This window comes from Diabrotica virgifera, chromosome 4 (assembly GCF_917563875.1).
Source record: "Diabrotica virgifera virgifera chromosome 4, PGI_DIABVI_V3a".
Classification (NCBI taxonomy): Eukaryota; Metazoa; Arthropoda; class Insecta; order Coleoptera; family Chrysomelidae; genus Diabrotica; species Diabrotica virgifera.
In genome coordinates this window covers 98,194,710-98,245,461 of record NC_065446.1, presented here as the reverse complement: position 1 = coordinate 98,245,461, position 50,752 = coordinate 98,194,710, and the positions used below count along the sequence as shown (strand labels likewise).

Here is a 50,752-nt window from a genome sequence, read left to right as displayed (position 1 = left end):
ATACATCTGTTTGCTGCCTGAATTCTCCCTTTAAAGCCAGCTGTACGTTGTAATGCTCAAAAGAGAAACCGTATCCAATAGAGACCGCATCCATTATTTATTGACAAAACAATACATACGCAACCTACTGCGTGACAGTGTAGGCGGCATACGGCGTTTATTGGTGACCACTAACCACTGACTGTGAAGCCATGTACAGCAGTTTGATGCTATGTTCGGAGTACGGTAACAGACCGTAGCTATTATTGATTGCATTAAGCATACAGACTAGTGATATAACGAATGTCATTTTTTGAACATTCGCGAATACGAATGCGAATGCGAATATCTGCTACCGACATTCACGAATGCGGATGCGAATGCGAATATTCTGTTTTTTTAATTTGTGTCTATTTTTGACATGTTTTCTAAATTTATAATGAAAAGTTAATTGATATTTAGTGTAAATTAATCTGAATTTTAAGTTTTACTACATAATACCAAATAATAAAATAAAGTGAAGGCTGATAATGTGATTATACAAGGTAAAGTTACCATTTCTTAATAAAAAAGATGAGAAGTTAACAGATTTTGATGTTATTAACCTAACATTATCTTTAAATTATTTTTTTCTGATATTTATATTCGCAAAACATTCGCAAAAATTTCTCGAATGCGAATACGAATGCGAATATGCAAAAATATGCGAATATTCTCGAATGCGAATGCGAATACGAATATTCGTTACATCACTAATACAGACGCGATCTACGGCGTGACTCTGTACGCAACTTACGGCATTTATTGGGGACGACAGCCTTTGATAACACAACTGCCGTGCATGTTACTACACCTTAAATGATATGTTTGACGTTTATAGGATTCACACAACTTTTCCATAATTTTTTTAGTTTGAATTTTGAAAAATTCAAACTTTATTACAGTTTATTCTGATTTATTTATAGTTTAATTTTGACTTTTATATTTCCAGGGACTTAAATGGTTTGAAAGTGGAAATAACCCCGAACCAATATATTTATGACGCACAAGTGACAACAGTATTCTATGCAAAAGAAGATATAACAGAAATTGAGTGCCTGGTTATGGTTCAAGAAGTAAATTATTTGGCTCAGAAGAAGAGTATAATTACAGTAAAGGGAGAAATACCTGGTAATTAAAATGTAGTTTCGAGTTTTTATTGGAATTTAATAATCAGAACTTTATTTAATTAATGTCCTTGTATTATTATTATCAAGTGATCTGTCATATTAACTTAGCTGCTTTTATCTGACTTTTAATCAAGACTCTCTTCTAGCAACGGTAATATGATGGTGGTTACTCATCATTTTCAATATCACCTTTATTTTCCTTCTTGTTATTATTTCTGGATTGCTTGTGGTATTTTGTTGTTTACTATTTTTTGTTAGCACCTTTGGTTGTAGGGTTTTCTTCATGAAATTCACTTTTATCGGAGCAGGTGCTTCAGGCTCCATCATTTAGAGCCTTTTGATTTCCTTTTTTTGATGTCTAGGTTATCGTTGGAATCAGTGGCGGCTCGTATTACTTTAAGTAGGTAGTGCCAGAATTCGGGCAGCTGCCTAAATTTTTAGTGATGGGTTCACGATATTGTCAAGAAAGGTATAAAATAGAAATAAAAAAATAGGTACGGATACTTTTACATTATGTAGGTATATATTATACCATTTATGGGGTGTCAAGAAATTTAAAATGCATTCAGGGATTGATTTGACATCATGTCCGTCCAGCAAGTAAAATCTCCAAAATCTCTCAAGTTGTCGCCCTTTACACAAATATCGGAAAACTATAACCAACTGAAATTCACCAGCGACGCGACGTCTGTCGTTTCATCCGCAATCACTGCAATACAAAGATAATTTTCAATTTCTTTCCTTATTTCCTCGTGATAAACATCTAACATGCACTGAAGGAGTTCATTTTGCGTTGTTTTGAGGTACATACTTTTAAAAGATTTGGAACTTTGAATATGAACCTAAGTCGTTGTCTAATTCGGCTAACATTGAACAGTTCCATAAAGATGCCTCTATTTTCTAAATTTTCCTTTTCGTCGTAATTTCTCAAAACCAACTCGAAAGCTCCACAAAACCATATAGATAAAGTTTTTAATTTGATTCAAAACATATCGATTCTTATCCACTTCTTGTTCATTGTGTTTAATTAGACTATAACGATAAGCTGAATTTAACTGGGGTTTTATTAAAAATTAAAATTTTTTAAATTATTTAAAAATATAATAATTTATAATAAATAGTTTAATAATTAAAAATGTAATAATTAGAAATACAAAAACGAGCGAGCGAGCGCGTAAGAAAACTCGAAAATATAATGTATTACCTGTACGAGAATCTTTTTGCATCTACGATCCACTATTCACTATGATCATAGTAAAAAATATTAGATCTTCCTTGTCGAGCCAGGCACGAATAGTCTCATTTAAATGTGTATTAAAAGTGCAATATAGCTCTTACATAGAATGCCCGTAAAATCTTTCTCTATTCAGGCGAGCCATCTAAGATTTTGGCACGATCATCCCGTCCGCTGTGAGTGGCGAGGGTTGTATTACACTACACAGTTGCCAGATTTTATATAATTTACAAAGAGAAAAGAAATACTCACAAACAAATGAACGGACATTAAAACGGTTTAAAGATAAAAAATATATGTTTCTGCATAAAAATAAGGTAGTGCCATGGCTCCATGGCACTACCTCACCGGCCGCCACTGGTGGAGTGGTAAATTAAATATGTTGTTGTGGTTTGGTTTTCTGTAAACTTTGGTGAATGGTGAATTTGATTGATTTTTTTTTATTGTTGATGTCCATTAGAAATTCATTCTGTGAGGCCAAATCATCTACATATCTCCACCACACTGTCGGTTCTCTGTCTTGTTTAAAAGTCAGATAAAGCCAGTTATATTAATATGACAGAACACTTGATAATAATAATACAAGGACAATCAATTAATATCTAGAATGAGTAAACAGAATAGTAGCCTTTGCTTTGGAGGAACAGAACACGCTATAATAAACTACTTAATTTTAAAATATTCTATTGTATTTGGTACATAAACTTAAACTTTTTTTTCAGGTGCAGCTATTGCCGGTGCCGACATAACACGTTGTGCTGTTCATTTGCTAAATCTCATTCTTCTATTGGTATTTATCATATAAATATTAAGTAATTTTTTGTAGGGTATTTTGTGTAGTTTAAATGGAACTTTATTCTAATATATACGAGTACATGTTTGATATAACTGATGTATTTTCCAAAAAATGGTAAATGTAAAATATTACAAATAATAAAATTTATTTATTGAATTTGGTAAAATTACAGTATGTCTTACATATCTTTTATTTACCTTTTTCCGTTTCCTAAAAACGTAATTAGTAATAAAAAAATAGAGAAACATGGTGTTATTATAGGCATTCCCAAAATAAGTTCAAAGATAGTGTGAGTCTATAGTCTATAGGTTTTAAATTCACTAGTTTTTCCTTGGATGTATCTCAAAACGGGTAATTGGTTTATTGTGGATTTTTACTTGCAAGAACCACATTAATATCCACCAACTATTTGTTCCGCTACAACGTTGAACGTACACCCACTATGATTCTCTTAAAAAAATACTGTGTGTCTTTAATATACTATTATCTAAACTTTTAATACAAGAAGCAATAATTTTAAAAGTACATACATAAAATATTAATTTTAAGCTTTAAATCTAGCGGTGTGTGTATATATTGTGCGGCAAAATTTTCAGATACTTGAAGTTTCCTTTAGTCTCTGCCACTCGATTCATTTACAGCATTTCGCCGTAAGCCCTATTAGATGTCCAAATAGACCATCATCGCAAAACTGCCTTGTTAACAGTGATTAAATATTGAATATTGAAAAGCCGCAGTGTGAGATTTGGCGTAAAATCAATTTGGTTACTGATGAAGTAACAATCAATTTGTGTCCCCTTCTATAATTGAGTGAGGAAAAGGGAAGTTAATCCGATTTTAAAAGCTTATGATTACGTGACCAAAGGGCACGCCCCTCGGGGATCGCAAACATCTGATTAAAAAGTTATTAGAAGCTCCAACTCCCAAAGTGGGTTATTGCGAGTTATATTATTGGAATTACCGGTAATTGGAGATGTTACTCTATTACGATTACGAACTAGAGGAAGCAATTTTGAAGAATTTTTGATTGAACTTGGAACATATTTTTTAAAAAGTTTTAATTTTGTGAATATTTAACTCGGTTATGAATTGTAGAATCGTATCGAAATGTTCTTCCTCCTTTTCTTTTGCCCTTTAATTCGTCCAATTTTGAACATAGGCTTCCCCCAGTTGAGTCCATTTGCTTCTGTTTTGTACTTTATATTTCCAGTGCGTATCTTCCTGTCATCTCCCCATCTCATCTGGGGTCATCCTTTTGTTTTCTTTCCTGTTCATGGTCTCCATTGTTGTATTGTGGTATTTCAACTATTGTCAGTTTTTCTGGCGTTATGTCCTGCGAAACTCTATTTTAGCCTGGGTATATGTTGTCCTGCGTCTATTATACAAGAATAAAAAACCGCTAAACGCCGTAAAAATAAGTGGCGCATACAATATTCCAGCTACAAAAGAGCTGATATGAATATTACGTGGCGCGAAAAGGTGTTTTCATTTTGAAGGAAAATAAAATTCTCGTTTTATTTTCAAAGATGTTGCCATAATATTTGCTAAATTTTAAGTAAACCGCGCCACAAAAGAGTAACCTTGATAGAGTTTGTATTTTGAAGCTCTTTTGTGGCGTGTTTTACTTCAAATATAGCAAATATTATGGAAACATCTTTTAAAATAAAACTAGAATTTTATTTTACATCAAAACGAAAATACATTTTTGCGCCACGTAATATTCATATCAGCTCTTATGTAGCTGGAATATTGTATGCGCCACTCATTTGTACGGCGTTTAGCGGTTTCTTATTCTTGTATCAGGAGTTTTTCAAAGTTATTTATAAATTAAATGTATGAAGTTGAATGTAATGTTTCTCAATTCCACGTTAAGCGTTATAAATGGTCGAATTTTTAGCATTATCTCTAAAATGATCTAGTGTTCATCGAATGTACACTAGATTTTTTTTTCTATTCGACACACATTGAAAAAAAATATTGGGATGGCCAGTAAATGAACTCGGATTGCCCTATCAAAATTAGCGTCGTAACCACTACAACTACATAAACCATTTCGGAGATAATGGTCAAATGGATTATATTTTGGAACCTGATAATTTCGAAACGGCTTAACCGATTTTGATCACTAAACATGAGTTTGAAACATATTGACAAGTAGTATCTGATGCATCTAAGGTGAAGTATGATAACTGAAGGTATTATAGGAATTATTGAGCTTGAAAAACCGATTTGACCCATAGAAAATAGATTTGATCACATCTATGAAGCCTATAACATAAAAAATCGAATTTTTCCAGATATAAGGTATACATCGTTAGACGCGTCTAAAGTCCTCCTATAAACGCTCAGTTGTTGGCGCAATTCGTAGGTTGAAATTTTGAGTAATTGTCAAAAAAACAAAATTTTCAAAGTTTAATTTTTCAGTTTTTTGGCTATACTGAGACGTGTGTATGTCTGATCCTAACTGTTAAATACCATTTGAAAGCTTAACTCAACGTTATTGATTTGGTGTATTAACGGTTTTTCTGTCTCTCCTTGAACCTAAGATATATACCCCAAAAACATGCCGTTTTGTACCTACCCAATCCTATAGCTGGCTTATGGGTGGTCAAAAGTCACAAACTACACCGGTTCTGAATCGGCCCTGACCCCCTCTTGAAACACAGAAAAAAAATTCAGATCAGTTTAACTTTTCCAAACACATACATATACATATACAGCGTGTCTACTTAAGTTGAAAACATATGGGAAACCTCTTTATTATTAATTTTACGAAAAAAAGGTATTCTTCATAAAAAGTTCTGCATGCTCTAAAACCTAATAAGTATTCAATCATCATTTATCAAATTTTGTCAATATTATACGAGGTCTGTTAAAAAATATGAATTTCGTTCAAGGGTAAAGTACATTTATTTCTCTGAATTTCGAAAATCCTTATTATGAAAAGTTGTTTGAAATTTAAAACCAAGATCAAATATCCAATTACATGCTTCCCACTGAAAAAAAAATTCCAAATTTTTCTCAAATTTATGCATACTTAACTTCGTTTTTATTTATTACCCATATTATAACTCTTTTATTATTAATTTTACGAAAAAAGTTATTCTTCATAAAAAGTTCTGTATGGTCTAAAGATGCAACCATCAGATATCACATTTTGTTAAGTTTATACGAGGTATGTCAAGAAATATGAATTTCACTCAGGAGTAAAGTACTTTTATTTTTCACAATATTGAAAATTTTTATTAAAAAAGTTGTTTAGAATTCAAAACTATGTTTCAATAGGTAATTACATCCTTCTAATTGAAATATTGTGAAATATAAACGTACTATACTCATGAGCGAAATTCATATTTTTTGACACACCTCGTATAAAATTAATAAAAGTCGATATATCATAGTTGCATCTTAGACCATGCAGAGCTTTTTATGAAGAATAACTTTTTTTCGTAAAATGAATAATAAAAGAGTTACTTATCATATTAATTTTTAATAAATAAAAATGACGTTGGGTGTTCATAAAGAAAAAAATTTGTAAAATATTTTTTTTTAAATTAGAAGCGTGTAATTACATATTTGATCTTGGTTTTTAATTGCAAACAACTTTTCATAATAAGAATTTTCGATATTCATAGAAATAAAGGTATTTTACAATTGAACGAAATTCATATTTTTTGACATACCTCGTACAATATTGATAAAATTTGATATATGGTGATTGAATCTTAAGTTTTAGAGCATGCAGTACTTTTTATGAAGAATAACTTTTTTTCGTAAAATTAATAATAAAAAAGTTTCCCATTATGTTTCTAACTTAAGTAGACACGCTGTACACATACAACCATTTCCCCTTTTTATATAGAAATTGAATAAAATTTCTGAGCTTGGTAACTTTTGAATGATATAACCGATTTTTAAAATTATACATGCGTTGGAATGATAATGATCAGTACTATGAGAAGCCGCAAAGGTCGGACTTATATTATTGAAATTTTTGGTAGTTTTGGGGACCAGAACGAAAAATAGACCCTAAATGGGAAGGGCCGTAAAATCCACATTCTTGGACTCAAATGGATGGTTGACATATGGATAGGCGAGTCTTTTCCTATACTTTAAGATGGGATTTGGTCCATTCAATTCAGTCAGATTTTGAAAATCGAAAATTTCGGGTATATAAGTGTCGCATGTACGGGGGTTGTTGTCGCCTATTTTTAATAGACTTTCGAGATCGTTATCTTTTATGTAGGTACATTCTTGATCTCACCAAATGCCAGTGCCATTATCTTAGGAAAAAAAAGATCTCATCAAATGGTCGTCTGATTCACATTAAACTCCTTTATATTCTCGTTTCATCGACATTGATAGTTGACTCTTGTCTGACAAGACATACTCTGTTATTGAGTTTTTATTGAGAACTGGTTTTGTATCTGCATACTTATGTATCTCTTTATGTCTAAATAGACGGGATATGGTGGCTCCTGGCTTCTGAGCCACCTTAGATAATTAGGGGTTGGTTACCCCCGACCATAAGGGTTGATGTAGTAAATAACTCTCACAGTTAATACATTTATTTATACGTGGAGTATTTAACGGTAAGTAGCTGGTGGTATATTATTTGCTTAATGTGATGTTACTCGCTGGAATCTCAACTACTAATTGATTTATCTGTTCCCCGTGAAAGTATAATTAAAGGTCGATTGTTTTGTTTTATGTTTTGGTAAGCAAAAGTGAGAGTGATTCAAAACTGCTGACTGCTAACAAACATACATTGATTATTATTGCAACTTGACCTTGTATCAAATACTAGCATGTATCGATGTGGTAATCTAGGTTAATCGTATTTATTAAAAACAAACATATTTAATAAATCAATTAGTAGTTGAGATTCCAGCGAGTAACATCACATTAAGCAAATAATATACCACCAGCTACTTACCGTTAAATACTCCACGTATAGATAAATGTATTAACTGTGAGAGTTATTTACTACATCAACCCTTATGGTCGGGGGTAACCAACCCCTAATTATCTAAGGTGGCTCAGAAGCCAGGAGCCACCATATGGCGATCCAAGACCAGGGAAGAACACAGGACTGGTAACGAGTATGGAGAAAAACGTCAATGTTCTGGCACCTCGACCACCCTAGAACAGTGTGGTATATAGAAAGAGGATGGAGACGTCAGGCCCGAGACGGAGCTGAGTATGGTATGGAAAATGGAATGGTATGGAAAATGGAACTTGGTATGGAGATGGAACATCGTGGGACAATGGACAATGCTATGGAACGTGCAGCGAGGACTTTTTGGTGATACGAACACAGAACGTGTAAAAGTGGTAAGTCCATATTAGCTATTTTTATGGTATTTCCTGATTCGTATAATAATTAAGTATTTTATGATATTAGTCCTGATTCGTATAATATAAAGTATAAAGTATAAAGTAATATTAACGTAATTCTAATTTAAGACGCACATAACCTTTTAAGTTTTACCTATTTTTATTTAACTATTCTATTTTTAATTACCTTATTGGTATTATAAGGAATTTTTTTTAACCCTGATATTAGTTATTATAGGACGCAATTTTTGAGACGCATTATTATAGGACGCAGTAATTTTTATATGATTTTTATATATTTACCAACATATATTTTATCTTTATTGACTTTTATCCATTTATTAATTGACCTACTGATTTTTATTACATTTTTATTGGTCTACTGCTTTTTAATAGCGATTTATATTGATTGATATAATGATTTTTATGGCAATTTACTATATTTTTACTATTTTTGACATAATATTTTATATACATATATATTTACTATACCTCGTAAGACTGTCAAATTTATGCGTTCATTACGGGTACAGGAATAAGGAAAATTATGAATAAATGAGTAGCAACAAAGTTACTTGGGAAGACTTCATCAAAATATTTGAGGAGATTACGCAAGAAGTAACAAGACAAAGTAGAAGGGTCTTGAAGAAGAAAGTACCTAAATCTAAGGATATACAAGAAGAAGTAACGACACAGCTAATTAAATTGTATAACAAATTCACACATTTAACGAAGAAAAATTGGGAAACGCTATCGGACAAACAAAGAGAAGCGTGCAACAAATATTTCGGAAAAATAAGAGACAAAGTTATACGCTCATTTCAAGCTGTAAACTTAAGAACAGTAGTTCCAAGTTCAATACACCAACCAATCGACAAGGAAATAGAGGAAGAACAAAGCGACGAAGAAGTAGAAGAGGAAAAAAGTGACGAGGAGATACAGGAAAAAATTGACGAGGAAATAAGAGAGGGAAAAAGCGACATAAAACAAGAGATAAAAATATTAAACATGGCTCTGACAATCAACGAATTTTTGAATATTGCAAGCAAGGTATTGCCCAACGAGTTTGATGGAAGCGCAGGGAAACTACAACCATTTTTAGACGCATTAGAGTTACTTGGAAAAATAGCAGAAGGACATGAAGAAACAGCGATAACATTAATAAAAAAAAGATTGACTAATAAGGCTAGAAACCTGATAACCACAGAGGATACGATCCCACTTATAGCAGCGGAACTGAAGAAAGAATTAAGAGGCGACAATCCAAAAACGATAACAGACAAGTTAGCAAAGAAAAGGCAAGGAAACAAAGATGCAGCAGTGTACGCATCCGAAGTAGAGGAATTAGCGGAACAGTTGAAGGTAGCATACATAGCGGAAGGAATGCCATTGGAGCTAGCGAAAAAATACACAACGGAAACAGTCGTAGCAACAATGAAACGAAATGTTAATACGGATAGAGCTAAGTTAATACTGGAGGCAGGTAATTTCACAACACCGCAGGAAGTAGTATCTAAATTTTTATCGATTGATACGACAGAGAAGAACACACAGGGAAGAGTGTTCAATTATAGGACGAATTATGAAAATAGGAGAGGACAACAGCAATCCCGAAGAGGATACCATAACAAATACGACAGAGGAAGCAGAAATAACTTCGGACAACGGAACGAAGGAGAAGAAACAGGAAACCAAAGGAATTATTCCAACAGAGGATATAGACAATTCAACAACCAAACGTACAGAGGGAACCAGAGAGGAGGACGTAACAGAAATGTAAGGCTACTTGAGTTAGAAGACAGCCAAGAGGAACCAGAAAACCAGCAGTTGGCTGCTGGTCAGCAGACCATTCGAGACATGTCGAAAATTCAATTTGAAACTTAACCCAGGAAAATGTCAATTTTTTAGAAGAGAAGTAACATATTTAGGACATGATCTTTCTCAGGAAGGAGTATCACCAGACAAAGCGAAATATGCAACGATTGAACAATACCCGACCCCTAAGACAGCGGAAGAAACAAAAAGATTCGTAGCATTTTGTAACTATTATAGACGTTTTATTCAAAATTTTGCTGAAATATGCAGACCACTCAACAGATTATCAAGAAAAGGAGTAGAATTGTTTTGGTCAGAAGAATGCGAAAAAGCATTCAATAAGCTTAAATCATCTCTAATGAAGCCACCGATCCTAAAATATCCAGATTTCAATAAACAATTCATCCTAACAACAGACGCATCCAACGAGAGTTGTTCAGCAATATTAAGTCAAGAATATAACGGAATAGACCTACCAATAGCATACGCATCAAGAAGTTTCAATAAAGGAGAATGTAATAAACCTATAATCGTTAAGGAATTACTAGCGATTCATTGGGGAACTAATCATTTCAAATGTTATTTATATGGAGCACCAACATTTTTAGTCAAAACGGATCATAAACCACTAACACATTTATTCGCAATGAAAGAACCAACTTCGAAACTTACAAGAATCAGATTAGATTTAGAAGAATACGATTTCGAAATAGAGTATATAACAGGGAAAAATAACTATGCATATAGTCTTTCAAGAATAACATTACATCAACTAAAGAACCTATACATAGACAATACCCATATATTAGCTATAACACGAGCTCAAGCAAGAGAAAAGAAGAAGGAAGCAAGGCAAACGAAGGCAGAAAGTGAACTCGCACTACTGCCAGAAGCCCACAAACAGACAGTAAGAAAGGTACTAAATAATTTAGAGGCGCATAGACTACCAATTTTGTCTTTTGGAGCAGAACTAATCTCACCAAGACTGAGCATTAGGGTCAAAACCAAAATAAAGTGCAGCAAGAGCATAGCCACAGGATTCAATCATTTTGATTTAAACCAAATGTTGGCACAGCTGGATAAGCTGGCGGTAGAGAATGCAGTACGTAAAGTAAAAATATACGTAAACGATATTATTTTTAAAGTGTGCACAATTGAGGAATTTATTAAACAAGGAAACGAAATATTGAAGAATGTAGAAATATACATATGTGAAGTACCAGAAACAATAGAAGATGACAAAGAAAAACACAGGTTAATAGAAGAATATCATAATCATCCGATGTTTGGAGGACACGTAGGAAATAACAGACTCATAAAGAAGCTAAAAGCAAGATTTAGATGGAAAAATTTGGAAAAAGACGTAAGAAAATACGTTAAACAATGTCATAAATGTCAAATTAACAAACCAAAAAGAACACATGTCGAGGAATTCGTGATATCGGACACTTCTTCCAAACCATGGGACATAGTATACCTAGATACGATAGGTCCATTCACTAAAAGTAACGAAGGTAATAGATACTGTATAACAATGTTATGTGAGCTTACGAAATACGCGGTCAGTATACCCGTGTGCAATAAAGAAGCAGAGACAATAGCCCGAGGAATTTTTGATCATTTCATACCAACATACGGACTCATGAAGCAAATAAGAACAGACCAATGCACAGAATATAAAAATGAAGTAATGCAGGAACTAACAAAGCTACTAAAAATAGAGCACAACTTCTCAACGGCATACCATCCACAGTCCATTGGAAGTTGCGAAAAACTGCACAGAACATTAAACGAGTACGTAAGAGCATTCATAGACGAAGACAGAGAAAATTGGGATGTGTGTTGCAGGATGTTCACATACTGCTACAATACAACCCCTAACGCGTATCATGGTTACACACCGTTTGAACTGTTATATGGCAGGAAGGTTAACCTACCAGAAAACCTTACACAGGAGATTCAACCATGTTACAATATAGATGCTTACTACAATGAGTTACGCTACAAACTACAAAGCGCACACGAGAGAGCTAGAACCTTCTTACTAAAACACAAAAAAGAGCGACAAGAAAATAACAAGCGCAAATCAACACCACAAAACTTTAAAATAGGAGACCTAGTCCTGGTAAAAAGGGAAAAGAATGGTAAGTTTGATAGTCTTTATGTAGGCCCCTTCACAATAACAGAGGTAAATAATGTTAATTGTAAGATCAGATTGGAAAACAATAAAATCAGGGAAATACATGAGAATAGATTATATGCTTACAATCCGAGAACACAGTGAGTGCCAAGTGAAACGGGAACAATGTTGATAACGAACATTTTCACTTTTATTTTTTTTTGTATTTAATTATTATTTATAGGAATAAAAAATGTATATATTGTATTTATTAAAATGCAGTAAGCAGGTGGTGGTACTAATAGAAAAATTTTCTTCCTTTTCCGTAGTCAGAAAATTTTCGGAAGGAAAGGAAGATATGTTGGGATACACAGCATCTCAGTAAACATCTTCTTAAGACAAACTCTTTAATAATTAAATGCCCGTGGTAAAAACAAATATGTTTGTTTTTACCACGGGCATTTAATTATTAAAGAGTTTGTCTTAAGAAGATGTTTACTGAGATGCTGTGTATCCCAACACAGGGACTGTATCGTCGCTCCGTTAGCGAAATTATTCCGTTTCGATTTTTTTGCACAAACTTACTCCGCAGGGTGCCAGATTTGTTATAAACACCTCTTTTAGAGTGAGTTTGTGCAAAAAAATTTAATCGAAATAATTTCGCTAACAGGGGCGACGATACAAGCTGAACTATAGCGCTAATTGTTAATAATTAAAAATAACAGCTTTGTAATAAAATAAGACAAACATTTTATCAGGATATTGAAGAAGGGATTTTAAACTTTGATTTGGTCACTTTTTAATTTCATAGTAATATTTTTTAATCGAGATATGAACCCTTGAAAATGGCTATTTTCGCATTTTTCAAATGTTAAATCGCGTATAACTCGACAACAATTAATTTTAGAGAATAATGACAAGAGAGCTTTTTAGCCCAGAATGACGTAAGTTAGCTAAAAAATTGTTCGAAATAAAATAATTATTTTTGTAAATTTGTTTAAAAAAAATTGTTTAAACAATTTTTTGACCACGGCACCGCCTGGCACCCTGTGGATTTGTTATAAGGACTTTTGAGTAAGTGTGTGCCAAAAAATCGAATCGGAATAATTTCGCTAACGGGGGCGACGATACAGTCGCAATTATTTTTTCAAGTTTATCTACCATTATCTAGATTTTTATATCTGATATTTTTTGTTTATTTTAGGACAATAACCATCTATCTTAGCCTTTCTATTATTAAACAACTTGCTCTTTTAGTTTAATTTATCTCAAATATTCACCGTATAGAGGGTGATGCAGATTTAAATATTTTCAAATTTATTTACAAAAAACACACTCTTTGTTCTTCCCTATCTTCTTCTTGAGTGGCTTTATAACCAGGAGCATCCACTATCCACTATTTCTTCTACGATCTTGTGCTTCGATTTCCCATTATTGGAACTGGATAATGTTGGCTTCAACATCATCCTTCTATCTTTTTGTGGGACGACCTACTGATCTTCTACCTTCTGGTCTCCCAAAAAACACTGGATTTAACACTATTCTTTATCTGATCTTACCACATGAGTTGCCCATCTCATTCGGTTGGAGTTTATATTATGTCTGACGTTTTCAGTACCACTCGGCTGTAAATTCATCTCTTTGGGGGCGAAATATAATTCTGAGAGCCTTCCCTTCAAATACCAGCAGCTAATTTATTTCCCGCTGATATAGAGTCCATAAAAAACCGGCCAACACGTCTTGGCAAGCGCGGCAGGTTTTAAAATCACGCCAAATACTTCCTAAAACAAAATGAAAATGTCATTATCTAAAAGTGAAGTGCCCCAGGCGAGTAGGAAAAAACTTCCAGAATCTCGCACTAAACTGATAGTCTGTCCCATGAACTCGGATTTTGGGGGGGGGGGGGGGGACAAGATTATGACAAGTAAACATACCAAACCTAGAAAACCCTTAAAACTCAACGTCGCTACGTATAATGCTAGATCTCTGGCAACTGAAGAACGAATCATAGAGATGGAAGCAGAAATGTCGAAAATTAAATGGGATGTGATAGGCGTTAGCGAGGTAAAACAGAGAGTAGAAAGCCTGAAAAAGCTGAAATCAGGTCATTTATTCTATCATATCAGTAAAAAGTTTCTCTACTAGAGTGGGTTCTTTAACCTTAAAACTAAATGAACGGTATGCCTTAAAAATCGTACAGGTATATGCCCCAACAAGTCGCCACGCGGACTGCGAAGTAGAGGAATTCTACGATGACATTGTTCTAGCCTTAAATGATACAACAACACACTATACCATAATATGCGGTGACTTTAACGCTAAAATGGGGAGAAAGGCAGACGATACAGAAACATCACTGGGAAAATTTGGTTTGGGAGATAGAAACGAACGCGGTGAAACTTTACTTAGTTTCCTGCTGGAGAAAAATCTATTTCAAATGAATAGCTTCTTCTACAAAAAAGAACATCGTAGATGGACGTGGCAAAGTCCAAATGGAAAAACTAGAACGAGATCGATTTTATAAACACCGACAAGAAGCAAATCTTTAAAGACGTTACAGTTCTAAACCAGTTTTCAACAAGTAGCGACCACAGAATGGTAAAAGCCTCTATAGAAATAGACCTTGGGAAAGAGAGATACCGCATGATCAAAAAGAAGTCCACAAATACCTGGACCGAGCCTAAAAATATAAATGCATTTGAAGAACATATCAACAGCATTCTCGAAAGCGACAGGAATAGAGACCGAACTGTTAACACTCTTAATGACATTATAATACAAGCTATAGAAGAAAGCCAGAAGATACACTGCCAAAAGACATCACATAACAAAAGAGTAAGCCCCCAAACACAAGCATTAATGGAAGAGCGGAGAAAAATGCAAAGTAATAGAAATAAAGAACACCACGAACTTAGAGAAATAAGTAAAAAAATACAAAAATCTATTAGGACGGACAACCGAAAAAATAAAAACGAACAAATTCAACAAACAATTGAAGATAACAAGAGCCTCAAAGTTCTAAGAAGAAAATTAACAAATGGCAAAAAAGAAATAACCAAATTAAAGGATAGAGATGGAAATATCATCATCAACAGAGATGAATTATTAAGGGTAGTAGAAGACTTCTATACAGAACTGTACAACAGCCAACAAAACCATGATGAGTCACTAGAAGATTCAGGAAAAAGGTTAGTCAACCAAGGATCGGAATTGATGCCTGATATATCAACAGACGAAATCAGGAACGCATTGAGAAAAATGAAAAGAAATAAAGCTCCGGGAGAAGACAATATCGTTATAGAAGCCGTAAAGATTGGAGGAGACAGACTTTTAAACAACATAAAGGAATTGTTCAACTTATGCCTGCACCAAAGTGAAACACCTACAAGATGGCACAGTGCACTTACCATCTTATTACACAAAAAGGGCGATCCAACAGACCTCGAAAATTACCGGCCCATAAGCCTATTAGACCACCTCTACAAGTTATTCACAAGAATAATAACAAATAGACTGGAAACAAAATTGGATTTTTACCAACCTAGAGAACAGGCGGGTTTTAGGAAAAACTTTGGCACTAACGACCACCTACACTGCATAAAAGGAATTATAGAAAAATCTATCGAATACAACCGAACATTGGTCCTGGCTTTTGTAGACTTTCGCAAAGCATTTGATACGATTGAAATTAACAGCATAATGAGAGCATTGGAGGAAAGTCGTATAGATTATCGGTACTCCAAACTGATAGCGAACATATACAATAATGCAACCATGGCCGTCCGACTACACAAAGATACCAAATCTATAAAAATCAAAAGAGGAATTAGACAGGGAGATACGTTATCTCCCAAACTCTTTACGGCAGTCCTTGAACATGCTTTCAAACAATTGGAGTGGGACGCCAAAGGAATAAGTGTCGACGGTGAAAGGCTCTCCCACCTACGATTCGCAGACGACATAGTTCTTATAACAGACAACTTAAAAGAGATTAGAACTATGCTTACTGAGTTAGATGCCGCCTGTAAAAAAGTTGGTTTAAACGTAAATTTTGGAAAGACACAATACATGACAAACCTGGTACCAAGCGAAAATCCAAAAGTCGACGTCAACGAAATAGCATTGGTCCATAAATATAAATACTTAGGGCATGAAATCCAAATTGCCAGGGACAATCAAACTGCTGAATTACAGAGAAGGATTACCTTAGCATGGGCCGCATATGGAGCTCTATCAGATATCTTCAAGAGCAACTTGCCAAATTATTTGAAAAGGAAGACGTTCAACCAATGTGTGCTTCCAGTCATGACTTACGGCGCTGAAACATTATCGTTAACCCAGGCCACAGCAACGAAACTTAGAGTGGCCCAAAGAAGAATGGAACGGTCACTACTTGGACTGACTCTCAGAGACAGGGTCAGAAACGAAGAAATCAGAAGAAGGACAGGCGTCACAGATGTCATAGAGCGAGTAGCATGGCTGAAGTGGAATTGGGCGGGCCATGTAGCCAGAATGAAGGACGGGAGGTGGACCCAAAAAATTACAGTGTGGAGACCAAGAGAAGACAGAAGAAGTAGAGGTAGACCACCTACACGATGGACAGACGACGCCAAAAGGATTGCTGGGAATTGGTTGCAGAAAGCCCAAGACCGACAAAATTGGAAGAAATTAGGGGAGGCCTATGTTCAACTTTGGATGCAGAAGGCTGGATGATGATGATGATAGAGTCCATGTTTCACTTCCATATGTAACAACTGGGCGAGTAATTGATATGTACGTTCTTAATTTAGATTGTCTTTTTACAGCTTAGATCTTAATAAGGATGATAGTGAGTACAATGCCCTATTTCTCGCAGCTATCCTTGCTGAGACCTCTTTTTCTATATGGTAGTCTTCTGTGATTACCGCTCCCAGGTACTTAAACTCATTTACTACTTCGAAGTTGTGGTCATTAATAGTTATGCTCTGACTAACTCTTGGTCTTGGATTACTCCCTCTCTTTCTTGGACCATCACTCCTAGTGTAGTATTCGGCGCATCTGCGTTTCTTGGCCGATGGTGTAAGACGGCTGGTGGCCAGCTCAGCGCCAGCGCATGGTCTTGGATTACTAGCATGTATTTAATCTTCTCTTCATTTTTTCGAAGGCCCAGACTACCTGTTTCCTCCTAACCTTGTAAAAATAGCCCTCTCACGTCTCTTGTAGAATGAGCGACTGCATCTAGATTATCAGCAGAGACCCACAATAGTTTTGATCCTCGATTCGCAAATCTTCCCTATCAGTAAATGAAACTAAATGGCACTTACTTGGAGAGACGGTGGATAAATTTTAAGTCATAAGATTCATTTATTCAAAAATAAATGATATATACAGCAGAAAGAAAAAAGTAAACTCGCCATTCTGGATTTATTTTTAAACACATAAATATTTACACAAAAATATCAATTGCAGTCTTCATTATATACAATAGCTATTTGTATAACAAGGGAGGAAAGTGTAACTTTTCCTCCCGAGAATGAAGTTTACTGCCCGACGCGTAGCGGAGGGCAGTAATCATTCAAGGGAGGAAAAGGCACTTTACTCCCATGTTATACATATGGTTTTTCCACCTTCCTCAAATAACAAGTAATTTTGTCATTTTTACTTAATTTATTTATGTAACTAACCAACAAAATTTATTAGAACTAAAACAACAAGTAGGTACAATATAACTGTCAGCTGTCAAATATAAGTCAAATTATTAATGTAAACATTGTTAAATCAAAATAACAATTTACTGTTTTTTACCATTCTGCAAAATATAGGATGTTTTATAAATAAACGTTAAAATGTATAGATACTCCGTAATAGAAAATAGATATTATACAGGGCGTCAGTAAGTTATATTTCATGAATGAAATATTATGACGTCACTTTTACTTTTCCTCCCTAGGGAGGAAAAATATTTTCCTCCCTAGGGAGGAAAAGTACAACTTTGCTCCCTACAATCAGGTCCGGAAAAGTATACTTTCGGTAGAGGTAGGTGGAAAAAGATTTTACAAATTTTTTATGGATTTATAGTGTTATTCGCTTGGAGTTAATATTTATAAAATATACTCCAAACCTAATAAGGAAATAAAGGTTAGAAAACACTTTTAGTCTTTTTATTAATTATTTTTTATTACAGGATTTGCGGTGCTTTATATTCATTTAACCAATCATCATAGCTTTGAATTCTGAAACAAAAAATCAATATTAGCAGCAAAAACAAACAATGTACATTATGTTTACGATTATTGCCTTATTCAGTATGTTATAGTATGTAAGTATGTTATATAGTGTTTGGATATATGGATTCAAGAAAATATCTATACACAGTGTCAGAATGTAAACTGCGAGCATTTTGAACATTTTCACCCTTTTCTTGGCAAACCAAAATAAAAATGGGAAAAGTGTGTTTTCTTTCTATTAATGGCCTTCTAGAATTATTTAAAAATTTATGAAATATAAATTTTACCTTTAATTTATTGCTAAGTACCAAATTTGAATTTATTACAAATTTGTTATAATGCCAAATATGCGACGTTTTTCATAGTTCTTCTTCTTCTTCTTCTTTCTCGAAACTCCTTATGCCCCTCAGGGGCGTCGGAGGTTTTATTCATCTTCTGTTCATATCTTTCATTTCTTGCGGTCATTTGATAACTCTTTCATTTGTTGAAGTGTTTTTCCTTTTCCTGTCCAATTTCTATAATCTGATCGATCCATCTCTTCCTTGGCCTCCCTTTCCTTCTTTTACCATATCTTTTTGATTCCATCATCTGATTTGGTAGTCTTCCTTGATCCATTCTGTTAATGTGTCCATACCATTTTAATTTTCTTTTTTGGATCTTGGTTATTATCGATTCCTGTTTCAGTCTTTGTCTAATATCTTCATTTCATATTCTGTCCAATTTCGTTTTTCCTGCTATTTTTCTCAGCTGCTTCATCTCCGCTGCGTTTATTGTACTGTCTATTTTTGCATTGTTTACCCATGTCTCACTTGCATATATTAAAGTTGGTACAGATAATGCATTGTATACCTTCAGTTTTATTTCTTTATCTATTTCTTGCTTTCCCAATATTGTTTTATTTAGTGCATAGTAGATCTTATTTGCTTTTTTCGCTCTGTATGAGATTTCTTGATCTAGCTTTCCATCCTCTGATATTATTATTCCCAGGTATTCAAACGTCGAGATTGTTTCTATTATTTCGTTTTTGCACCTAAATATCGTTTGGTTTATTTCTTCCCTTTTCTTTTGGGCTACTATCATGGTCTTCGTTTTCTTTATATTTACCTTCATTTTCAAATTTTCTATTTCTTCCACCCAGATATCGATTATTTTTTTCATTTTTTCTTTATTGTCTGCTATTATTACTAGGACATCTGCGTATAGTAATTCCTCCATTCTCACTGGTACTAAATTCCTGTACCCTATTGTTGACTGTAATTGCCTTGACTTTCTTTTAGCGCTCTTCATTTCTCGATCCATTACTAATATAAACAAAACTGGGCTGAGACTGTCCCATTGTTTTATTCCTCTCCTTAGGTTTATTATTGGCGATCTGTTTCCGTTTATTTGTACTTTAGCAAGTACGTTTCTATATGTACTTTTTACCACGCTTACTATCTTTTGCGGGATTTGCAGGTCTTCCATTACTGACCATATTACTTCTCTATTTATAGAATCAAAAGCAGCTTTAATATCTATAAACGTAATATATGTCTTCTAATATTTCGTTTTTCCTTTCAATTGTATTTCTCAGTATGTATATATTATCAGTTGTTCCTCTTTCCTTCCTAAAAGTCGCTTGTTCTTCTTCTAGTTTTCCTTTCAGTTCTGTCCTGAGCTTCCTTTCTATTATCCCGGTGTAGACTTTATATGCCACTGATGATAAGCATATAGCCCTATAGTTATCACATTCCGATTCGTCTCCTTTCTTGTGTATTGGTATCAATAAATTTTCTTCCCAGTCTTTCGGTATCTCTTCTGTTTTCCATGCTTCCCTCATTATTTCCAAAAGCCAAAACTTGCCTCGTTCTCCCACGTACTTCATCATCTCCGGATCTATGTCATCTGCACCTTCCGCTTTTCCAATCTTTATTCTTGCCAAACCTTTTTCAATATCTTTGATATGAGTTTCGTTCACTCGATTGTCCCTATCCTCTTCTCTTTCCTGCTGTCCTCTGTCCTCATTTTGTTGGTTGCTTGCCTCGAATTTTTTGTATGTCCTGTATGTTTGTTTTCAATTCATTTCGCTTATTTCGAATTCCTCTTATATGTTTCCTTTTTGTTCCTTTCATGCTTCTTATTTTATTTCAAAACTGTTTATTGTAATTCCCAAAATCTTCGTTCAATTATTCACCGAATTCCTTTCAGCTCTTCTTCTTCTTCGCATCTTTTACTTGTTCTTTCACTATATTTCTCTGTCTTCTATATTCGTCTCTGTCTTGCTCTTCATTTGTGTTTATTTATCGCTTCCACTTTTCTTTTCTTTTTTACTGCTTGCTTTATTTCCTTATTCCACCATTCAGTTCTTTTATTATTCTTCCCATTATTTCTTATTCCACATACTTGTTTTGCAGTGGTCCATAACGTGTCACTCAATTTTTTCCATCTGTCTTCCATATTTCATATTTCCTCATTGTTTTCATGCTGTTCCAGTATTTTATCTGCCTCTCTTTGGTATAACTTCCTCACCTCCGTATTTTTCATTTTATATATTGCTATTCTTGTATATTGAGGACTCTCTATTATTTCCATTAGTTTCATGTTTATCTCTGCTACCACTAGTCTGTGTTGGGTACCGAGTTCGGCTTCGTTCTCTGTTTTTATATTTTGTATCGTAGGTCTCGAGGATATACTATGTAATCAATTATGCTTCTCGCATTTCTTTCTTCTGCTACGGATGTATATTTTTCGATTCTCGGTTGATCTATCTATCTATCTAATTAGCCTTCTTCGATCCATCTTTGGACATAGGCCTCCCCAATCCTTTTCCATTCTTCTCTGTCTGTCGCTACATTCATCCACCTAGAACCCACGTGCTTATTGATATCATCTGCCCATCTCATTTGTGGTCTTCCTCTGCTTAGTTTATATTCCCACGGTCTCCAATTTATGAGAATTTTGTTCCATCGGTCTTCCTTTTGTCTTATAGTGTGTCCGGCAAATCTCCATTTCAACTTTGCAACTTCTTGTCTTACATCCCTAACTTTGGTTTTCTCTCTTATCCACTCGTTTCTCTTTTTATCCAATAGTCTTATGTGCAACATTTGCCTTTCAATTGCTCTTTGCGTCTTTATGATCTTGTCCATGTTTGCTTTTGTAAACGTCCACGTTTGGGAACCGTAAGTGAGAACAGGGAGTACGCATTGATTGTATATCTTGGTCTTAAGATGTTGTGGATATCTTTTGTTTTTAAGGATGTAGCTTAGTTTTCCAAATGCCGCCCATGCCAGTCTAACTCGTCTTTTGATTTCTGCTGTTTGGTTTTCCTTGTTAAGTTTTATAATTTGACCCAGATATATATATAATCGTGAACTTGTTCTATTTCATCTTATCCGATCCTCATTGTGATGTCCTCATCTGTATTTGTTATGATTTTGGTCTTGCTGTAATTCATATTAAGGCCTATCTTTCCGGCTTCTATGTCCAGTTCTTTCATCATTTCAAACAATTCTTCTTTTTTATCGGTTATCAATACGATGTCATCGGCGTACCTTATGTGGTTCAAGCGTTGTCCACAAATTTTTATACCTTTTTCTTCCCATTCTAATCTTTTAAAAATATCTTCCAGAACCTGATTGAAAAGTTTCGGTGATATTGTGTCACCCTGTCTTACGCCTCTATTTATTTGAATTGATTGTGTTCCTTCGTATACTTTAATTGTTGTTGTGGCATCTTTATATATATTGGCTATTAGGTCTGTATATCTGTGGTCAATTCTGCTGTTAATCAAAGAACTTTTCACTGCCCAATGTTCGACCCTGTCAAAAGCCTTTTCGAAATCTATGAACGCTACATATAGCGGGATGTTTTATTCATTTGCTCGTTCTATAAGGATTTTCATACTTAATAAACGATCACTTGTGCTAAATCCCTTTCTACAACCAGCTTGTTCTTTCGATTGATATCCGTCGAATTTTGTCGTCAATCTATTGGTTAAAATTTTTGTTAGGAGTTTATACATTACATTGAGGAGTGTTATAGGACGGTAGTTTTCTTATATCTGCTTTGTCCCCTTTCTTGTGTAAGATAATGGTTACGGATTCCTTCCAGTTGTTTGGGATTCTTTTTTCTTTTAATATTTTGTTATAAAGGGAATAGAGAGTATTAATTACCACTTTTCCACCATATTTCAGCATCTCTGTAGTTATTCCGTCTTTTCCAGGCGATTTGTTGTTTTTCATTTCTTTCAATGCCTTCTTTATTTCTGATTTGCTTATTTCTGGCTGTAATTCTGAATTGACATTTTTTATTTTCGACTTAAGTTGGGTTTTTATTTCTTCTGATGGTTCCTTTTTTGTTTTATATAACTCTGAGTAGAAATATTGGATTATATTTATGATGTCTTTAATGTTTGTTTCTACTCCGTTTACGTCTTTTATTTTGTTTATTTCAAATCTGCCGATTTTCGGTCTTAAGCATTTCATATTCTTGTTGTTCTGTATTACTTCTTCTATTTTTATTTCTTGTTCTTTTCTCTTAGTTTCTTTTATCATATTGCTTATTGTTTTATTGATTTCTACATATTCTATAGATTTCCTTTTGCCTTCTTCGATCAGCTTTCTTCTTTTATCCATAAGCTTCGTTGTTTCTTCTGATAAATAGTTGTCCTTTTTAACATACTTTTTGTTATTTCTTTTCCTGATGTAACCATCGTTGCTGTAAGTATGTTGTTTATTTCGTCTATATCTTTATCATCACTGTCTAATTTTTCGGTGAGTTGTTCTTTTAACAGGTATTGCAGGTTGTATTTCTCTTTATATTGCCCTAGTTTGTTTCTATGTACTAGATCCGAGTTTCGAATTATTTTTCTTTTCATCTCATAGTTACCGTCGATACTAATTTTTGCTCTGACCATCCTGTGATCGCTACCTGTTGTGAATTTGTTAAGAACTGTTACATCTTTAATGATATATCGTTCCGTGGACAGTATGTAGTCGATCTCATTTTTTTGTGGACCCTTTAGGGCTGATCCATGTCCATTTTCTTTGGGGCTTTCTTTTTGTAGAAGGAATTCATTGCGTATAGACGCTTTTCTTCTAGGTAGTTCATCAAAGTAGCACCTCTATGATTTCTCTGGCCGTATCCGAATTTTCCTATTTTAGTTTCTTCTTTGTTTAGTTTCTTACCCAGTTTAGCATTGAAATCTCCTATTACTAGTGTGAGACGATTTTTATGTTCTTCCATAGCCTTTGAAATATCTTCATAAAATAGTTCGATGTCTTCGTCATCATAAGCTGTCGTGGGGGCATATACCTGGATAATTGTAATTGATGTTCTTCTTATTTTGAGTATGACATAGGCGACACGATCTGATATACCTTTGATAATTTGAACATGCTTACTTATGGTTTTATTTATTATGAATCCTACTCCAAAATTACTATTCTTTTCATTTCCTTTATAATACAGTAGATTCCCGGAGTTTAGCTGTATTCGGTTTTCTTCTTTCCGTCAAGTTTCCGATAGGCCTATGATATCCCATTTTATATTTTTTAGTTCTTCCTCTAGTTCATGTACTTTTTCATCCGTGGACATTGATTTAATATTGTATGTCCCTATTGACAGATTGAGAGATTTTCTTGGTCTCTGTTGTGTTCGTCTTAGTGGGTTTTTGTTTTTATCTATCAAGAGCGAATTATTGCCTCCCCCAGATTCCGTGAGGCAGACCTTTGAGGTGTGGGATTCAGAAATTTCCTTACCCATTTGGGGACCATTTCCGTTTGTTTTATTATTCGCCATGATAAAATGAGGGGGTAATGGTAGTTAAAACACCACGTTTGTTATGCGGGTTAGTGAGTTCTTATTCAGCCGCCCATTCTGGGTCAGACGCTGTTTGTAGCCGCTCACTCTGAGACAGACGCGACTGGTTTGTGATCTTATACTATCCCTAAAATCAAGGGTTGCCAGCTCCGCCATCTTCGCCGTACGGAAGGTATTCTTCGTCGCCTTGGATGCCGTTCTGGACTTCATCCGTGACCCTGGACAAGGGACCCTTAGCAGGTGCTAGCTTCCCGGGCCAGGAAGCTCCTGGAATCTGCAGGGGGCAGGGATTGATTCACTTTCCCTGATAGGGCTATCCAATAGAATCCAAGGGACTCCAAAGGAGTTCCTACCCGGAGTTCGGTTGATACCAGAAAGAATTACCTATTAACAAGTCATCTATTTGGCAGAAACTTATCATTTTTCTACCATTCCTATTTATCGTCTCTTCTCCATACCTTCCCAAGCAGCCTAATGCCATATTTTCGTCATTTCTTATTCTTCCGTTCCAGTTTCCTAGTAAAATGATGTTTTTGCTTTCCTCTTGTATCTCATCAATAAGTTTCTGTATCTTATCATAGAATAGTTCTGTTTTTTCATGCTCTGTTCCTTCTACCGGTGCATATACCTGTATTATGTGACATTCTTCTTCTTCTAACTCTATTTTTATGTACATGGTTATTGATGATACTGGTTTGAATTTGGTTATTCTCCTATTCATTTCTTTCTATACAACTATTCCCACGCCTTCTTTTGCCCTTTGTCCTATCTGGACTCCAGAATAGTATAGTATGTGCTGCCCTCCGATATCGACAATTCCATTTTCTACTTTTTTCGTCTCGCTTATTCCTATCAACTGCAAATCTTTCCATTTCCTCTGTTAATTCACGTTCCTTTCCTGTTATCGATGTTATATTCCATGCACCTATTCTCGTTTGACATTTGTTTTCATTTTTCTTTTCTTCCTGGTTATTAATTATCCTCGTTGTTTGCTCTTTCATAGTACTGGTTGTTTCATGTTCTTTCCTGTCCGTTCCTGTCTCCGTATGTTGTTCTGGTTTTAATCTTAGTTTTTTGCTGGATGGGTTACTTTCATCATTTTTTCTCTTTGGCCATTTTCCCTGTGTGGGGATCTATCATTCATTGTTCTGGCTCTAGTTTTATCTATGGGAGTTTGTGTAATATTTTCCTTTCTTCGTTCATCCGTTGGAGTATTCCATGTTTTGACTTCTTCTATTCCGTATTCATCTTCGTTTATTATTAGCTTGTCATATTTAATCTTCGCATTATATCCTTTTGTTCTTGCTTCTTTCATGTGCTTTAAAAGTATTTTTCTTTGTTCTAAGATGGTTTTTGGGTAATCGTCATTCACGAACCATTTTGTTCCTTTTAATTTCCCGCTTACCTTTAGGATTTCCATTTTTTTACTTCCACTTGTGAGCGCAACAAGGACTGGTCTTTCCGAGTTGTTAATTTTACCGCCCAATTTTCTAATTTCTGTTGTCTCTTGGTCTGCTCTACAATGTACTTCTATTTTGTTCATGCCTTCCTTCACTTTGTTTGACAACATTTGGGTATCTTCATTTTCTGTTTCTTCAAGACCGTATATAATTAAGTTTTTCCTCTTCATCTCTCTCTCAATTTTCTCCATTCTATCTCTCTGTTGGTTTATTTCTTGCTTTAGTAGCATATTTCTTCTTTTGAGCTCCTGGTTTTGACTTCTTAATTCTTTAAGCTCTTCTTGGATTCCATCCAATTTTTGTTCTATCCTCGTATCCCTTGCTTCCATTCTGTCCAATTTTTCTCGCAAATCTTTTATGAATTCTTCCATGTTGTTACTATTTGATTGTGGGTTTAGGGAGAACACAAAGTTTGTGTTCAATCGTAGTTAATTGGCTACTAAAGTATATTTTTACACACGTATAATTTTGGCTATGTCTGCGGTAAGTGCAAAAATCCGAATCGACTTTGCGGAGATCCTTGCCCTTCTCAGACTGGCCTATTAAAAAAAAGGGTATTTATTTCTTCCTTCTCTATTTCCCAGTTCTTTTTTGGCAGATTTGGCAACAGCGCTAAAATTGTTTAGCGGTTACCTTCTTATCGAATTCAATTAATTGTTCTGTTTATTTATATCGAACCTTGTTTTTTTTACTTGCACTTGTTCTGCCGGTTTTATTCACTTAAAAATGTTTGTTTCACTCCGAATTTTGATGTACACTTCGCCGTTGTCTTTAGATGCGATTTGGTATGGTGTTTAGATTTTATTTTCAACTCCGTTTTAAGTATTTTCGCGATTTGTTCACAGTAAATTTTCGGACTTGTTTATCTAGCCAATCCAACGTTGCCAAAAAAAAAAAATTCTGGCAATATGCGACGTTTTTTGATATTTCAATAAACAAAAAACAACTAAAATGTACACTTTCTATTTGTAGGATAATTGTACAATATAAAACAATCACCAACATAAAAAACACACTATTTCTTGCAAAAAATTAAATGTTTCTAAAAACAATCGAGGACCTTCTCAAAAATTTTTCAAATATGTACATCCAACAGATGACAGGTGGCATCAATTAGAAATTATCAGAAATCGGTAATAATAAAAATATAAGTCAATATTGCCATTTAGGGATAGTTTTATATTATTAGTACAAAATATGTATATCTCAAGTTATAGTGCGGCCGATATGTGAAACAATTGCACATTTAATGATACAAGCATAAAATTTGCAACACATATACTACACATATAGAGGTTCAAATTTAGATATGAGGCCATCTCAGATTTTGCCTTTTACAAAAATGGCGGGCATTCAAAATGGCGACTATACATATGTGTTTAATAGTACGATAACTCTTAAACGAAAAGTCCGATTACAACCAAATTTGGTATATAGGTTCTTTCTTTGATTTACAAGATGGATGTGGTGAACCAGAAGAATCGGTTTACCAGAAGTTGTGTTTTTACTGGTTGTTTATGTAAAAATATGTTCTTTTTTTCAATTTTTTCCCTCTGTATATATTAATTTTTCAAAAAGGTAATACCGCAATTGAAAAGAGCGTAAAAATATTTTGTAGAAAATATTTTGAACTTTTTAGTTATATTAATTAGCATTTAATAAATGCATAACTTATCTTCACATGTGCCATGTGTGGCAGATTCGTGCAAATATTATAAGAATTATTGTGAATTTAATGGTAGAATCATATAATGTGGACCACATACTAAACACATCAAGGTTCAAATTTAGATATAAGGCCATCTCAGATTTTACCTTTTACAAAAATGGCGGGCATTCAAAATGGCGACTATACATATGTGACTAATAGCACGATAACTTTTGAACGAAAAGTCTGATTTCAACCAAATTTGGCATATAGGTTTTTCTTTTGGTTTATAAGACTAAGGTCTTGAACTGAAAGAGTCGATTTACCAGAAGTTGTGTTTTTCCTAATTTTTATGTAAAAACATGTTGTTTTTTTACCAATTATTTCACCCTGTATATATTAATTTTTCAAAAAGGTAATACCGGCGTTGTAAAGAGCGTAAAAATATTTTTTAGCAAATATTTTGCTTTTTAGTTACGTTAATTACCAATTAATAAATGCATAACGTATCTTCACATGTACCTATGAACCTTGTGCGGCAGATTCGTGCAAATAATATAAGAATTATTGTGCACTTAATGCTACAAGCATATAATTTCTACCACATACACTACACATACAAATATTAAAATTTAGATATGAGGCCATCTCAGATTTTGTCTTTTACAAAAATGGCGGGCATTCAAAATGAATCTGCCGCACATTGCTACATGTGAAGATTCGTTATGCATTTATTAATAGGTAATTAACATAACTAAAAAGTTCAAAATCTTTCCTAAAAAATATGTTTACACTCTTTTCAATGGCGGTATTACCTTTTTGAAAAATTAATATATACAGGGTGAAAGAATTGAAAAAAAAACAACATATTTTTACAAAAAAAACAGTAAAAACACAACTTCTGGTAAACCGATTCTTCCGGTTCAAAATCTAGATCTTATTCATCAAAAAAAGAACCTTGGTGCCAAATTTGGCTGAAATGGGACTTTTCGTTCAAAAGTTATCGTGCTATTAGTCACATATCTACAGCCGCCATTTTGAATGCTCGCCATTCTTGTAAAAGGTAAAATCTGAGATCCCCTCATATCTAAATTTGAACTTTTATATGTGTAGTATATGTGGTCCAAATTATATGCTTCTACCGTTAAATGCACAATAATTCTTATAATATTTGCACGAATCTACCACACATAGGTACATGTGAAGATATGTTATGCATTTATTAAATGGTAATTAACATAACTAAAAAGTTCAAAATATTTCCTAAAACACATTCTTATGCTCTTTTCAATGGCGGTATTACCATTTTGAAAAATTAATATATACAGGGTGAAAAAATTGAAAATAAATTATTTACATAATATAAAATAGTTTTACATAAGAAACCAGATAAAACATAACTTCTGGTAAACCGATTCTTCCAGTTCACGATATCGATCTTGTAAATCACAAAAAGAACCTATGTAGCAAATTTGGTTGAGATCGGACTTTTCATTCAAAAGATATCGTGCTATTAGTCACATATGTATAGTCGCCCATTTTGAATGGCCGCCATTTTTGTAAAAGGCAAAATCTGAGATGACCTCATATCTAAATTTGTACCTTTATATGTGCAGTATATGTGGACCAAATTATATGCTTGTATCATTAAATGTGCAATTCTTAATAATATTTGCACGAATCTGCAACACTATTACCCAGAACTCACCTAGGACCTAAAATTAAGATGTAACAAATTTGTTACATTGTCAAGAAAAGGGTTAAATGATTTTTTAAAATTATTATTCTTATGTGTCTTATACAATTTGAAAAAATATACAAGGTGTCCCATTTCAAGTAAATAAATTATTCAGGGTATTGCGATGAAGCTTACAAAAATATGCACTATATGTTAGTGTACTTGGTATTTGCATACTACTGCCTTCATGAATATAGTCTTTTTCGTTTCAAAGATATTTACTTGTTCCATACTTTATCTCAATCCTGTTTGGAGTAAAACATATTTTTCATTTCAAACTAAGGTCATCAGACCACAATATTATTATTACCTTCCCAATCAACTGTACCAGAGTTGTCAGTGTCAATTTCTTTGATCATTTCATTCAGATCTGCTGGTGATAGATTTGGTTCCAGCTCCTTTAAGATATCCTTTAAGAGATCCACAGATATATAACCCAATCCTAAAACATAATTATTTAAAGTTGTGATTGAATGGTTTAAATATTAGTTTCTTGAGAAAGAAAATATTTTTAATTGACGACCGTATAATATTACCTTCTTTATCATATAATCGAAAAGCATCTTTAAGTTCCCTTAGAATTGCTTCAGTATCTTCCTCTTCTTCAACAAGAAACCTTGCAGACAAGTGTGCAAATTCATCAAAATTCATTACTCCGTTACCGTCTTCGTCAATTTCTTTGACAATTGCCTTAAAGCAAAAGAATATAATATATCAATGTTCTTTATAAATTTAAATTATACAAAGGACTGACTAACGAACCAGTCCAGAAAAAGAGAGAAGGTACACAAGACATAAAAGTTAGTACAGAACTGGAGAAAAATTTTGACATTATAACTGAAAAAGATATAAAAACTTAGTGTAATTAGTGTTGCCCAAATGCAAGACCAAAACGAGACTTAGACAGTCTTGGTCTTGGTCTTGCGCCAGTACACCTGGTGTTGGTCTTGGTCTTGGTATTGCGCTCCCGGTCTTGGTCTTGGTCTTGGTCTTGCAGCAAGAGTCTTGCAAGTCTCGCAGTTGCCTATTAGCCTATTGCATATCTTTGAACAACGTGACAGATATGTACATTTTAAGCTAGAATATCATAGCCGTAGTAAAGACCAATCAAATTAATAAATATCTAGACCAGCGGTTCTCAATTTGGGGTGCACGTACCACTGGTGGTACATATCATTATTTGCGGTGGTAAACAAAACGCAAACACAGCTAAAATCAGCACCACAATTATTATTATACTTAATTAGATTACCTAGCTAGATACCTATTTCAGTTAGTTGGTAACAAAAATAATAAAAAGTATTTTATGGTTCATGACTCAAAAAGATTGAGAATTACTGATCTAGACAACTGATACCGGGTGGAGTTTGAACCCATGATCTAAGTGATCCGTGCCTATGTTCTAACTAACTAAAGTTTATTAGAAACTTATATATTTTATTATATTAATACAGGGTAGCAAAGCCATATTCATGATGAACGGCATTCTGTGGGACCAGACAATATCTAAAGCGAACAAACAGCTCATATACAATAGCATACTTAAAAGTATAATCACATATGGCAGTGAAGTTTGGCCACTGAAACAAAGAACGGAGAAAATGCTACTAGTAACAGAAATGGACTTCTGGAAAAGAGCAGCAGGCAAATCAAGAAGAGATCGGATACCAAATTAGAGAATACGAGAAATGATGGGAGTCACACATACAATATAATTGATTACATAAAAACAAAACAACTAGTATGATACGGCCATGTACAGAGAATGCCAGATGACAGGATCCCTAAGCAGATTTTGGCATGGACACAACAAGGGAGAAGAAAAAGAGGAAGGCGGAGAAGAAGCTGGAGGGAGGGAATTGAAAAAGAACTAGAGGAAAGAGAAATCCCTCCAGGTCTATGGTTAAACAGAGAAGAATGGCGGTTAGGAGGCGGAAGGCGTCGAAGAACGCTGTAAACCGATAGTAATAGTAGTAGTAGTGTATTTTATTATCCAATATAAGCGAATGTAATGTCCAACATAAGCGAAAATGTGAGGTTATCGTTGTAATTTCAGTATTTTATAAATGCTAGAATATTTCACAGAGTGATGCTAGCTCTGTGAAAAAACACACTTTTATTGGTACACCCGGTCTACAGTGACAATAATAATTGACCTGTCTAGCAACAATAATATTACAGCGATATTTATAAAAATAAGACAACAAAAAATTCACTTAAATCCCCCAACCGGCTTAGGAAATTCAAGACATTAACAATGACCTGTTTTTAAGGTGGTGAGTAAATTTTTTGGAGAAGTGTATATTGTTAATTTCGGTATTTTATTTACACTGTTCCTTTGTCTCCTTATCATACTATTCATACTTTTAAATAATAGCCGCGCTGTTTCGGCAAATTTTCTGTAACCCATTGATCTCATAGCTTAGGTCATAGTACATTCAGCAAAAATAATACATAATAGTCTTACTATTCTATATACCGATAATTTATCAGCAAGGTGACATATTTTTAAAAAGTTTGGATACGATATTTGATATTACTATCGGCGTCGCAAAGCAAGAATGTTATGTTATGATTAGAAGGCGACTATTCTCACAATAGGTCTGGAAAATAAAGTTGATTAATAGTAAGCTGAAAATTTGTTAAGAGCTTAAGGGTGTCTAGTCAGACAAACTTTGATATATGGGAACACTGGAACAGGGGAAGTTTTAATTGTGGAACAGTTTAAAAATTTGGAACGGTCAGACCACGAAAACGTCACATGTATTTTGTCCGACAGAACTTCCAATTGATTTGTTACCCTTTCATTAAACTCTCATGCAAAAAATAGACTGCTATTTATCACCTGTCATAATTCCTGTCATTTGACATATTCTACGTATTCCACTCATTATCATGCCCATTTGGTGATAAATAGCAGCCTGATTTTTGCATGAGAGTTTAATGAAAGGGTAACAAATCAATTGGAAGTTCTGTCGGACAAAATACATGTGACGTTTTCGAGGTCTGACCTTTCCAAATTTTTAAACTGTTCCACAATTAAAACTTCCCCCTTTCCAGTGTTCCCGTATATCAAAGTTTGTCCGACTAGACACCCTTAAGCTATTAACAAATTTTCAGCTTGCTATTAATCAACTTTTTTTTCATACGCGGGATCCAGACCTATAACCCGGTCAACTAATTTCAGAGAAGTCGTCTGATGGGAAGGAAAGTACAAAATATTTTATTTTTACATTGTAATAATGAACTGAATACGTGTCAAATGTGTCAAGTGTTCTTTAAATGGATATTTTGACTCGCTATGTATGTTTATGGTATTGTTCATAGTGAACACAAGTCCAATTTTCAAAATTTTTGTTACAAATTTTTTTTGTTTCTCATAGTATGTAAGTATGTAAGAATATAGCCGAACTAATATACATACTCCCTAAAACGACCCTCAGTTCTAATTGCAAGACGCAAGAGTCTCGCAGGCTAAGTCTTGTTCTTGCCCAAGTCTTGCACGGTAAGTCTTGGTCTTGGTCTTGCTAAAATAAGGCGGTCTTGGTCTTGGTCTTGCGAAAACGCAAGAACAAGACCAAGACTGCAAGACTAACACCGATTTTGGGCAACACTAGTTGTAATATTGTACTCAGGAGATGCATGGCACAGTACTATGCGATGCTTCAGAGAGTTGGAATACTATGGGGATTATTGTCTAGGCACGGTTCGAACTTTTTGTGTAATTTGTTCTCCAGTAGCCGACTTGTCCTCCGACTTTCAACAAGTCACCTAAAATCTCGTACACAATACATTCTGCAACACACATAGGCTATTGATTATGTTCAAAATAAGAGAGCTAAAAGGAACTACAACGCTAACGGGATTTTATTGTCTTATATGGTCAATGGACCTCTAAATTTAAAAGAACCGCAGAGTGCTACCATTTAAATGAATTCTTGAGAAAAGGGTGAATTAGTCCCTAGGTACAGGGTGAATTAGGGTGAGTTCTATGCACTTTTGGTACAAACACGTCTACCGGAAAATTATTCCAGGCTAAACTTACTATCGAAATATCACATTTTAAAATAAAAATTATTTTTTTTTACAAAAATATATTCAAAAAAAAGCAAGAAAAAAACACGAAAGAAAGCAATTTGGATTTTGCCCCATAACTTTTTTTACAGGGATATAGCTTTAGGCATTGCTTCAGCGAAAAACAACTTCCGTCCTTCCTCTTTAAAACGAAGTTAGGTAAAAGTCTTTAGGTTGTATAATTTCCGAAATAGGATTTTTCACATTTCGCCGCGCACAGCATTTTTGGGCCATTTCCCCTATTATTTCGCAAACATTGTTCTGTAACTTTTTTCTACGCAGTTCTACGTATATGCAATGGTACATTTAGTAGAAAGAGAAGTCAATTATATTTAAAATGGTCTATTGTATAAGATTATACGGCTCTTTTTAAGCAAGTTATGCTTTTTCAAGGTATTATACTTTTAATGATTTTTGATATTTTTAATGATTATTTTCTAAATTTCTCATTATGACTTTTTTTCTTGTACATTTAGGTATATACATTGTGAAATAAAAAAAAGGTTATTTTTTTACTTTAAAATGGTGTATTGCAAAAAACTGTATGACTATTTTTAAACAAGATATCCAAAGGTATCCGTAATTTGAAAAAATTTTTAAATTTTTCAAAATTTTTTCAATTAGAGGAATATATTTGCATATTATAACACAATTTTTAATTCCAAATAACTTTTCTTAATAACACTTTTCGATCTTGTGAAATATAATAGTACTTTACTCTTGAGCGAAATTCATATTTTTTAACATACCTCGTACACTATTCATAAAATTGTATATCTGATGACTGCATCGTGGGTTATAGATTATTCAGAGCATTTTATAAAGATAATTTTTTTTCATGAAGTTAATAATAAAAAGTTTTCCATATGGTTCCAACTTAGTTGGACTATTGCATGTGAATGTGTATATGTCACATTTTGAAAAAGTATATTTTATTTAAAAATTGTTCTAGAATTTTTTACAATACATCATTTTAAAGTAAAGAAAATACGCTTTTTTATTGTACAATATATATACCTAAATATACAATAAAAAAAAGTTATAATGAGAATTTAAAAAATAATCGTAAAATACAGGGTGTAACAAAAATACAGGTCATAAATTAAACCACATATTCTGGGACCAAAAATAGTTCGAATGAACCTAACTTACCTTAGTACAAATATGCACACAAAAGAAGTTACAGCCCTTTGAAGTTACAAAATGAAAATCGATTTTTTTGAATATATCGAAAACTATTAGAGGTTTTTTGTTGAAAATGGACATGTACCATTCTTATGGAAAGAACATTGTAAAGAAAAATTATAGTGAAATTTGTGCACCCCATAAAAATTTTATGGGGGTTTTGTTCCCTTAAACCCCCCCAAACTTTTGTGTCCGTTCCAAATAAATTATTATTGTGGTGCCATTAGTTAAATTAAATATTTCTAAAACTTTTTTGCCTCTTAGTATTTTTTCGATAAGGCAGTTTTTATCGAGTTGCGGCTTCTTTTTTAATATGTTTACATAAAAATTTTATGAGGGTTTTGTTCCTTTAATTAAACCCCCCAAATGTTTGTGTACGTTTCAATTAAACTATTACTGGTACCATCAGTTAAACACAGTGTTTTTAAAACTTTTTTGCCTCTTTGTATTTTTTTGATAAAGCATCTTTTATCGAGATGTGGCTTCTTTTTTAATATGGTTCAAAATATACTTAAAAATGTAAATCATAAATAAATTTTCATATTATTACCAAGTCTCCATAACCGTACTTTACCATATACAAATATGTGGTGGATTTGACAAACATTCAAATATCTCGATAAAAACTGACTTTTGAAAAAAGTACTAAGAGACAAAAAAGTTTTTAAAAACTTGTGTTTAAGTAATGGCTCTACAATAATAATTAAATTGGAACGTACACAAAAGTTTGGGGGGGGGGGGGGGGTTTAAAGGAACCAAACCTCCATAAAATTTTTATGGGGTGTCCAAATTTCATTATAATTTTTTTTTAAAATACTACTGCCATAAGAATACCACATGCCCATTTTCAATAAAAAATATCTAATAGTTTTCGATATATTGGAAAAAATCGATTTTTATTTTGTAACTTCAAAGGGCTGTAACTTTTTTTCCGTGCACATCTGTACTAAGGTAAGTTAGTTTAAATCGAACTATTTTTGGTCCCAGCATATGCGATTAAATTTATGACCTGTATTTTTGTTACACCCTGTATATCAAAAATCATTAAGTGTACAATTCTGAACAACCATATCTTGCTTAAAAATAGTCATACAGCCTTTTACAATAGACCGTTTTAAAGACAGGTATTTAACTTTTCTTCCTATTAAATGTAACATTGCATATACCTAAAGCTACGTAGAAAAAAGTTACAGGACAATGTTTGAGAAGTAACAAGGAAAATGGGCCAAAATCGCTGTGAATGGCAGATTTTGAAAACTCATATTTTGGAAACTATAAATGGTAAAGACTTCTTCTAAACGTTATTTTAAAAAGGAAAGATAGAAGTTTTTTTCTGTGAAGCAATACCTATACCTATATTCTTGTGGAAAAAAGTTATGGAGCCAAAACAAAATTGCTATCTTTCGTGTTTTTTTTTGCTTTTCTTTTGAATATAGTTTTGTAAAATACTTATTTTTGACTTTAAAGTGTTATGTTTCGATAGAAAATTTAACCTGGAACAATTTTCCTGTAGACGTGTTTGTACCAAAAGTCCATAGAACTCACCCTAATTCGCCCTGTGCTTAGGGACTAATTCACCCCTTTCTCAAAAACGCACCCCTTTAAATGGTAGCACTCCACTGTTTTCTTATATTTAGAGGTCCATTGACTATATGAAACAATAAAACCCCGTTAACGTTGTAGTTCCTTTCTAAAATACATAATCAATAGCCTAATACACAAACAAAAATCTATCTTACAAAACTCGAGTTTAAATGTTTTGTATTACCTGTAATTCATCTGGAGTGAGACGATGACCCAACATGTCTAGAATTTGTCCAATCATGTCAACAGGGATTTCCTTCTTCTTTTCCAAGTCAAAGGAGTCAAAAATTGATTTAAGCACTAGAAAGTAGAAATATAAATAATAAGAAAAGGTAATATTAAGAATATAGGATATACTAAACATTCCAATGTTTCAAAAATAAAGTAATGTGCTTATACGAATTTCATCAAACGTAAGTCAACTTATTCTCATCAGAGCACCTGTTTCTGCTGTTTAGTTCCGGCCTCATTTCGAGTAATAATTCAATCATGTATAATAGCTAAACTCTACTACCAATAATAGGTTTTTCATGGTTATTTTTGATGATTTTAATATACTTGCGATTTTTTTTTGTATTTCTCTTTTTGCATCCCTTGTTTTTTATTTCCTTTTCTTTTAATAGCGAGGGCATATACAATAGAAATGTTCAGAGCAATGAAAGATATATTAATACAAAATCAGTTGGTAAATTTAACACAACTCACTCTCTATAAAATTTGAATATATTAGATTACGAATCCATGGCCAACTCCTTGAATTTTGTAAAAGAAATAACGAGTTGCGCCAGAGAGATCCTCTTTTCTGTATATTATTCAATATGGCTCTGGAAAAAGTAATACGTATATCACAAATCACTTCTACCCGTTCAAAATAAAACAAATGATTGCAAATCCTTGCTTACGCTGATGATACCAATATTGTTGGCAGAACGAAAAACACTGTACGAGAGGCGTATATAGCACTAAAAGAATTATTATCAAAATCAAAAGTTTTAAAAGGAAATTAGGCGGATTTGAAGATTTGCCATCCCTGGACTATCCACAATTTGTCTCCCTCCCCTTGCCATTTTTTACTTTTTTACAAAAATTTGCCGCCCCCTGAATTCTGCTGCCCTGGGCTATAGCCCATTTAGCCCATATGTTCATCCAGCCCCATGGGCGCCCATGATAGACCAATTGTAAAACGCTCCATGATAGACCAATTGGGCAGAGAAGGAGAGGAAGATAGAGGACACGATCTTTTGATAATATTGATGAAGACATGAGAAATATGAATACGTGGAGAGAGAGAGAGCGGGAGAGAGAGAGAGAGAGAGAGCGAGAGAGAGAGAGAGAGAGAGAGAGAGAGAGAGAATTCTTGAAGAGGCCTAGACTCACAGAGGATTGTAAAGTTATGGGTTTATCTTTGCAACATCTCATGGAATACAGGCAAAAATGTAATGTTTTTCTTTTATCAATAATATTGTTGGCGATGAATTTTGGTGTCACTATTTTGAACCATTCAGTAAGTTATTATTGATGCAACGGAAATAAGCAAATTTTCCGCCATCAAAGAAGTTTCCGCCATCAAAGGCAAGTTCATGTTATCATTTATCACTTTATGATTTTCACATCTTGGGCTATCAAAAGAACTTCAAAAGGTAACAGTTTTCAGTTGAATAATGAAGTAAAAAAACGCTGTGAAATAATTTTTTCAGCAGGGTATACATCAGTTTTTGAACAATGGAATATATAGGTATATTAATATTGTAGTGGTAATAAAGATATATTTGCCAATAAATTATTTCTGGACTAAAGATGGGCTTGAACAAGCCTCGTATATACACTTACTTTTTAATTGTTCCTTGGAGATATCCAGCTTTTTATACTCTTCATAATTTAATTCATCATCGGGCTTATCAGCAGTCTGCAATAAAACTTTTATAAGAGGCTAAAGTTCAGAAAACAAAATAGTTTTTTATTGTGTTAGTACTAAGGTGATCTGATAAGTACTTAGGCTTCAAAAGTCTTTTTTTTTAATCTGTTTGCAATCTGTTTCTACAATTAAAAGAAACAATATAGTCGGAGAGATAGAAGCGGATTTTGTGCGTGATAAGTAATATGGAAAAACTATACGGGGATATGTTGAATTAGTTGTGTACATGACTTTCACCAACGGCCGGAAACCAGAGTGGGGGCCGAGGGTAGTTATAAGGGGTCAAAGTCGCCGTTTTTATTATTTTTTTTGTGACGTTCATGATCGAGATAGTGCACTAAAATTTGGGAATATGTAGGTCATGACATAACTAAGTAAAATCTCTAGTGGCGCAACGCTGCGTGGCCGACAAAGGGCCGACAAAAAATATAAAGGGTTTTTTGGGACGTTAGTGATTGAGATAGTGGACCAAAATTTGGGAATAAGTAGACCATGATATTACTAAGTAAAATCCCCAGAGCCGGAAACCAGAGTGGGGACGAGGGTAGTTATAAGGGGTCAAAGTCGCCGTTTTTATTATTTTTTTTTGTGACGCTCATGATCGAAAGAGTGCACCAAAATTTGGGAATAAGTAGGTCATGACTTAAATAAGTAAAATCTCCAGGGGTGTCACGCTGCGTGGCCGACAAAGGGGTGGGACAGGGGTATATACAAAAAATATAAGGGGTTTTTTGCGACGTTCGTGATTGAGATAGTGCCCCAAAATTTGGGAATAAGTAGACCATGACATAACTAAGTAAAATCCTGAGAGCAGGAAACCCGAGGTGGGGGACGAGGGTAGTTATAAGAGGTCAAAATCGCCGTTTTTATTATTTTTTTTTGTGACGCTTATGATCGAAATAGTGCACCAAAATTTGGGAATAAGCAGGTCATGAGGTAACTAACCAGGGGTGGAACGCTGCGTGCCCGGTAAAGGGGTGGGAGTAGGTGTGAATATAAAAAATATAAGGGATTTTTTGCGACGTTCTACATTGAGATAGTGCACCAAAATTTGGGAATAAGTAGACCATGACTTAGCTAAGTAAAATCCCCAGAGCCGGAAACCAGCGTTAGAGATGAGGGTAGTTTTAAGTGGTAAAAGTCGCAGTGTGTATTATTTTTTATTGTTACCTGGCACAAAATTTGTCCCCCACGCAGCGTTCCGCCCATGAAGATTTTATTTAGTAATGTCATGATCTACTTACTCCCAAATTTTAGTGCACTATCTCGATCACGAACAGCAAAAAAACCCCCATATATTTTTATACTCACCCTGTCTACCACCCCTTTGTACCCCAAGCAGCTTTCCGCCCCTGGAGATTTTACTTAGTTACATCATGACCTACTTATTCCCAAATTTTGGTGCACTATCTCCATCATGAGTGCCACAAAAAAAATAATAAAAACCGCGAATTTTACCCCTTATAACTACCCTCATCCGACACTCTGGTTTCCACCTCTGGGGATATTACTTAGATATGTCATGGTCTACTTATTCCCAAATTTTGGTGCACTCAATCTCAATCACGAACGTCGCAAAAAACCTCTTATATTTTTTTATATTCACCCCTGCCCCACCCCTTAGTCGGCCATGAATTGTTCCACTCCTGGAGATTGTACTTAGTTACGTCATGACCTACTTATTCCCAAATTTTGATGCACTATCTCTATCATGAGCGTCAAAAAAAAAATAATAAAAAACGGGATTTTGACCACATATAACTACCTTCCTCCCCCACTCTGGTTTCCGGCTCTGGGGATTATACTTACTTATTTCATGGTCTACTTGTACCCAAATTTTGGTGCACTATCTCAATCACGAACGTCGCAAAAAGCCCCTTATATTTTTTATATTCACCCCTACCCCCACCCCTTTGTCGGCCACGCAGCGTTGCGCCACTAGAGATTTTACTTACGTACGCCATGACCTACTTATTCCCAAATTTTGGTGTACTATCTCGATAATGAGCGTCATAAAAAAAATAATAAAAACGGCGACTTTGACCCCTTATAACTACCCTCGGCCCCAACTCTGGTTTCCGGCCGTTTGTGAAAGTCATGTACACAACTAATTCAACATATGCACGTATAGTTTTTCCATATTACTTATCACGCACAAAATCCGCTCCCAGCTCTTAGACTATAATCAATAGGTTTATCAAATTAACATAGTGGAAATCCATCCAGTGATGAAAATCCTTTGCGATACCTTTCTGATAAAAATATCTGAGATATAAATAACAATTTACAAAGAAATATTTTACGAACATATAAAAAAAAACATCAATAGTTAAAATACACACACATTAAATTATATAATCTACGTTTCAGTAATTACTGGTACAGAAAGGTCTAATGGGTCACGGCGTTTTAGTCTTCCTCTCCTCGGTCGCTTAAGTAGGTCTTGCGCAAGCGTATTTGGATGCTTCAATAGTCTATTTTTGTGTGTTCCACTGAGTGAGATAACGGTGTCTTTAATGTTTTGGATCTGAAGGTCTCGATGTATATCATAATTAGGTACATACAACGGTGCATTGGTAATATGTATGTCTTAAGACTTTTGTTTGGAAACGCTGAAGTTTCAGTAAATGGGAATTAGATGCTGTACCCCATATCTCAATACCGTAAGTCCAAACTGGCTTTAGGATAGATTTATACAATAATAATTTATTGTATAGTTCTGAGCTTCACCGATGAGGCATAAGGATGCTGAAATAGCTATATGGAGATGGTGGTCCAACTCTGAATCAAATATAAACAAAACCTGCCTTGATCTTTTTTATCTTATTGTATAGACTTAATTTGGATTTTTTGTTCAGGAACCAATACATTGTCCTGTATATTAATCCGAGTTGTAGTCGTTTTTTCCAGATGTGCTTTCCCCAATTTAGTCGGCTGTCAAAATGTATTCCTAAGTATTTAACATCATTTCTTGTGGGTATGATGGTATTGTTTATATGCACAGATGGTACACCTTCCCTGCATAAAGTGAATGTTATATGTGCAGATTTTCTGCCATACTTTAACTCGCCACAGTTTTAACCATTTCTCTAAACCATTTAAATGATGTAAATTTTGGCAAGCTGTAACTGTAACCGAGCTAGAGGCCATTATAACAGTATCGTCTGCGTCGGTAGCAATTGTGCTGTTTGCTATTGTGGGAATATTTGCTGTGTAGAGTAAGTATAAAGTTGGTCCCAATATACTGCCCTGGGGTACTCCTGATAGAATTGGAGTTAGGTTTGATACTGCTTGATTATGTCTAACCTGGAACTATCGATTGGTAAAATAGGATCTCAGAAGTGTATAGAGAGGATGGGGAAAATGAGTTTTTATTTTGAAAAGCAGCTCATCATGCCATACCTTATCAAATGCTTGTGAGACATCCAAAAAGGCTGCAGTGCAGTGTTCTTTCTTTTCAATTGCATCTCTTGCTACTTTGGCAACCCTATGTACCTGCTCAATTGTTCCGTGTTGTAGCCTGAATCCAAACTGGTACTCCGGTATCAATGGTCTCTCGATTATAGGATTCATCCTTTGAAGGAGTAACCTGTCGAGTATCTTAGAGATAATGGGAAGCAAACTGATTGGACGATAAGATGATAGTTCGTGTGGATCTTTATTTGATTTCGGTATTAGAATAATTTGTGCCATTTTCCATTGAAACGGAAAATAGCCTAACTTTATTATAGCGTTGAATATGTACCATAACCAACCAAAGTCCTTCTTCAGATAAGTTTTTGCAGATTTTTCCCGATATTAAATCATACCCTGGAGCTTTTTAATTATTAAAATTTTTAACTAAATCAATTTCATTTATTTTGATATTTTCAATAGGAGGTGACAGCTGGTAGGGTACATCTAAGCTCTTGTGAATGAATTTTTCTTCTTCCGTAGGAAAAAAAACTTGACTGGGATGATTAGCTAAAGCTTGGGCTTTATCGTCATCTGCCTTGACCCAATCACCATGTTCCTTTCTAATGGGACCATCATGCTTGATCTGATGTTTAAGTTTTTTTGAGAGTTTCCACATAGATTAATTTGTGTCAACTGTCGCAGTGAGACCTTCAAGAAATTTATTTATGCCTTGATCTTTCAAAAGACAAACGAAAATTTTGGAAAACTGGTGGTTTATTTCTGAACATAGTCTCCTTTTAGCTCAATACTAAAGCAACCCAGCGATGCACTTCCTTTTTAACCCGTCTGAAAAATACGTTTAATTGAGGTCTGCATAGTAGGCATCCGTGACTTTTTCAAGTTTGGAAACAAAACGGAATCATACAGGGCCAAATCTGGCGAATACGGTGGATGGGACAACAGTTCGTAGCCCAATTCGACCAATTTGACCAATGCCCATTTGCCGGATCTCGGAACCCAAGATCCGGCAAGAGAGGACAATCTCAAGACTGCAGGACCTCTCAGGTTGTTAATAAGCAAAATCCTTGCAAAATAGCCATATGGAACGTCACAAGCATGTTTGAGTCAGGTAAAATATATAATGCCATAAAAGAAATGAAAAGAATGCAAATCAGCATCCTCGGAATAAGTGAAATGCGGTGGCCGGGATCAGGAGTATGTGACGTAGATGGATATCAAGTGTACCATGCCGGAAATACCGATGCCAATTATTATAATGGAGTTGCAATCGTAGTAGCAAAACACTTAGCTTAATCAGTATTAACTTATATCCCCATATCTGACAGAGTAATGCTAGTAAAATTTAGTTCAAAGCCGTTCATTACCAATGTAATTCAGGTCTATGCCCCAACATCATCCAGTGATGAAGACAAATTAGAAGCATTTTACAAAGATCTTACTGATGCTCTTGATCTTGTCAAAGCAGCAGAAAATACCATAGTCCTTGGAGATTTTAACGCTAAAATCGGCAAAGGACGCTGTTTGAACATTGTGGGGGATTATGGCTTGGGAAACAGAAACGAACGTGGAGATAGACATGTTCAGTTGTGTCAAGAACACGATTTCATTATATCGAATACTCACTTTAAACTACCACCGAGAAGACTCTACACCTGGAAGTAAAATGCAGAATCAGAGGACAAAATTATTAGGAACCAAATCGACTTCATTCTAATAAAAAATCGATTTAGAAACTGCATCAAATCAGTTAAAACTTATCCAGGTGCTGACATTGGGTCTGATCACAATCCCATAGTAGCTGTAACCCAATTAAAATTAAAAAAGGTGATCAAAAAGAAGTCTCGCAAAAATATTGATACAGCCCAATTACAAGACGAGAAAGTTGAGGAATCAGTTCAAGGACAACTGAACGAAAATTTAATTTGGGAAAATATCGGTGAGAATGTCGATGAGGGCTTAAATAAAATCGTAACAACAGTAAAAGAAATCTGTGTGAGAAATTTAAAAGGCAGGTCAAAGCTAAAAAAGCAGGATTGGATGACAGAAGACATATTGGATTTGGTGGAACAACGGCGATTAGCAAAAAACAACGAAACACTTACAAAAAGAAATCCGACGTAAAATACGAGAAGCAAAGAGTCAACATCTAGCCAAACAGTGTCAAGACATTGAAGAAGTTGAAAACAAATATGACACGTTTAACATGTATAAAAAAGTGAAAGAAGCGGCTGGTATCGTCAATATGAAACAAACTGCATTGCTACAATATGAACATGGTAAAGTAATATTTGAACAAGAGGACAAACTTAAAGAATGGGAAAATTACGTTACGAACCTATTCGAAGACGATAGGAGTAGTTCACCACCCGATGATACTAACTGCGACGGACCCCTAATAACACGCTCTGAGATAATAAAAGCCATACAATCATCAAAGATGGCAGAGCGACTGGTCCTGATGAAATTCCAACTGAAATATACAAGCTTATAAATGATAGCAATGTTTTAGAGGCTATAACTTCGTTTTTCAATACCATTTATACTAGCGGACAACTTCCTAATGGCTGGCCTAATTCACTGTTTATAGCTCTACCTAAGAAGATAACAGCAAAAACCTGTGCTGATTATAGAACCATCAGTTTGTTAAACCATTTATTAAAATTTTTTCTGAAGGTAATACATGGTCGTATCTACAATAAATGCGAGGAATACCTGGATGACACAGAGTTTGGTTTCCGTAACGGGTTTGGAACGAGAGAGGCATTGTTTGGAATGAACCTACTTGCTCAAAGATGTCGAGATAAATCTGTAGACATATACTGTTGTTTTATTGACTTCCAAAAGGCATTTGATCGTGTTAAGCACTCTATATTGATCGAAGCTCTAAAAGACATATGCTTGGACGGCAGCGATGTTCGAATAATTGCAAATTTATATTGGAACCAAACAACATCAGTTTTAGTAGATGGTGTGGAATCACAGGCTCTTAATATTAAAATAGGAGTACGGCAGGGATGCCTCTTGTCACCACTGCTTTTCAACGTTTACTCCGAAAGAATTTTCAGAAAAGCTCTTTCTGAAAAACAAGAAGGAATACTTGTGAATGGTAAAGTCATCAATAATTTGCGATATGCGGACGATACAGTACTCCTAGCTTCTAGTCAAGAAGATCTGCAAACATTACTTGATAGTGTCGTTGAGAGTTGTAGGGAGGCAGGTCTGGATCTGAACATACGGAAAACCAAAATACTCGTAATAAGTAAACAGCAGCATATAAAACCGTCTATATATGTAAATAATACCAAACTTGAACAAGTTGATAAAATCGTGTACCTTGGACAACAACCAAATTGTAACGCAGAAAGTCACGGCGAAATTAGATCTAGGATAGAGCAAGCTAGAGCCGCTTTTAGAAGGATGTCCAAGGTGTTATGTAACAGAGACCTAAAATTGGCATTGATGATCCGCTTACTTCGCTGCTACGTGTTCTCGGTCTTACTTTATGGTGTCGACTCCTGGACTGTGAATAAAATCGGCTAAATCGCCTTGAGGCTTTTGAAATATGGTGCTATAGAAGCATTTTAAAAGTTTCCTGGGTGGAGAAGATTCGAAACTCCACAATACTAGAACGTCTCAGCAAGACTACTGAGATCATAAAAAGCATCAAGCAGAGAAAGCTGGAGTACTTCGGACATGTAATGAGAGGTCCCAAGTATAGGTTGCTACAAAATATTATGCAAGGAATAATAGCAGGCAAACGCAGTCCAGGACGAAGAAGAACCTTATGGTTGAAGAACTTGCGAGATTGGTATGATGTTGATACAAGCATGCTATTTGGGGTGGCAGTGAATAAAATTAAGATAGCTATGATGGTAACCAACGTTCTGAAAGGACATGGTACATGAAGAAGAAGAAGAAGACGGCGGAGGTCTAAGCCGGTGCGTTGTCACGGTGGAAGAGTACTTTTTCTACCTCAAATTGAGCAGTGTTTTCTGCAAGTTGGAGTCAAATCGGCCCAATAACGTGCCGTAGTAAAGCCGTGTGACCGTTTTGCCCTTGTCCAGGAAGATAATATATATCACACCTTGTGAATCTCAGAAAATGGTAGACATCATCCAGTGGCGAAGCGTCCATGTAACAACTGATACCGTAAAATGGGGTGACTTTGACCGATCTTGTACTTTAATCCTATAAAAATCATATTTTAAATTTTTGTATATTTTTGTATATGCAAATATGTTATGGGTTTAGGCGTCTACTTTCAGTAGCTTAGATTATAATTATTACCAGAAAATATTCACGACTTAAAAAAAAAAATAAAAAATGCCTTTGGTCAAGTTCACCCCAGTTGGGGGGAAGTTGACCGAATATGCTTTTTGCCTGTTAAACTTATTTTTCTTTTAGGAGGGGTTAATATGACCGTTTTTTAAACCAGTTTTTCTTAATTGGTTATATCGGTGATTTAACAACCCTTGTAATATTAATTCTTTTTTTCATTTAAAAATGAATTCTTAGGTATTTATAAATTTGAATCGCTAAAAATAATTTTAAAAACTATACAGGGTGGCTGAAGTATATCACAATAGATATTTTTCTATGTTTTTGTTCAAATTCACCCCAGCGGTCAAACTAACCCCATTTTACGGTACCATTGGTAACAGTTAAAAATCTTGCAAATAAATATTTTATGGCGATGAATAATTATATTTACCTATATTTTTACCAATAGAAATATATTATAATATTATGTGTTAATAGTACCTAATTCAGTAAATAGCCAACTACTCGTAGACACACGAAAATATTGGCGAGTTTATGTGACTCAGTTGCACTTTATTATACTCTGTTACCAGTCTCATTTGTGGTTACAATGGTTATATCCTCGCTGTCGCTCGGGACCGGCTAGTGTCTGAAAATTTTGAAGGAGCGACGGGCGTAAGCGCGCTGTGTATGTCAGTAGCCCTGTTACCAGGTTTAAATTTGGTTACAGTACCTATAAAAATTGTGCGTGCAGTTAACCATGGATGATTGTCGCTGCGTAATCGATCAACTACTTGAAAAGTAATTCTCCTTGTATAATTTTGAAGAAAAAAATGAGATTATTGAAAATGAAAGACCTATTTTAAACAATTTAAAAAAAGTATTTAAAAAAACTAGTTCGATATTTTAAATTTAGTTGGTACAGTGAAAATCCTTAGTTAGCTGGTTGCAAGAAAAATAGACTGTATTGTTGGCCATGTCTTCTGTGGTTTCTACAGAAAATTGGGTGGACCAGGTTCACGATTTAAATACATACGTAGTTTTAGAGTTTTAAAAAGGAGACATGAAATTTCTCCGTTACCTACATGTAAGATGTATACCCAATTTCATTCAGTTTGGCAAAACAAGAATCGAAAGTTCTCTTCACCAAGCTTTTAAAGCAAATATTGCTAAACATAATGAGTTTGTTAAAAAAAAAATAGATAGGTATATCCTTAGCACACTTATAATAGATACCGTATGTTTTTTTGGCCAAACAAGACTTAGCGTTTCTTGGCCATTTTAAGGGAGACGGCTCTGTGTTTTATACTGTGCAAACTAATGTGGGTGTGAATATTTTACTGTGCAAAATAAGAAGAACGAAAGTAAATTGCAAATTACATTGTTGTTTATTGGAATAATTATTAGCGCCATTTACTTTCGTACTTCTTATGCTGCACAGTAAAATATTCGTTGTCGAAGTAATCCAAAACAGGCGTATGTTCGTGGAATGGCCCGTACAACTCTGCTTCTACTGGGTCTACAGACTGCACACATACACCATTTTCTCAATTTTTTAAAAGCTATATTTTTGCTAAGAATATTTTTTCGATAAAATATTTACTTTTTGAGTTATTTGCAAAAACCGTCTAAATACGTGTTATTTTTTGTTGAAAAATGAAGATATTCACTTGCAAATAACTCGAAATGTATTGACTTGATGAAAAAACTCTATTGAACAAAAGTTGCTTAGAATTAGTCAGTTTATCCACTTCCGGACGTATTTTTACGGTATATTTTTTCACCCCCGAGAAGGGGTGGACTCAACCGTAGAGCAAAAACACACATTGGCACAATATCACTCTTTTATTTGACATGTTAGCTATGCTTATACCAAATTTCATGTCAATCCAAGCTCTTGTTTCAAATCCAGAGGTTCTTTAAAATCCGGAGGTTTTGCAATATTTTACCGTGAGTGAATGGACTATAAGGCCCATCGGTGGGTAGAAATTGAAAAAAAACTTACCATACCAAAATAATTACCAGCTTTTATCAAAATTTGCTTGCAAAATTGATTACCAAATTGAGGGAATGATTAGAACAAGGAATATAAAAATGCCTTTGAAGTTAACTGCTTAATTCGTCTTGAAGTCGGTTGTATTTTTCTGATATTAGACAAAAGACAAAGCAAAAAACCGAGTTTGATTCAAAATCATAAATTAACCATTTTCTTTTTTTTTTGTCTCAGTTAGCCCTATTTGATTTTTTTAACATTTAAATTTTTTTTAAATAACTTCTTAAACAATTCAGTATTAATTAATGCATTTGTGTGGGATGCGGGCCCCATCAAGTGCCCGGGCCCTAGGCGGCCGCCTAGTCCGCCTAATGGTTAATCCGGCACTAAGAACAGACTTAAACTCTCCGAACAGAGAATAAATTTTCATGCAAAAATTAGACTGCTATTTATCACCTGTCATAATTCCTGTCATTTGACATATTCTACATGTTCCACTCATTAAAACGCGCATAAGGTGATAAATAGCAGTCTGATTTTTGCATGAGAGTTTAATCTCTGTTCGGAGAGTTTCGTGGTCTGACCATTCCAAATTTTTAACCTGTTCCACAATTAAAACTTCCCCTGTTCCAGTGTTCCCATATATCAAAGTTTGTACGACTAGACACCCTTAAGCTATTAACAAATTTTCAGCTTACTATTAATCAACTTTTTTTTCATACGCCGGATCCAGACCTATTGGTAACACGAATCTTTTGCAGAAAAAGTCACGCGTCGCCACTGCCATCACCTTTTCGGCCGATTGGACAGTTTTTGCCCACTTCGGGGCAAGTTCGCGGGGTGACGTCCACTGTATCGGCTGTTCCTTGGTATCTGGTATGTGCCAGTGGAACCATGTTTCGTCGAAGATTATGAAACAACGTAGAAACTCCTTTGGATTTGAAATTTACATGCAAGCCCTTATGCCCGACTGGAGGGAGACACGGAATAAACCTCATTGTAGAACGTATTCAAACTGCATATATGATCATGTTCTGGGATCTCCTGGGAAACGGAGCATATTCGAGGAACTACAAACTATGGTGGAAGAACTAGCAGACAACACCAAAAATACATCGACCTAAAAATAAGTATGACAAAAAAAACAAGGGCAAATACAGGAGATTTCAGACATATAACTATTGATGACAATAAAATAAAACAAGTCTAAGAGTATATCGACCTAGATGCCTCAATACTGGATGAGCGAAATTTTCAACCAGTGCATCCTTCCTATTATGATACATGGATGTCAAACCTGGACCATAAGCAAGGCAAACATGAACAAACTAGCCATATACTGGATCAACAAAGTTTTCAACCAGTGCATCCTTCCTATCATGACATGGATGTCAAACCTGGACCATAACCAAGGCAAATATACTACATAGCCTCAACAGAAAGGATATTTTGGGTATACGACTGTCAGATAGAAAAAAATACTGAATAAAATCAAAAACAAAAGTCGAAGTTTTCACAACAATTGACAACCAAACTCAAATGGAGCTTTGCAGGGCATACTGCTAGAGTATTGTTGGAAACCATAATACAACAATGGAGACTTTACAAATGTAGATGACCAATGGGAAGATCATAGATAAGATGGGTATTAATTGACATCAAAAACATAGCCACAACAAATTGCTAAATATCCTAATGACATGTATAACACAAATATTTTATAGAAAGGGTGAGCAAAAAAATACAACACAAAATCTCTACAAATAAGATTAAAAATAAAATAAGTTAAGCTGTGAAACAATAAGGAAATACAAATTCCAGAATTAAACACTGTAACACTTCATATTAATTTATACTTACACCAGACATTATGGTATTGTTTCGGTTATCTTTGGACAAATTTAACCAAGTAACAAAGTAAACGTATAAATTTTCATGGGATTTATACACTGTTTAATTCCTTTACTATCAGTTAAAATGTTTATTGTAGGAATTGACAACCAGCTGTAATGATTATCTGTGTTTGATTTGAAGGGCGAATTCTTTGTTAATGCCAAGAACAAAAAAATCAGTAGTCATCAAGAGGAACGTTAAATATTCAGATAGATACATTCCTAATCAATCGTTGACTTAATTTGTACACGTGTCAATTTAATTATTTATTTATAGTGTACTCATAGTCGGTGTAGATACTAAAAACAGAGATTTTAAAACCAAAATAAAACAACAAAACTATTAGATCAGGACCGAAGCCTTTGAAAAGGAAAAAAGAAATAGTAACGGAATTGAACTAATTGAAAAAGGAAGAATTGTAACAGAAATTAAAGAAAAAATCATTTACGGAGGATCTGAGATAGAGAAATAAATGGAAGGGGTGAGTTTTTCAGGGTAAAAAACGGTTTAACATGATTTTCGGAAAAAGTACCAAACTACTAAGGAAAAAACAAAGCAAATAGCAAAAACCAAAAATAGCAAAGTTGTATTTAATAAAAAGATATACCACTTTGTTATTTACACTTTTTTACACACTGGAAAGTCCAAATTAAAAAGGAAAAGGGAAAAACTAGATACCCGTTACAAAAAAAAACAAATGGCTGGTGTAAATAAACTCAGCATTGACCATAAATAACAAACAACTGCTATATAAACAAACACTGAGACCAGTATGGACGTATGGTTGCCAACCAGAGGCGTGCGGTCCATGGAAACGGGGGAAGCGCCGCTTCCCTATTTATTCGTCGATATAAGAAAATATATTATTAATTAATATTTAATAATAAAATTTTTCCCTAATCCAAATAATCTACATATTACCTAGCCAATAGGCATTGAAAAATATTAAAAATTAATCGCCTACGAACGAACTCAATATGCACACAATTCAACTATTTGGTCCACTCCTGGCAGAAGCGCATCTCAAAATCGCCGCTTGTCATGCAATTGTCCCTTTTAAAATTGGTCAGGGTTCAATGACCGCAACCACTAGTCGCGCGAATTTTGGTATGCCATGGAAGCGCTCGTCGT

At 34.5% G+C, this 50,752-nt stretch overlaps 1 protein-coding gene across 1 annotated transcript; it reads right to left on the bottom strand.

The window, feature by feature from the left end:
- Positions 1 to 18,573: 18,573 nt before the first annotated feature.
- Positions 18,574 to 49,784, bottom strand: LOC114326305 (troponin C, isoallergen Bla g 6.0101-like). The gene is made up of 6 exons (XM_028274620.1): positions 49,589 to 49,784; positions 37,974 to 38,049; positions 36,328 to 36,443; positions 29,837 to 29,990; positions 29,611 to 29,742; positions 18,574 to 18,661 (listed from the first exon to the last, which is right to left on the bottom strand). The coding sequence occupies exons 1-6, from the start codon at positions 49,595 to 49,597 to the stop codon at positions 18,636 to 18,638; spliced, it is 513 nt and encodes a 170-aa protein (XP_028130421.1). The 5' UTR covers positions 49,598 to 49,784; the 3' UTR covers positions 18,574 to 18,635.
- Between the last annotated feature and the right edge of the window lie 968 nt (positions 49,785 to 50,752).

Coding starts and splice junctions, on each gene's coding strand:
- LOC114326305 (XM_028274620.1), bottom strand. Junction 29,991..36,327: donor TCACTCCAGATGAATTACAG/GTAATACAAAAC, acceptor TTTTGCTTTAAG/GCAATTGTCAAAGAAATTGA. Junction 18,662..29,610: donor TGGTACAGTTGATTGGGAAG/GTAATAATAATA, acceptor TTTTTGTTTCAG/AATTCAAAGCTATGATGATT.